The 72,089-nt window shown below is 40.9% G+C and overlaps 2 protein-coding genes across 6 annotated transcripts; both read right to left on the bottom strand.

Moving 5' to 3' along the window:
- Window positions 1-2,349: 2,349 nt before the first annotated feature.
- On the bottom strand, window positions 2,350-16,813 carry CEBPE (CCAAT enhancer binding protein epsilon). 3 transcript variants are annotated; one of them, XR_010090950.1, is made up of 4 exons: window positions 16,699-16,813; window positions 7,884-8,421; window positions 3,604-4,248; window positions 2,350-3,527 (listed from the first exon to the last, which is right to left on the bottom strand). XR_010090950.1 is itself a non-coding variant. In XM_063457153.1 (3 exons), the coding sequence occupies exons 2-3, from the start codon at window positions 8,322-8,324 to the stop codon at window positions 3,934-3,936; spliced, it is 756 nt and encodes a 251-aa protein (XP_063313223.1). In that variant the 5' UTR covers window positions 8,325-8,421; window positions 16,699-16,813; the 3' UTR covers window positions 3,603-3,933. The 3 variants fall into 3 exon arrangements, 2 of the variants coding, with proteins under 2 accessions (XP_063313223.1, XP_063313224.1); XM_063457153.1 differs by lacking the exon at window positions 2,350-3,527 and having other exon boundaries at window positions 3,603-4,248; XM_063457154.1 differs by lacking the exon at window positions 2,350-3,527 and having other exon boundaries at window positions 3,603-4,209.
- A 15,091-nt stretch (window positions 16,814-31,904) lies between these two features.
- Window positions 31,905-68,747, bottom strand: SLC7A8 (solute carrier family 7 member 8). 3 transcript variants are annotated; one of them, XM_063454899.1, is made up of 12 exons: window positions 68,507-68,747; window positions 66,145-66,353; window positions 50,175-50,379; window positions 49,885-50,036; window positions 44,335-44,460; window positions 42,257-42,410; window positions 38,684-38,807; window positions 38,419-38,522; window positions 38,217-38,313; window positions 37,964-38,113; window positions 37,366-37,543; window positions 31,905-34,129 (listed from the first exon to the last, which is right to left on the bottom strand). In XM_063454899.1, exons 2-12 carry the CDS (start codon window positions 66,293-66,295, stop codon window positions 33,981-33,983), a joined length of 1,590 nt encoding a protein of 529 aa, XP_063310969.1. In that variant the 5' UTR covers window positions 66,296-66,353; window positions 68,507-68,747; the 3' UTR covers window positions 31,905-33,980. The 3 variants fall into 3 exon arrangements, with proteins under 3 accessions (XP_063310969.1, XP_063310971.1, XP_063310970.1); XM_063454901.1 differs by having other exon boundaries at window positions 68,553-68,747; XM_063454900.1 differs by having other exon boundaries at window positions 68,564-68,747.
- Between the last annotated feature and the right edge of the window lie 3,342 nt (window positions 68,748-72,089).

The raw sequence follows: 72,089 nt of genomic DNA, 5'->3' as shown, positions 1-72,089 counted from the left end.
ATCTTGCCACTGGGCAAGCTATTAAAGGATCAGTAAAACATTAGCTAAATGGCTTAATAAGTAGAGATATGCATTTTCATAAGTATTAGTAGTATGTAATATGTAAAATCTATAACCATTGTAATTTATGCATTGTACTGCAGCAAAAAGTACCGCATTTTAGGTGTAGTAGAAAAAATGAATTTAAAGCTGCATGCTCAAAGGTTGGTATCTTCAGCCAATTAGAATACAGCTAAAACACCAAACATGATCAGTGACATAATCTGTGAACTATCAAAGCCCTCAGTCTCTGATTATAATGACCACTGTCTTAAAGTAAAACATTACATTATCAAAACGTAACAAAAACATTTTTTCAGTTTTTCTTAAACGTCTCTTTTTTGCAAAGTCATATTTATGTACTTCTCTTCTTTTCAATCTTTACATTCTCGGCAAATGGTTTAAAAAAAAAAAAAAAAAAAAGAACTATCATGAACAAAAATGTGACATTTCCTTCTTAAGCTCTTGAAGGCAGCAAACGTATTACCTTTATATAAATGTTTACATTACTTTGTACAGAACAACAGTTTAGAATTATAATGATGTTATAGGTTTTTTCTTTTCTAAAATCGCTGCCTCTGTAAACTCCTTCAGACATTGTTATTTTTAAAGAATTATTTAATTGATTCCAACAGGCTTATTCACTAAAGTGAGAATGCAAAGTAAAGTCAAAGTGAATTTCATAAATAGAAGGAACACTATAGGCATCCAGACCACTTCATCTCAATGGAGTCGCCTTGGTGCCATGTCCCAGTAGTTTTAACCCTGCAATGTAAAACATTACCGCTTTGCAGGAACAGCAATGTTTTCATTGCAGAATTTACATGGCTCTAATGGCTGTCACACTGACTTAAACTCGGCTATTTCAATCAGATGGTCTCATAGAGAGCATCAGATTGGCGTAGTGCATTGATTGTCATAGTGCACTAGTCTTCCAATGTTTCCATATGAGTAAACATTGGATTGACTGACATCATCTACATTGATAATCTTAGCTAAGGAGGAGGAGCGGCAGGACAGACACTGGTACGGTGAGTGCTGAAAAGTAAGTAATACTCACCCTTCAAACCCTCACACTGCAGTGGGACACATCAGAATAGGTAGCAGGGCACTATAGTGTTAGCAAAATGTGTCTGAATTCCTAATGTTGTATGTTCCTTTAAGGTCAAAATACCAAACTGTGAAAATTCTCTAATTCAGCTATGCTTTCAATTCAGCCACTATGGCCTTAAATTTGAATTTATTTTTAATTCTCACTTTATTAAATCATTTTCTGAATGTGTTCTAAAACAGTTGAAAATGAACAATTTCTATATTTGGATATATCACAATGTTCTGTTAATGCACTCAAATATGCGTTTTAATTGCAAGTACCATAAATATTGAGAAAAACCTTACATGCATAGAGAGGAATATAAAATACGTAGTTTGATATATACTGTATAATTTATTTCATAGTTCTTTACACCCTACCCCCATCAACCCATCATTCCCCTATTCTGTCTCCACCTCCCTCAAACAGGATGATGGTGTAATTCTGTGGTCAAAATTAGCTGCGAATATAATGATGAAATAAGAACATCTCTCTTTCACAGTCAGAAAAAGTTAGAGGATAGGGAGTGACAATGAAATGAGAAAAGAGGGCAGGTAACATATACGAGGTAGAGTGTGGAAAGGTGTGAGGTACTGCGTGAAAGGAAAAGGTATAAGAGTGGGGAGATGGTTTATAGTACAGGAGGTAGGGATGGAGATGTTGAGACAGACACACTGAGAGGTGAGATTGATGAGGACATGAGAGAGGTAAAAATACTATTTTTCTCTTTGCTGTTTCACTTCTTCTTGTGACTGTCTTTCCCATGTGTATATTTAGACACATCATGCTATATATATATATAAATATACACACACACACACAGATAACTATATAACTAAATATATGTAAAAAGAGAGAGGGGATCAATACAGTAGAACAGTCTAAAACCATATCATGTCACAGGATATTGTCACAGAGTCGTCTTCATGGCAGTTAGACAATTAGACGAGAAATCATACTATAACACCTAATAGGACTTGGTGTCATTTTAAACAACATGTAGTTTTATCTATACATTGTGCTAACAGTATTGATGGTGCAAAACAGACTGACAATCTACAAAAAAATATAAAACCCTACTTTTATTAGGTAAGAGGCTGTTATATAGTAAGCATAGCGTTTTTTTTTTATTTTTGTTTTTTATTATTCATATAAAACCATGGTTATTTATGGCATAATAAGGAGATTTCACAATTCAACAAATACACAAACAAATATTGTAACCAAACATTTCACTTTATTTTTGAATCTTAACTGCATACTTCACAGATTCCTACTTGGCCTTTTTACAAGTTTAAACATGTATTAGAATGGTTAAGTGAAGACAGAGATAATTACGGTATATTATTTGGTACTAATGTCTGAATTCTATTTCAAGAGATAAACTTAACTCTGAGAAACTTGCTTCCATTGGAAAAAAATTGCCAGTAGCATACCAACCACAATGCTGTCCGCCCAAAGTGACAGACAGGGATGCACTAAGCACCCCCATCCTGCTTGGTACTCTTTGTATCCAACACCTGGATGTATTATGGGGCTAAGGGTTCATCCTTAACAGATCACTCTATGCACCATAACAACTACAGTTTAAGTGGTTATGGTACAAGGAGTACCATGTCCCCCCAATGCACGTAGTCTGAGTAGAGCTAGCTCAGTGGCTAAGAGCATCAGTTGATCTCCATTGTGCTAAGTCTTGCAACACCAGTGTGCTAAGTCTTGCCCCAGGACCCCAAGTAAGATATCAATTTAATCTAAAATGCTTTGACTGTTTACATAGGGCACAGGGGCACTCTTAGCACCATAACCACTACAGAACACTGTCGTGGTTTTGGTGCCTGAAATGTTTCCTTAAGATATGCAAGAGGTAAGGGGGCTTAAGAGATACACAAGAAGTAATCTTACAATTCAGAGAGGATGCCAACATACATATTTGCCCTGGATGCCAAGTAATTTAGGTACACTTCTCGGAAAACTGCGGTATTATACGTTTACTACTAATAATAGAATCTAATCTTGAGCATGGAATAGGTAAACATTCTACACAACACCTGAGCATTTTTATATAGATTGCTTGGATAGGAGTGGCTAAAAGATTTTGTACAATGCAGGAGTGGGCAAAATATAGAATCCAAGACGTTATAGAATTGCAAATTTCATGATGCATTTAAAGGCTGGCACAACATCATGGCAGTCGTAGTTCTACAACAATTGGGGATCTGCCTTGTAGTACAGCTATTACACACTTATACGAATACTTATTCTTTTAAATATCTTTTCGTTTCTGCCAAGTTCCAACCAGTATCCCTCTATGCCTTTGGCTAAGTTTACAACTTTTTTAACACCAAGTACTCTGTGAATGACAGTAGAAAGGAGAAATGATCCCAGTTTTTAACCCCTTAAGGACACAACTTCTTAAATAAAAGGGAATCATGACAGAATATTTCCGTCATGTGTCCTTAAGGGGTTAATACTGAAATGCACAATATTATCTCTAAAATGTACACATATTGATTCTTTGCACTTAGTCTGATAGTATGAATAGCCCCTATCACCATAGTCTTTTATTTCATTTCTTTTTTCGATTGGTAGTAATTACCTCTATTAAATACTGAAAACCTCTACGTTAACTCGCAGTGAATAGACACTGTGCTTAGTTTAAAGCTATTTAGTGAGATCACATTCCGTTTCCACCCCTGGATCCTGTAATTAATAAGTTTTCCCCAGAACCCTTTGAATTAGGACTACCCAGACTAACACGTGATTAATAGTCTTCCTTGAAAGTACTTTCTAATTTTTGAGTCTCAGCTACATCCACCAGATCCCTTGCCAAGAGATGCTGCTTCAGGTAGCTGCCTAAAAACTCCCTTTAACGCATCTAGCTCCTGAGTCAGCTGCTGGACACGAATGCGCAGTTTCTCATTCTCTGCCATGAATTCCAGCGCACGTTGTTGAGTTTCTATGTTTCTGCGTTTGGCTTTGTCACGGCTCTTTCGCACTGCAATGTTATTTCTCTCACGGCGCAGGCGGTACTCAATGCTGTCCTTGCTCAAGCACTTCTTTCCTTTAGAGGATGGGTCCTTCAGAGAGGGAGCAGATAACATCCCAGGCAGAGTACCCTGGGAAAAGGAAAGTGGCAAGTTAGGGTGAAACAAGACACGGAAAGAAGAGGCAAGATGGAAAAGTTTCAAAAGAGAGATGGTGTGAGATGGCAGATGTATGGTCAGGTATATGTTCAGACTGAGGTAATTAAGGCCAAATCATTGTATGCTCTTGGCCCGTATAAAGTTCTAATTTAATATTTACACAATGTACAGCGTTATCCTGCTCAACCATTTTCCTAGATTCATGGTCAAGTCATGAAGACAATATCTAGCACCTAGGTGGGATTAGTTCTTGCCATATTGCTTGTATACGGTTATATTGAATGTGGGTATATGGATATCTTTTTGGAAAGCCATTGCCAAATCGGTAACATTAGACTTTTTTTCATGGAATTTTTTTCAAAATAAAACTAAATTACAGTTTGCTTAATTTCACCATCACTAAATCATCTTTGTTATAATAATTTTGAAATGACTGGTAAAAAAAAAGGCGTCACTCACATAATATATTTACACAGACCTATGATTATGACATCTGAAGTGAATCATGTTTTTCTGCTAGTTGTTCACCTACCCTAATGGAATTAATCATATAACCCATACATTATAATCAAAAACATGCCTAATATTCTCATCGAATAGTTATACTATGCACTATGTATGTCTACAAGGATTCCTATAGTGCTGTGCATTAGCAACTGTATCTTCATAGTAATGTTGTTTAAGGAGCAAGAAGGACTGGAGATAATGAGACGTGTTTTCTAACACTGGCTGAGTGTAAAAACATAGAATGTGACGGCAGATAAGAACCATTCGGCCCATCTAGTCTGCCCAATTTTCTAAATACTTTAATTAGTCCCTGGCTTTATCTTATAGTTAGGATAGTCTTATACCTATCCCATGCATGCTTAAACTCCTTTCTGTGTTAACCTCTATCACTTCAGCTGGAAGCCATACATCCACTACCCTCTCAGTAAAGTAATACTTCCGGATATTATTTTTAACCCTTTGCCCCTCTAATTTAAGACTATGTCCTCTTGTTGTGGTAGTTTTTCTTCTTTTAAATATAGTCTCCTCCTTTACTGTGTTGATTCCTTTTATGTATTTAAATCTTTCTATCATATCCCCCCTGTCTCGTCTTTCCCCCAAGCTATACATGTTAAGTTCCTTTAACCTTTCCTTGTAAGTTTGATCCTGCAGTCCATTAACCAGTTTTGTAGCCTTTCTCTGAACTCTCTCTAAAGTATCAATATCCTTCTGAAGATACGGTCTCCAGTACTGCGTACAATGCTCCAAGTGAGGTCCCACCAGTGTTTTGTACAATGGCATGAGCACTTCCCTCTTTCTACTGCTAATACCTCTCCCTATACAACCAAGCATTCTGCTAGCATTTCCTGCTGCTCTATTACATTGTCTGCCTACCTTTAAAGGACCACGCTAGGCACCCAGACCACTTCAGCTTAATGAAGTGGTCTGGGTGCCTGGTCCCTCTAGGATTAACCCTTTTTTCTATAAACATAGCAGTTTCAGAGAAACTGCTATGTTTACACTGAGGGTTAATCCAGCCTCCAGAGCCTCTAGTGGCTGTCTCATTGACAGCCGCTAGAGGCGCTTGCGTGCTTTTCACTGTGAAAATCCCAGTGAGAAGACGCCAGCGTCCATAGGAAAGCATTGTAAATGCTTTCCTATGCCACCGGCTGAATGCGCGCGCGGCTCCTGCCGCGCATGCGCATTCAGCCGATGACGTCGCGAGGAAGGAGGAGAGGAGGAAAGCTCCCCACCCGGCGCTGGAGAAAGGTAAGTGTTTAACCCCTTCCTCTCTCCAGAGCCCGGCGGGAGGGGGTCCCTGAGGGTGGGGGCAGGGCCGGTGCTAGGATTTTTAGTTACACAGGCGAAGATGCATTTTGGCGCCCCCAACCCTAATTTAAAAAAAAAAAATGCATCTTCACCTGTGTGTCTTTCCTCCCAAGCCACAGGCACACAGGCATCATTTTCCAGTCACACAGTCAAAGTCATACAGGTACACTGTCATACAAAGACAGAAATAATCATACAGAGACATACAGACACATACAGTCAGAGACATACAAGCAGAGATATACATGCATACAGAGACATGCAGGCATATAAAGACATACATGCATACAGAGGCATACCGTCATACAGACACATACATACAGACAGGCATACAGAAACATACATACAAAGACATTCAGGCACATACATACAGACATACAGGCATAAAGAAACATACATACAGAGACATACAGGCATGCAGACACATACATACATACAGAGGCATACCGTCATACAGACACATACAGAGGCATACCGTCATACAGACACATACATACATACAGAAACATGCATACAAAGACATACAGGCATACAGAGACACACACATACGTACATACAGAGACATAAAGGCATACAGTTACATACATGCATACAGAGACATATATACAGACATTCAGAGACAAACATACATCCAGTTACATACATGCATACAGAAACATACGTACAAGACATACAGACACATACATACATACAGAGGCATACCGTCATACAGATACATACATATAGACAGGCTTACAGAAAAATACATACTCACACACACACACAAACTCACAGACACATACTCGAACACACACACACTGACAGACACACATACTCACATGCACACACACACTGACATACACACACACACACAGACAGACACACACACACTCACTGACAGACACACACACTGACAGACACACACACACACACTCACTCACACACACACACACACTGACAGACACACACAAACTCACAGACACATACTCGAACACACACACACACTGACAGACACACACACACACACACACACTCACACTCACATGCACACACAGTAATTAATTATCTAAATTAAATTTAAATTTCCCACCCAGCCTCCCTACCTGGAGTGCTGGCGTGGGTCTTTCATTGGTGGTCCAGTGAGGCTGCTGCGCGGCGTGCGGCTGAAGTTGATCAGGAGGCGGCGAGGGAGCTCTCTGATCTCTCTGACCGGCTCCCTCGCAGGCTGTTTTCTGATGCCGCGGGAGCCGGAATATGACGTCATATTCCGGCTCCCGCGGCATCAGCAAAAGGCGCGCGAGGGAGCCGGTCAGAGAGATCAGAGAGCTCCCTCGCCGCCTCCTGATCAACTTCAGCCGCACGCCGCGCAGCAGCTCCGGGGATCCAGGAGGTGACCAGGCAGGAGGGAGCACTTCCCTCCTGCCGGTCACTGGAATTTTGCGCCCCCAGAGCCGGTGCGCCCTAAGGCGAAAACGAGTATGTTTTCCTGGCACTATAGTGGTCCTTTAAGTCATCAGAAATAATCACCCTTAAATCCCTTTCCTCAGATGTTGAGGTTAGGACTCTATCAAATATTCTGTACTCTGCCCTTGGGTTTTTACGTCCAAGATGCATTATCTTGCACTTATCCACATTAAATGTCAGTTGCCACAACTCTGACCATTTTTCTAGTTTACCTAAATCATTTGCCATTTGGCTTGTCCCTCCTGCAACATCAACCCTGTTACATATCTTAGTATCAACAGCAAAAAGACATACCTTACCATCAAGACCTTCTGCAATATCACTAATATGTGTATATAACCTTTCCTCACCTTAAGTACTCTTATTGCAGGGTGCACTCCTTCCATGGGTGGAGGAAGATGCATCGCTGTCTGCCCACACTGCGCGGCTTGGTATTGCAGAGTGTTACACACACCCCTATGCGGTCCACGTGATTCTTCCTTTACGATCACCCCTCCAGATTCATACCCTCCTAACCTGCGCTCCTGGGCCATGCTAGGGGGGTATCCATACAGGGCAGCTGAGGGTATTCCCTCAGGAGGTAAGTAAGAGTATGTCCCTTTAAGTCTTTCCTGCTTCATAGGAAACAGATCAGACAACAGTTCCTCTCCTGTGTCAATATACGTGGACAAATCCACAGAGGTCTCATGGTCACAGAGAGGGCCCCCCATTTCTGTTTGGTTTCCCGCCAAGCGAGGATATCCTGAACTCTGACCACGCTTTTCACACTCATAGTAACTGCTGTGGGACATCGTGGGTAACTGTCCACTTGTTTTTCAGACACACTAGGTTCACAGCGACAATCTCTTCTTCCAAGGATGCTCTCTGTACACTGACAGCAGAAGACAGCTGGAAATAAAAATACAAAATAATACACATTTTAATCACTTACCAGCCAGTCATACATTGACAAAGATATTTATATGTTTTGAATGCAGTGGAAAAAAGAGCCAGTACTGATTTTTGAGTAAAATTCAACACTAGGATCTTATGGTAACAAGTGTATATATATATATATATATATATATATATATATATATATATATATATATATATATATAAAAGAGACAAATAATGAACACTGCATAACAATAGCAGCATGCAACTTAAAGTCTGCTGGTATTAAACAGGAGTGCACATTAAAAAGAAGTCAATTTGATCCCTATATTTTTCTAGTTTCAGTTCTAAGAAATTAACAGAACAAAACTTAAGAATTTCTTAAATGTCAATCTTTCATCCCAGTGATATCAGCATAGATGTAAAAATATCTTCCGATTGTATTTATACGCATAGTGCAACAGAGATCAGGCCACAATGCATATGTGTGTGCATGTATACACCTTCCTTCCAGGTAATGTTACACAGCAGTCTTTGTCATCATACAGTGGCATACACACAATCCATGGGGCCCCGGTGCAAAACTGATCCATGGGGCTCCCCCATCACCAATATAGTAGTGGTGAGCTTGTAGTCAAGTCATGGCACCTCTTTTCCCTCTGGGTGGGGAGACATCTATGCCCTCCATGTTCTGTGGTTGAGGGCAAGGGGTTACGGCTGTGGGTTGGTTAGACAGTCCCAATGTAGCCAACAGGGCTGGGCCTTCCTTGGGGTCTGAGGCCTTGTAGTTCTGTCCCTCCTTAGAGACCCAGAAGGTCTTTGGTGTCACCCACCTGTTATTAATCCCTGCTTCATAGGCGTGCGCACGGGGTGTGCCGGGTGTGCCTGGGCACACCCTAATCCCCGCGGCACGCTTATGTATCTCAGGATCCCCCCTGTCGGTCCATGCAGAACCGGCACTATCCGAGCGCCGGCTCTGCTCTCAGCCTCTCTCCCCACCGGCCCACAGGCAGTGAGGGAGGCAGGAGAGGACCCGGGGACAGTGGCGTACATACCAGGGTCGCAGGGGTCGCGGCTGCGACCGGGCCCGGCCCACCAGGGGGCCCGGCCGCCCCTGCGACCCGGTATGTATGCCACTTGGCCAGCCTCTTCTCCTGGGGGGCCCAGGAGCCGGCCACCTCCGGGCCCCCCGAGGCTGGCCCTGCTGTCACCCGGCTGGCCGGTCCTGCGGGCGTGCGAGGGAGCACTCTCCCCTGAGTGCTTCCTCTTCAGCTCCCTCGCGCACCGCAATGATACCGGAGCCGGGAGATGACGTCATCTTCCGGCGCCAGTATCAGTACGCGGCGCGCGAGGGAGCTGAAGAGGAAGCACTCAGGGGAGAGTGCTCCCTCGCGCGCCCGCCTGCTTGCCTGCCTGCCCGCCGGGTGACCGGCCCCCCAGGAGCCCAGCAGCACCACTGGACCCCAGGGAATCCCCTCAGCACTCCAAAAGGTAAGGAGGCTGGGGGGATTAAATTTTTAAAAAAATGTGTTAGTGTGTGTGTGTGTTAGTGGGTATGTTAGTGTGTGTGTTAGTGTTACTGTGAGTGTTAGTGTGTGTGTGTTAGTGTTACTGTGTGTGTTAGTGTGTGTGTAACACTAACACACACTAACACTCACAATAACACTAACACACACAGTAACACTAACACACACACACACTAACACTCAGTGTGTTAGTGTTACTGTGAGTGTTAGTGTGTGTGTTACTGTGAGTGTTAGTGTGTGTTAGTGTTAGTGTGTGTTACTGTGAGTGTTAGCGTGTGTTTTACTGTGTGTTAGTGTGTGTGTTAGTGTTACTGTGAGTGTTACTGTGTGTGTTAGTGTGTGTTAGTGTTACTGTGAGTGTTAGTGTGTGTTAGTGTTACTGTGAGTGTTAGTGTGTGTGTTAGTGTTACTGTGAGTGTTAGTGTGTGTGTTAGTGTTACTGTGAGTGTTAGTGTGTGTGTTAGTGTTACTGTGTGTTTTACTGTGAGTGTTGGTGTGTGTTAGTGTTACACACCAACACTCACAGTAACACTAACACACACACTAACACTCACAGTAACACTAACACACACACTAACACTCACAGTGTGTTAGTGTTATTGTGAGTGTTACTGTGAGTGTTAGTGTGTGTGTTAGTGTGTGTGTTACTGTGAGTGTTAGCGTGTGTGTTAGTGTTACTGTGAGTGTGTGTTTTACTGTGAGTGTTAGTGTGCGTGTTAGTGTTACTGTGAGTGTTAGTGTGTGTGTCACTGTGAGTGTTAGTGTGTGTGTTAGTGTGTTAGTGTTACTGTGAGTGTTAGTGTGTGTGTTACTGTGAGTGTTAGTGTTACTGTGAGTGTTAGTGTGTGTTTTACTGTGAGTGTTACTGTGTGTTAGTGTGAGTGTCAGTGAGTGTGTCTGTTTAGTGTGTCTGCTAGTGAGTGTCAGTGAGTGTGTTACTGTGTGTGTCTGTTACTGAGTGTGTTTGTATTAGTGAGTCTGTTTGATGTCTGTTAGTGAGTGTATGTTTTGTAAGTGAGTGTGTATGTATGTCTGTCACTGAGTGTGTCTCTGTCAGTAAATGTGTGTGTCTGTTAGCTAGTGTGTATGCGTGTGTTAGCTAGTGTGTATGCGTCTGTTCGTGAGAGTGTGTATGTGCGTGTCTTCAGCACTTACCTTTCTCCAGCGGCGGACTCCCTTGGCGCTGGAGATCCCTCCGCCTCTCAACTCCGAATGCGCATGCACAGCAAGAGCCATGCGCGCATTCAAACCACCCATAGGAAAGCATTACTCAATGCTTTTCTATGGACGTTCAGTGTCTGAGAATCGCGGAAGCTCCTCTAGCGGCTGTCAGTGAGACAGCCACTAGAGGCTGGATTAACCCTCAGTGAAACATAGCAGTTTCTCTGAAACTGCTATGCTTTCAGCTGCAGGGTTAAAACTAGAGGGACCTGACACCCAGACCACTTAATTGAGCTGATGTGATCTGGGTGTCTGTAGTGGTCCTTTAAGTGTGTGTGCATCTGCATGCACTGGTGTACATACCGCGGTCGCAGGGGTCGCAGCCCTGCAACCCCTGCGACCAGGTGCCCGCCGCCATGTGTTGTGGCCCCGGCCCGCGCAGAGTAAGCGAGCAGGGGGGGGGGCCCACGGATCAATTTTCGCACCGGGGCCCCATAGGTCATGTGTACGCCACTGCCCGGGGAGCTATTGCCAGCAGCTCCGCCGGGTTCCTCTCGCGAGATCTGAGCGTTGGACACCAGGGATGGATGGCAGCAGCAGGATCCCCCCTCCCAGGGATATTAACTGATCTGCCCCCACCTCCACTGGACCACCAGGGAAGGCAGCAAGGAAGGATCCCCCCTCCCCACATAAAGTAAGAAGGGAGGGGGGATATTAAGTAATGTACCCCCACCTCCACCCCCCACAATCACCCACACACACACATACACAGCACCAACACACATACAGCACCCACACACATACACAGCACCAACACACATACACAGCACCTATACACATACACAGCACCCACAGACATACACAGCACCCACAGACATACACAGCACCCACACACATACAGCACCCACACACATACACAGCACCCACACACATACACAGCACCCACACACATACACAGCACCTACACACATACAGCACCCACAGACACACAGCACCCACAGACACACAGCACCCACACACATACACAGCACCCACACACATACACAGCACCCACAGACATACACAGCACCCACACACAGCACCCACACACACACAGCACCCTCACACACATTACACAAACAGCACCCTCACACTCACACAGCACACTAACAGTACCCTCACAAACAGGACCCTAACAAACACACACACAGCACACTACCAGTACCCTCACACGCAAACAGCACCCTCACACACAGTACATTCACAGCACCCTCACAAGTGCACACACACAAACACCCTCACCCACATAGTACACTACCAGCACCCTCACATACACATCACACTAACAGCACCCTCACACAGCACACACACAGCAGTGTGTGTGTGTGTGTGGATATATGTGTATATATATATACATACATACATACATATATACAGGGAGTGCAGAATTATTAGGCAAGTTGTATTTTTGAGGATTAATTTTATTATTGAACAACAACCATGTTCTCAATGAACCCAAAAAAACTCATTAATATCAAAGCTGAATATTTTTGGAAGTAGTTTTTAGTTTGTTTTTAGTTTTAGCTATTTTAGGGGGATATCTGTGTGTGGAGCTGACTATTACTGTGCATAATTATTAGGCAACTTAACAAAAAACAAATATATACCCATTTCAATTATTTATTTTTACCAGTGAAACCAATATAACATCTCAACATTCACAAATATACATTTCTGACATTCAAAAACAAAACAAAAACAAATCAGTGACCAATATAGCCACCTTTCTTTGCAAGGACACTCAAAAGCCTGCCATCCATGGATTCTGTCAGTGTTTTGATCTGTTCACCATCAACATTGCGTGCAGAAGCAACCACAGCCTCCCAGACACTGTTCAGAGAGGTGTACTGTTTTCCCTCCTTGTAAATCTCACATTTGATGATGGACCACAGGTTCTCAATGGGGTTCAGATCAGGTGAACATGGAGGCCATGTCATTAGATTTTCTTCTTTTATACCCTTTCTTGCCAGCCACGCTGTGGAGTACTTGGACGCGTGTGATGGAGCATTGTCCTGCATGAAAATCATGTTTTTCTTGAAGGATGCAGACTTCTTCCTGTACCACTGCTTGAAGAAGGTGTCTTCCAGAAACTGGCAGTAGGACTGGGAGTTGAGCTTGACTCCATCCTCAACCCGAAAAGACCCCACAAGCTCATCTTTGATGATACCAGCCCAAACCAGTATTCCACCTCCACCTTGCTGACGTCTGAGTCGGACTGGAGCTCTCTGCCCTTTACCAATCCAGCCATGGGCCCATCCATCTGGCCCATCAAGACTCACTCTCATTTCATCAGTCCATAAAACCTTAGAAAAATCAGTTTTGAGATATTTCTTGGCCCAGTCTTGACGTTTCAGCTTGTGTGTCTTGTTCCGTGGTGGTCGTCTTTCAGCCTTTCTTACCTTGGCCATGTCTCTGAGTATTGCACACCTTGTGCTTTTGGGCACTCCAGTGATGTTGCAGCTCTGAAATATGGCCAAACTGGTGGCAAGTGGCATCTTGGCAGCTGCACGCTTGACTTTTCTCAGTTCATGGGCAGTTATTTTGCGCCTTGGTTTTTCCACACGCTTCTTGCGACCCTGTTGACTATTTTGAATGAAACGCTTGATTGTTCGATGATCACGCTTCAGAAGCTTTGCAATTTTAAGAGTGCTGCATCCCTCTGCAAGATATCTCACTATTTTTGACTTTTCTGAGCCTGTCAAGTCCTTCTTTTGACCCATTTTGCCAAAGGAAAGGAAGTTGCCTAATAATTATGCACACCTGATATAGGGTGTTGATGTCATTAGACCACACCCCTTCTCATTACAGAGATGCACATCACCTAATATGCTTAATTGGTAGTAGGCTTTCGAGCCTATACAGCTTGGAGTAAGACAACATGCATAAAGAGGATGATGTGGTCAAAATACTAATTTGCCTAATAATTCTGCACTCCCTGTATACGCGGCGTGTGCTTGTGCTTTAGGGTGCACACCCTAATGCAATAGGCTGCGTACGCCTATGCCCTGCTTCCTGTAGTTGTGCGCTGAGTGGTCGCATTGTTTTACGCCATAGGAATGTGTCTATACTTAAGTCCTGGAAGAGGGATAGTTGGCATGTCTCAAGTCATATGGAATCATATGGAGTCTTCCCTCGGAATGCAGACAGTATCCCAACTTGGGAGCTGCAGCTGACCGGGTCTTTTGTAGCCGGTGATTGAGCAGGATGCTCTCTGGTTTAGGCAGATTGTGTGGCAAAGTGTCGGAGCTCAGAGCAATGGCATCCGCTCTGGTGGGGTGACAAGCTCCGCCCCTTACAATCTGTTTTTAATATCTCATTAAGTAATTTTTTAAAAAATGTCCCTGTGAAAACTCCTGTTAAACTGTAAAACTGATGAATGAGCAACATATGAGTTTAAACTGATGAGAAATCACACTTTGGTAAGTTTCACTTTGTGTTTTCCCACTTATTATCTTTCCTCATGCTTCTTTATTACAGAGAATCTTGTTGGTTTTATAATTTAAAGTTACTAATGTTCCTCCTAAGTGTATTTATGCTTGCCCTAGTGATAGTTCCAAGGATGTTCCATTGCATTTCACCACAGACTCCTCCTCTATTTCCATTGCATCAGACTTTCTTCCCACAAAACCATTGAGACTTTATCATATGTTCCCTCATTACACTTCCTCATAATGTCCCCTTCCTTTTCGCCATGGTTCTGTGCTCTCTCTTCATTCTGCAAAGACCAATTATCCCCCTTATTGAGAATGTACTTAAACAAGAAGTAATGACCTGTCAATGAATTTGAATGGTGTATGTCTGACACGAGTGTAACTACTGGGCTACTGTGCCAATCTTCTTGCGTCATAGTACAGCAACCATCGCAGCCTCCATGTCTATCTGCCAGTCAATGCATCCCCCATACTACGGTGTTTAAATGTAACTGCAGCTTTCACGTCTATCTGCCAGCCAACGCAGTTATTGTGCAACCATTACATATGTAATCTATCATCCAACCTATTTGCAACCTATGTTTCACTGAGGGGGTGAAATAGTAAAAGTTTGTACATGAATATGCAGGAGCAAGCTAGGTAAATCCACTGAGTTACATTCTCCTCTATCTGTGTGCTATACCTGCTGTTAATCAGCTCGTATGTCCCTGTAACCTCTGCATATCTTCTTATCAAACTTCATATTTCATTTTGCAATGCTGCAACTGTAAATCATAGATAGGATGTGTTTGCACCACACTTGTGTAAGTGGATATATATATACATACACACACACACAGACACACACAGACACAAAGGGTTAGGCAGTTAGTAGATCGGTTTTCACCACGATAATTAACCACCAAAATTAACATGCAATGTTTAGATACTGATCATATTGCGCACTTTCCTTTACATACACTTTCCTGTCCATCTATTGTTTGCTCTTGTAAATAGCCCACTCCTATGATACAAACTAAAAGTAATGTGCATCTGCGCTTCTTTCATATGCCATATTTTGTACGTATAATACCTTTATATATTTGCAGTTTTGCATTGCACTGGCAAAGTCATTCTCTAGCAGGGGTATACATTAAAGTGTGAATTATAATGTGTGATTTTATGAATTTTAGGCCAACATAACCAACGTGTAAAAAGTCTCACTCAGAGTCAGCTAATTTTTCAGTTTGTCTATTTTGACCCAAAAGTTGAAATTCACTTGAATTCCGTATAATTCTCACATTTGTGAATGATCTCTGCATGTGTTTTATTTTGTATGTCTGTGGGGTTTTACAATTCTGTTATCATTATGTATTATACAATTGTCTATAAAGTATTTGATGACTGTGGTACAGAGAAATGCAATGCTGTACAATGAGCAGAAACAACCATATATGTGAACATTTGTCAATGTCATCATCCTCTGTATATAGCGTTTACATTGTATCTATTCATTGTCATGTGACTTGTCAAAAATTCAAAGGCATTATGAAATATTGGGTCAAAATAACCTGACTAATAGAATTGTTTCAATTGAACTATTTTGGCCTAAAACACACTTCAAATTTACATTTTTGTAAATATCCCTGTTTATGATTTAATGACAGATTACATTCTCGCTCTTCTATCTGCTTTTTGTTTAGCTAGAAAGCAATATATTATGCAGAGTGTAATGCTGTATGGAATTTAAAAGACTTTCTAAAAACTGTATAATTCAGTTTTTACCATTAAGTATAGTTGTTGTTCTTTTTACCTCTGTAATGACAAATATTAAACCTTTTATCTCTAGGGTCAAGGCATACATTTTACGTAGATTATTAATCAATTTATTTACACATTTGGTAGGGCTTTTGGTTTGATTCATCCTGCCCATCTTTCTCCTTCTTCTCTGGAGAATAGATTGAAAGATTGGTAGGGGGAAAATGTTAATTGATCAAATATATAAACAATCAAAGATTGGAGGGTAGACATGAATCTAGAACAATTACTATAATAAGAATGTTTAGTATGCATGGAAATCTATATATATATATATACCTAACACATGTCATCTTGTGTAAGGCAAATTGGGTAAGTTATTGACTGGGTTTTACCTTTCTCATAGGACGGTTCTCTGTTGCACTTTTTCCTCACTATCCCACTGTAGTTGCGTTGTGTGAGGTTTTCGTTTGACGCCCCTCAGAACATTGCTATGGTTGCTCTAGTACACCTGTGGATCAATTCAAATATGAAGTGTATATGTAAAGGGATGGGGTCAACCCTGTATCAGTGTTTCCCCTCCCCATAGCTGACAGATTCCACCCCCCCTTTTTTCTGCTCATCAGGAAGACAAGAGATTTCCTAATGGGGCTGGTGCAATCAAGACACTGCTATGATAGTTATCAGCTATCAGCACCCGTCTCCCACAGCACCCAGTAACGGCTCCCACGCAGGGGGTCATTGCAAAAACTAGATAGTCATCCCTTCCTTGCCAGATCTTAGTTAAGAAGCAGCCAACGATAGCATAGCAGTTTAATTGCATTGATATTGCGGAACAATATTAGTTATGTCAATTGAAGAGTGGTATTTTTGGCCTGTCAGTGTGTTATTGGGAAACATATCAAGGCATGTATACAGCATCAAACTGTTTCATGGCTCTGCACACATTGTCGGAAAGTTACGCAGGGCAGCATGCATAAAACTTTATGGGTGCCAAGAGGGTACTTGATTTTTCTACTTAATGTAGATGCACTCACAGATCTTGTATTTCTTGGCTGCAGTTGTAACAACCCCCCATGTTTTAGGAAAGCTGTGTTAATTATTTGGTTGTAGAGTTATATACTGAGCAATATGCTAAAGAAGCAGACAAATCAAATGGACAACTGCCATAGTGATGGGTTATTGTAAAAAAAAAAAATTTAAAAAAATCGATGCTGTAAGGTAACAGACAGGCCCCCCTCTGTTTTGTCTTGTCCTCATGCTCCTTCACCACACCTTGGTTTTCTGTCTATTAGAAAAAAATCACAGTACCCATTTTGAACAGTAAAAAAATACCCTAATCTCCCTTATGGAGAATTAAATCGTTCCGCCAATTTCCTTGTAGACCTCCAAGAATGAGGACAGATGCTCAACAGTGGAACTGATAGAGCCCCACTATTGGGAAGTTTATAAACACTACAAACCTCATCTTACTTCAACATAAACTGAAATGCAATATTAACTATATGTCACATCACCTTCTACCCCCAGATTCTTATTTTTGGTTCAGTTACTTACATCAATCCTGTTTTGTGTTTTACTATACAAGAGGTTATTTATGAGATCTTCTGTTACGTGCTCTTCCATTGATTATAACTCAATACATACTTATACTGTATGGCCAAAAGAATGTGGACACTTATCGATATGAGCTTGCTGGACATCCTATTCCAAAACCATGTGTGTTAATACAGAGTCACTGGGATTATGCCGGTAGGACCACAGTGATGGACTAAAGCTGAAAGGCCTACCTGAGTACTTGTACAAAGAATGAGCTCCGCAGGAGCGGGGAGATAAAAGATCTTGTTTACTAGCCAGCCCATTTAAATGCAAAGTATTCAGTTAGCTTGCAGCCTACACCTCCAGCAGGTCTTTGCAAGGTGTAGGAATTGTGAATATCACAACACCCTCCCTGGCCCAAGATAAGCATGAGGGAGGAAGGCATAACCTTTTTAATATATGTATTTTAAACTTACAATAAACCCCCATCCTCCTCCATACACCCTACAAGTCTATCCACATCCCACAGTCTGCAGCCCATTTGCCCAAACATATAAAGTGCCTAGGCCCAATGCACACACAGTACCACCACTACACCTCCCCCACACTACAGCTACTATCCAAACAAACAAATAATAACCCAACTTAACTGGTACTAAAGGGCCTTGGCCAAATCCTGAAAAACAGCCCCAGACCACGATCCCTCCTCCACCTATCTCTACAGGACACACTAAGCATTCACTGTAGGGATAATTCTCCTGGCATCCACTACCCCTAGATTCTTCCGTCATACTGCCAGATACTAGAGAGAATTCACCATTAAATGAAACGTTTCCACTGATTTGGAGTGCAGGAGCTGGGTGCTTTACACCACTCCAGCTGACACTCGGCATTATAAATGTTGATGTGAGGCATTGAAACAGCTGCTCACATGGAATACCAGGTCATGATCCTTCCAACGCACAGTTCCTGTTCTGATATTGCTTCCAGAGGCAATTGAAACCGAATGAAACTCTGTAGTGAGTGATGCAACAGGTGATTTTTATAAACTACACACTTCAGCAAACAGCGCCACCCAATCAGTGAGTATGTGTGGTCTATTACTTTGAGGCTGTGCTGTTGTTGCACCTAGATATTTCCACTTCACAGTTAACCGAGGCAGATCTAGTATGGCAGAAATTTCACACACTGACTTGTGACAAAGGTGACATTCTATAGCAGTGCCACATCTAAAGCCACTGAGCTCTTCTGTACAATACAACTAATTGGACTGTCAGTGTTTGTCTACAAAATGTTACGGTTATGTTCTGAGTTTTATATACCTGTTAAAAATGGGTGAGGCTGGGAATCCTGAACTCAATCATTAACAGGGGCCAAACAAAGTATTTACAAAAAAGAAAATCCTAAACATAAAAAAGGTGATAGCACAACCAACAGTAAAATTACTCTTGCCCTGACAATGTGCTGCTTCCAACACATGTGTGTCTGGACCAATCTATTGCACAGTTCTCCAATTTCTTGTGTCTAGTGTGTGCAGACATATGATGAATTGAGAAATCAGCGCACATGTAAATCAAGTTTTATAAACATACATTTAAAAGGTATTGATTTCACCTCATACATATTGTGGTTTTGCTTGTGCTGGTACTTCCTCCATTTCACGTCCTGGATCTTTTTGGGTCTCTTGGAAGTGTGGAGAGGGTGTTGGTTTTATTGATGATGCCGAGTGAAAACAACTCGAAAGGAAACCAAGAGGTTATTTAGCCGATTTGCACACTGCAACGGTTTACAAGGATTCCAAAAAACGTGTAAATAAGCTTTTCCTTAAATTTCTGTTTAAATTTAAATTACTCACAAATAAATATTGTTTAATTGCTGGAAACACCAAAATGTTTTCCTTGTTTTATAAATATCCCACAATACATTTTCAAGAAAAAGATGGGGCGATTGAAGTGACCACACAATCAAAATATATTTACATTCAGAATCCCAAACATTCTTTCTAAAGTGACTGTGCAATATATATATATATATATATATATATAAAAAAAATCCTTAATTTGATGGAGGGAGCAGTGTATTAATTTGGTGGAGGGAGGGGACCAGTGTATTTTATTGGAAATGGGGGAAGTGTATTAATTTGAGGGAGGGGGCACTATTAATTTGGGGAAGAAGGGGCAATGTATTGTATTGGGTGAGGTCACTACCCAACATTAGGGTGGTGGGAGAGGCAGGCAGTGCATTAGAGTGGTGGTGGTGGGGGGGTATGTGATGGAGCTCCAGTACTCCGACAAAGTACCTCCGCCAACTCTGCTTCCTCGTAGTGATCAGGGTCCCTGTAGCACTTCAGACCCAGTTGCCGAGGCTTGACTGGGTTCACAGAGGGCCTATTCCACCCTGGACCAGGCTACTGTGTTTAGAGCCCTGTATACCCTTTTCATCAGCAGATTAGATCCATTTCCCCAAAGACACTTGGTGAAGGTAAAACAGCAACTAACTTTAATACGCATGTTAAGCCCCTAACAGCCTCATTTACATACAATAGGGTGCGTAGAGTACTATAGTACAAGGAAGGGTGGGGTCAGACAAAAGCAAGGGCTGATGGGAGATTGAGGAGGGACAGGGCAGCTAGTTTAAACTTGTCTGGCATTGTCCCTGGGACAACACCCTGCTGGGAAAAAAAATAGGACAGGAAAAAGGGGGAGGGGGAGAGTCACAGACAAGCAATACATTCAACATATCCTGCACCAATAATGGGCGTAGGGTGACCAATACACAAAAGGAATCTGGGGACCCGCACATAGTGTCTGTCTTCTATCACCAGTGACAGTGACTACCGTTAAATTGGGGGGAAGGCAGTGTATTAATGTGGGGGAGGAAGGCAGTATTACTGGACCAGTGTATTAAATTGGGAATGGAGGGCAGTGTATTATTTGAGGGAGAGAGAAGGCCAGTGTATTAATTTGAGGGAGGGGGCAGTGTATTAATTTGGGAGAGGGCGGGGGCAATGTATTATATTGGGCAAGGTAGTGGACAGTGTATTCGAGTGGTGGGATAGGGGCATTGTGTTAAATTGGGGGAGGGCAATGTATTAATTTGGGGGAGGGCGGCAGTATTAGAGTGGCGGTGGAGGGGGCAGTGTATTAAATTGGGGGGAGGGCAGTGTGTTAAATTGGGGGGAGGGCAATGTATTAAATTGGAAATGGAGGGCAGTGTATTATTTGAGGGAGAGAGAAGGCCAGTGTATTTTTTTTTTAATTTTTTTTTTAAATTCTTTATTTTTGTGGGTTTTCAGCAAAGAACTCAAGATACAACATGTGTATAAAATAATAGGATGTAACAAGTTACATATGCAAGGAACATTACGGCATGTCAAGTTACACAGGTGCTACGTCAACCCAATTTTATTTTTTAGTCTAGTTAGGTTAAGCCCCTTTGTCTGTGCGGAGCAAGTCTGTATTAATGTCAAGGGGTGTTTAGGTGGGAAGCTGGGTATACCCCGCCAAAGGATATGGAGTGCCACGCATTGCCTAGGGTAAGTGCGTCGGGGGTCGGGGAAGTTATAATAATGCGGCTTGTAGATACTCATGACCTTTCGCATGCTTTATGTCCGGTCCCTGGCTGTCTGGTGGTTCGCTTCCCTCGCATTGAGGGCAGTTGTCGGGTAAGCAGGGCCGGTGGGGGGGAGGGGGGGAGATTCGCTTAAGTCTTGTCGTGGGCTGTCCGCTTACGGAGCCAGAATGAGATTATATCTCCTAATCAAAAGCAATATAGGCAATATAACAGTAACGTAGAAGGAACAAAAAAGGAAAATAAACATTGTAACATGTGAGTAACATAGCAGAGAGTCCCATAGGTGTGTTTAGGAGCCGGTATATGTTACGGGCCTGCCCGGCCTTCAACTGGGTATTGTAGTGCATATTTGCAAAGTCCTGTATGATGTGTCTTAGAAGTGGATATCTGCTCGGTTCATGTCGGTAGGTCTGCAGCCCTCTGCAGCGTTCCTCTGGGCACAAAGGGTGTGATGTCCGCGACGTTCCACTGTGGACGGGAGTCCGTGTTGTTCGCCGGCGCTGAAAGGCCCAGTGTTTGGAAGAAGACTGGAGCTTCTGAAACCCTTGTCAGGAGGTGTATCTTACCAGCACGGTCTACCATCAGCTTGTGGGGACCCCATTTATATGGGATGGAGTTCTCTCGGAGGTGCTGCGTGATTTGGTGGAATGATCTGCGCCACATGATAGTATGTCTTGATAAGTCTCTGTATAGCGTTAAGCTTGCGCCTTCGAAGGAGATCGTGGGGGTGTCTCTTGTGGCAGTCATAAGGGCCCCTCGGTCTGAGTCCCGAACTAGTTTAAGCAGCACATCCCGTGGGGCATCCTGTGGTGCTTTTGCGGCCTTAGGGAGACGGAAGCAAGAGTCTATTCCGACCTGTTTCGCCTGCTTTGGGAGCAGCAGCGTGGCTATAAGCCGTCTGCAGTAATGTGATAATTCTCCTGCATTGATTGTTTCAGGTACCCCCCTTATACGCACATTCCGTGCCTTAGCTTTATCTTCCATGCCTGCTAATTGTGCTGTTAATGTGTTGCACTGTTTCTGTAGGGATCCTATGGTTGTTTCTGTAGCAGTTTGTGCTACCTTGGTGCTTCTGACAGCCTCCTCTGTTGAGGTTACCCTGCCTGCAAGCGTGGTAATGTCTCCCCTAATGAGTGCCATATTGGCATCAAACATTGCCCTGATTTCCTGCATCATAGCTTTAATATCAGCCTTTGTGGATGGTGCCAGGTCGCCTAGTTCTGATGTCTGCAGGGGCTGACACTGTACCTTAAGATGTGCAGGCAGGGGGTCTGGCATGCTGTCTTCGTCCGAGGACTGCGAGGTGTAGGCCTCAGCCGGCGCCACCTTGGTCGGGCGCATGTAAGCGCCGATATCTTTGGATCCGGAGCCCGGATCAGGTCTGTGCTTCTTAGTTTTTTTCCCCATGGTCTGGGGTGAGTAGGGAGTAGTTTTCTCCGGACTCCGACGGTTATTTGCCGCAGATGTGGCCGTTTTATTCGGACGGCGCACGGAGCTACAGGGAGTTGCGACCTTCCCGGTCTGAAGCTGGCTCCGCCCCCAAGGCCAGTGTATTAATTTGAGGGAGGGGACAGTGTATTAATTTGGGAGAGGACGGGGGCAATGTATTATATTGGGCAAGGTAGTGGACAGTGTATTCGAGTGGTGGGATAGGGGCATTGTGTTAAATTGGGGGAGGGCAGTGTATTAATTATGGGGAGGGAGGCAGTATTAGAGTGGTGAAAGGGGGTGTCAGTGTGTTAAATTGGGGGAAGGGCAGTGTATTCAATTAGAGTGGAAGAAGGAGGAGCAGTGTATTAGATTGGGCGGAGTGGGCAGTGTATTAGATTGGATTTGGGGGCAATGTATTAGGATGGAGGGCAGTGTATTGGATTTGAGGGCAATGTATTAGAATAGGGGGAGGCCAAAGTGAAGAACACACTCATAGGACTTTAAAATCAACAATAAAATGTAATTTTTTTTTACAGCTGTGCAAAAGCATACATTCACCATTTCAGTCCCATTAACAAACTTTTCTTAAAGGGACACTAGTCACCAGAACAACTACAGCGTATTGAATTTGTTCTGGTGAGTAGAATCATTACCTTCAGGCTTTTTGCTGTAAACACTGTCTTTTCAGAGAAAATGCTGTGTTTACATTACATCCTAGCGATAACTTCACTGGCCACTCCTTAGATGGCTGTTAGAGATCCTTCCTGGGTCATGGCTGCCTAAAATGCATCCAAACATTCCGTGTCTCCTCCCTCTGCATGCAGACACTGAACTTTCCTCATAGAGATTCATTCATTGGCCAGGGCTGTGTTTGAATCATGCTGGCTCTGCCCCTGATCTGCCTCTTTGTCAGTCTCAGCCAATCCTATGGGGAAGCACTGTGTCAGGCCACCACTTCTAATGATGTCAGCAGACTGCCTGTTTTTATGAGTCAGCATGCAGAGTTACAGCTTCAGGCTTGAATACAGTAAGATTTTGATATTTATGGAGGCATGTGGGGCCCAGGGGGGCTAGATGGTGGTGTTAACACTATAGGGTCAGGTATACATGTTTGTGTTCCTGACCCTATAGTGATCCTTTAATATGTCAAGGTAGTTTGACTGAAACATTGGTTATATGCAAATGCACATCTCTTTAACATAAATTTGCTCTTTTGTTTACTTTGAAGCCCTACGAGTGTGAGGGCATCCAGTTTCAATTAGGAATTTTTTTTATACTGTACTTTTCTAAAAAAACAAAAACCCTATGTTTCAATGAAAACTGAAGTTTTTTGTGCGGCCCACATAAACTTACAGCTTGTTTATTTGGCCCATGTTAGCCTTTGAGTTTGACATGCTTGCTTTACAGACCTAATGACTGTGTGACATGGACTGTTGCAGAGACAGAATGATGCACCTTAGAATTTGGAGGACACATATTTAAGAATTTAATCCTGGGATGCAGATTCTCTACTAACTGTCCTGCAGTTGCATAATTTTGTAAGCTAAATAGCACAACTCAATTTTTAATAAAGTAATATTATTTATATATTTGGGGAAAACAATAAAATAAAACAAAATTAAACAAAAGCTACTTGAACTGTACAGTGATCTCACCAAAAAAACTTTAACCCCTTAAGGACACATGACGTGTCTGACACGTCATGATTCCCTTTTATTCCAGAAGTTTGGTCCTTAAGGGGTTAAAGGTCTAGAATAGGTTTATCAAATGGCAGTGTGTAGATTGTGCATATATGCTCCACACATTGCACATTTAGAGATCTATTTTTTAAATGTCTTTTAATTTGCATTTGTTTATATACTAACTTCATGATTGTAAAAAAAAATAATAATTATATATATATATATATATATATATATATATATATATATATATATATAGTGAAGGCAGAGTCATCAACAGCCTTCAGTATCCCTTTAATCAGTAGCTCTGTCATTTTCTTTTAGTATTGCTATAAATCAGATTTTGGCCTGTCACATTTGATGAACAGCACATACTTTACAATTACCCCATATCTATCTTTGTAGTATGCCCCATTTAAAGATACAATACAGAATATGCAGAGTAAAATACCAGACACCACTGACTAGTGAATAAACCTGAATCTTCTTTTTCAAAATACCTGCAATGAAAGCCACTTTAATAACGCGATATAGAGCTAAGATCAGTACTATTACTGTACTAAACGGGATTCTTGTATAAGTCAAAGAACACTACAATCACCTAACACACTCAAGTTTGCTGAAGTGCTTTATATGTGTAGAGTGTGTCCTCTTTTTTTTTTTTTAAATGTATTTTACAAAATGTACCGATTTTAATAGAAATTGGCACTTTTAGAACTTAACCTTGTTAACACCCCTCCCCCCGTGTCAGATACCCAGTCTTGGCACTTACTGGTACTTTAGCTCAGTGGAGGCAGGGAAATACCCAGAGCACTTTCCTTGCAAAGACGTCTCTGTGAGCTGCACAGGGAAGTCTGTGAATGGATAGCCACAGAAAGTCTAGGCTGGGAAAGAAGGGGATGGCCAGCAAAGGCTACAGACAAGAGAGCTGCAGCTTTTGCAAGCTGTTTGTAGATACAAAAAGCACCAATTAAAGAAAGCATAAATAAAAGCACACCGCAATACAAAAAAAAAGTGTCTCAATCCTCCTTTTCCTACAGAGCACCGCAATTATGGAATAACCTCAGGGACACATTCAATCTAACATATTTTAAGAGATCTATGGCAATATATCTCAGCACAGAACGCACCTGTCATGGCTGAATTTATTACCTATTATGTATACACACATATATAAATGTAATACATATGTGTATACATATACACACACATTATATATATATATATATATATATATATATAGTTTGTATATTTGTAATATTGTATCCTATTGTAACAAAGTCATGTTTTGTGGACCCAGGCGAAATCTCAATGTATCCATCCTGGTAAAATATTTCATAAATAATATTTTCGTTGTGATTGTATATACTAAACAGTATTATTTTTCTTTGTATTTAGGCAGTAGAGAGTCCATTTACAATATCTAGATCTAGGTCATTGATCAATGTGATACAGCCCTTTAAAGTTTTTTTTGTTTTTTTGTATGAAAATAAAAACCTTTAAGTTATGCTGTCATAAAATTCAACACAATTCCACTAGCTAATGCTAAATATATTATTTCTCACTTACCAATTTTGTGCTTACTGTATAGTCTGCAACATATAGTCTACAACTTTACAACATACAGTAAAGTGTTTCTTAAATTAAACATTAATATAACTAAATATATACGAGTACCCTTAACCAACTTAGAGGACCTACTTAAAAATACCACACTTTTTTTCTTTTACAATAAGCAGTAACGCTAAAGCCAAAATCAAATTAAACAGCTCCAGGAAAAAACAACAGCATCAGGTAAGAAATAAACCTACAATTTCAAACATAAGCCAATAACGATAACAAATGATCATGTCATCAATATTCAAATGGATGACTTCAGGCATCATCACATTTGTGAACATTTATTAGTTGTATGACCGTGTGTGTGTTTTCATTATAAATATATTAGTTAAAATATCAAACTATGGGGGCGGAGCCTGGCTAGCGAGCGAGCAAGGCGTGCTCAGCTCGAGCTCCCGCTAAACGGGGAATTTCACGCCGAAAACCGGGGCGCACATACCGGGAAAATATACAAACGGGGGCTCAATAGATGGAGGAACCCGGTAGGCGCCCGCAGATACCGGCCCCATCTCCCGGAGAGCCCGGGACCCGAAACGGCGGATCGAGGCAAGTGAGAGAAGGGGAGTTGGGAAGGCAGCCGCTTCCCGCTCAACACCCCGAGCACGCACGGAACATCCCCCCCCCCCCCCACGGAACATCCCGGTCCCCGCCACACAGGCCCAACCCGGTCACTGACCTGCTAATGCAAACGACGGTTCCAGCAGACGGACCAGAGGGGAAGGCCTTGAAAATGGCGGCCAAAAGCGACGACCGCACTTGTAACATGCAGCAGCAGCATGTAACACATTACCCCACTCCTAAAGCGAGAGACTCTCTGGACATCATTTTTGATAAGTTTTGGGCCCAGCTAATGGCCCATATACGACCAGCTACAGTCATACCACTCCCTGACCCACCTAAAAGGCAAACCAGCAGCCCTGGGAGGACCGGGAAACCTCTGAGGGGCGCAAAAAAACGCCAACCCACAGCAACCAAACTGAAACGCCTGCCTGGACAGAGGGCAACGAGGGGACCAACCCGCAGGTACCGGCCACACAAACGGAGGGCTACAGAACCCGCACGAAGACCCGCGTCAGATACCCGCAAGGCTCGCCGCACCCGCCCGTCGGGAAAGACCCTGGACCCAAGTGGACCCCAGGCTCGTGGCCTGAAGATACCAGCCCTCAAACTGATCCAGGGCCGAGGAGGCGCCAGGCCTACGAAGGGCTGCATGGCTGACCAGCTAAGCCACTTCAACTGCTCCTACACCCCATTGGCGGATCCAGGGGGGGGGCAACGGGGCAATTGCCCCCCCCGAGATTCTCCCCTGCCGGCTAGTGCAGGGCTGGCATTGCCCAAGCGCCAGCCCTGCAATGTGCCTGCGGACCGGGAGGGAGATCAGTGATCTCCCTCCCCGGTCCGCAGGCACATTACTGACAGCCGACCGGAAGGGGAGGGAGAGAGGACCCGGGAGCTGTTACCAGCAGCTCCTCCGGGTCCTCCTCTCGCGAGATTTGGAGCGTTGCCAACGCTCCAAATCTCGCGAGAGTGAACTCTAGCCCTGGAGCGCGGGCTAGAGTTCACTGGAACCACTGGACCACCAGGGATTCCCCACTGGGACCACCAGGGATCCAGAAATGTCCCCCCTCCTCCTCAATAAAGGTAAGAAGGGAGGGGGGACATAAATATATTTTATTAAATACATTTTTTTTATTTTATTTTATTTTTTTAATTAAAAAGCCTCCCTTCCCTCCTCCCCTCCCCCCATACACACTGACCCCATACACACACTGACCCCATGCACACACTGACCCCATGCACACACTGACCCCATACACACACTACACACACTGACCCCATACACACACTACACACACTGACCCCATGCACACACTGACCCCATACACACACTACACACACTGACCCCATACACACACTGACCCCATACACACACTACACACACTGACCCCATACACACACTACACACACTGACCCCATACACACACTACACACACTGACCCCATACACACACTGACCCCATACACACACTACACACACTGACCCCACACACACACACACTGCCCCCATACACACACAAACACTGCCCCCATACACACAAACACTGCCCCCATATACACACTGTCCCCATATACACACCGTCCCCATATACACACTGTCCCCATTCACACACTGTCCCCATACACACACTGCCCCACAAACACTGCCTCCATACACACACTGCCCCACAAACACTGTCCCACAAACACTGTCCCCATACAACACTGTCCCACAAACACTGTCCCCATACACACTGCCCCACACACATACTGCCCCGCACACACTGCACACCTATACACACACAGTGCCCTACACACCCTGCTGCCCCCCCATACACACATTGCCCCAAACACACACACACGACCCCCCCATACACACAGTGCCCCCCATACACACACTGCCCCACACATACATACAGTGCCCCCCATACACACACTGCCCCACACAGACATACAGTGCCCCCATACACACACTGCCCCCTAACACACACACTGCCACCCTTACGCACTCACACTCACTTCACCGCTCACACACACACTGCACCTTTCACACACACTTCACCCCTAACACACACCACTTCTCCTATGCCCTATATCCCAGCAGACCCCAGGTAAGTTGTCAAACTGTTCTTAAACGGTATGACTACTTACTCCGGGGTGGGATCCTGGCACTACTGGCACCATAACTACTACACTGAGCTGTAGTGGTTATTGTGCTAGGATTATTTTTTTTAAATAATCTACAAGTGCCCCTCCCGAGATCAGGCTCTGGATCCGCCACTGCTACACCCAGCTGCGTATAGGGATTGGATGACCGATCTGTAGGAGAGATGCAGCTGAATAGGCCTCACACACAGTGGGGCTGCAATGCTTAAACCATACCTGGACTTTCCTAAACACACTAGTAACGTTTACCTTTTTGTTCATAACCGCTGCCAGGGGTTTTAAAATCTGCCGTATTATGCATTATTTATACATGCATACATATTCTCCATGTTGATGCCTTTAGCGCGATAATCAATAGGCCTAGCATAGTTTATTTTCTATCAATGTTATTAGCATATTGTTTGTACGATTATCCAGACGCATGTTTGCTTATTCATTCGACCGACATGTTATTTCTCTTACTTTAAAAATATTTTCAAGGGGGCGGGGCCTGACCGCCGGTCGGATCAGACACGTTTTGTCTGAGCTCCGGCTTCTGAACTTGGAAAACGGTGCTAACTGCGGACCAAAAGTCAACACCGACCTGGAATTGTGACCAAAGCACCACTCAGGCGACGGTGATTTCGGGGACACCGAACAAGAACCCCAGCGGCGCCACAGTAACCCGACAAGGGCCTGAGGCCTGTGAGCTTGAGCCTGGGTGAGACGGCCGCTCGCCCGGTTCTCCGACCGGCGCTCTGCCACCCCCCCCCTCTGGACCGGGGGGGGTCATCCCGGTCCCCACCGCAGCATGCCGCAGAGCCTTCAACCAGGCCCTGCTACACATCGAGATTGGAGCGATGTACTCCAAGATGGCCGACAGCCACCTCTCCTGAGCGGGAAACTCCGCCGACACCAAGCAACGCACCAGTAAGTTTGGACTCTATCTCACGGCGGAGCCCTGCAGCAGCCCCCGCGACAAGCCTTATGCCCATATCACGCCTGCAGGATAAGGGGGTGTGGAGGCGGAGGGGGAGCGAGAAAGAGCGGGCCCCCCCAGAGCGCACATCGGATGACACCGATACCGCAATGGGCCCACCTGGGCCGAGGGCCACAGTGGAAAGCCTCCCGGAGCACTAGCCGCACACGCCGGATAACCGAGGCCGCTGGCGGCGACTGCCACCAGGATCTACAGCAGTGTCCCCACAGGGAAGCCTCCCAACACTCCTGAGACCTCATACCCAAGAGACTGACCTGCCGCACACGCTGACGGCTAAAGTGGCTCCCAGTCAGTCACCCTCTCCAGTTACAACACCCCTGATAAGCGGGGCATCGGCTGAAATGACCACACCATCGAGGCACCAACCCCACACAGCGAGCAGCAGACAGGTCGGCAGATCAGCTTATAGACCCCACTCACTCGCACGCTGGGACTCCCTCATAGAGACACCATGGATCGGGTATCGCCTGATATGCACCCCTCACATGACTTTGCACAGCGTTCTATGATGTATAAAGTGTAATGCTCATGCTTTTTGTTTATTTGTTTCATCTATTTTAAATTAGCCTGCTTCTCCCATTGTCCTAATCTGTCAGGATTATATTTTAGATGTCACTTTTTTACTTGATGCCCTTAGCCTGCTAAATATACACTAGCATGATATAGCATGTAACTTAGTTAAGTCTTAGCAGGCATAGTGGCTATAAAGCATAGCATAGAGCAAACATGATCTCTATTTGTTAAAAGTGAAATAATCTGCTGTGAAGTTAAGGAGAAGCACTAGAAGATTACTTAAACCAAACGCGCAACAAGACGGTTATACTACAGGTATTACATGAAAAATGTTTACTGCTTGTACCAAACGACAAAAAATAGCAAGAAAAATGTGCAGTTCTTTATAATCCAACCTCTCATACGTATTCCACATACACTTATCTAAGTCTGCTTAACGAAGCAACAAGATTAAAGCGAGAGATAGCAGTGCTAAAGCGAGAGATAGCAGTGCTAAAGCGAGAGATAGCAGTGCTGAAGCGAGAGATAACTGTACTGAAGCGAGAGATAACTGTACTGAAGCGAGAGATAACTGTACTGAAGCGAGAGATAACTGTACTGAAGCGAGAGATTACAGTATTTGGCTATAGCATGTTACTATATATATATATATATATATATATAAAATGAGGTTGATAATCACAGGAGACTTAGACAATATGTTGTGACGACCCTATCCTGTACAACCCTTGAAAGTCTCCCTCTCTTTTTTCTGTACCCCTATAATCACATGCCTCAACAAAAATAAAGAATAAAAAAAAATATATATATGTGCAAAAGTTCTAGCATGTTACTTTTAAGCGATAACCTACTTATACGTTTATTAAGCCTGCTAACTGAAAATTGTGCCAGTAAGCAATTGGAACTTGTAACTTTGCACACAGCTAAACGCACACTGATTTAGCGTGTTCCTACTCTTTAAGTTAAATCCATATGACAGGGCAATATTGAACTTGCACATTAATCTTATGCGTAGCTTAAGCACTTAATCCCATACAACTAGTCTATGCTAAGCGACTGGAACTACATATTGACCAAACCTGATTGCAAGAGCAACGTTAATTCATAATATTTAAAAAAAAAAAAAAAAAAAAAAGAGGTACGAGTACTATGGAAATGTTAGACACCATTGTTATTGAACCCTCTACTGTATACTAAATGCACATTTCCCTCTTTATATTCTGTATCCCATCTAATATGCCTCAATAAAAATACAGATTGACAAAAAAAAAATATCAAACTATTTCCTTTTAAGAAATTATAAATGTAATTGCTCTGGACTCATCCACCCCTTTTAGGACCAAGAAGTTTCTATACATACATTGTATATTTTATAAGAACAAATTTATTGTATTTCGTTTTTCAGGATTTCTCATTATCTTACTGGTGTATATGTGTAATATTATTCCATAGAAGCATCAATTAATCTGAAAGAACATCATTTTTTTTTCATTGATTGTACCTCATATATCACACATATGGACTAATTTAATTTATCAGGTGACAGCAAGGATGGTCCTCAGTTAATAAGTCATACATATATTTATTTTTTTATATATAACTGCACTGCGTCGGGCACTGTAAGGTGAGAAGTCTTTTGGTAACTTTCATGGAAGAAAATGATACAACCGTATGCATTTTAAAGCTGTTGACTATTTCACTGGTTGTGTTTTGTTGTCAAAACAGTACTGGTACAAGCATCTTGCATTTAAAAAAAAAAAAAGAAAAAAGTTATTTAATATAGTGTCACATATTTCCATCTTTGTGTGAATCCATCATCAAATGCCACTTGTGAGGTTCAGGTTTTAGTATGAGCTACTGGACTCCCTATCAGCCAGATGAGGACATCTGAGAAGAAATGCCATGGGGTCAGATCCATAAAAAGAAGAGAACGTGTAGATACTGTCCCAGCGCAGTTGCACGATACTTCTTCTAACAAGCAAAAATGTATCTCAACCAACAATTGTTTTCTGCTTGCTGTACATTAAATCCAAAAAACGTGCATGAAGAATATTGGAACAATCCCAAAGAAAGAGATTAATAAAGTTCATGATCGTTATTAATCCTTGGTTTGTCTATGAATACCCACAATGCAATCTACAACAAGACCAGTGCATTAGGGTTGTTATATTTCTAATCCAATCATTTTTATATATTACTGTAAAATGTATTTAGTATGTTACATGGAAATTAATGCCAGTTTCTAGCACACATTGCACAAAACTGGACATCATTCACTCCCTGCCTTCATATAAATAAGATGCACTGTATTTACCCTGATTTAGCTTTTTAATGATTGTGTAGCAGCTCTATAAGAAATAGTGAGAACGTATTTAAAAGTAAATGCTCTAAATCTGAACAAAGCTCTTACTAAATGAAAGGTCAAACCAAAAAATAAAGTTTTTGTTTTTTTTGCTGCTATGATAAATGTGCAATGACAATGAATTAACGCTAATATAAAATTAAGGGCTATCATAAACCAATATATTGTTCCTTTAAGATGCAGTAGTGGAGAACACAGTATCCTAATCAATGACTACATATTACTCACATCTCTTCTAAGGCAGCATACCCCTACCTTGTGTTACAAACTCTTAAGACATGATTATATACACACACTAACCTCAACAAAAAGGCACAAGATCCAGTTTATTACATTCAGAAATGAGATTCTAAATAAAAAATATATATAAAAACGTGGAGAATTCTGAAATGAAGAATAAAAAAAAAAACCACAAATAGGTGGGTAATTACCCACAATTCTCGGAGTGTGAACATATGACACAGGTCTTCTAGATGGACAATAGGTAACCGCAGTTTTGGAGTAAGGATTGAGAACCCAAAAGTCCTGTGAGAGTCCGTTGGATAAAGACCTGAGACCACAGTGGAGTGCGCCATTATTACAATTGAGCAGCAAGATATACACATGGAAGTTCTATTATCTTCCATGTGCAGGCAGTAGCAGAGGAGAAAGGTCAGTCCTGTGCAGGTCTCATGATTGTCAGGCAGACGTCTTCCTCTAGCAGTGCAAATCTGGATAGCTAAGGGTAATATGTATAAAGATCAGATTGTTGGTCAAATCATGAATCCACAGGTAGAGATGGCACAACAAGCAGCTCAGACTGCGACAGAGTGGATAGGTGTAAACCCACATACAACACAGGCTGCTCATCAAAAAGTCTATTTAACCTGCAGCTTTTCTTTGTTTGCCACCAGGGGGAGCCATTACATCAAATAATGACACCACATATTGGGAGATAAAACAACCCCAGTATACAGCAGAGTTCCAAAGACACACAGATTCTGTGACACAATTACACAGCACTGACTTCAAAGCAAGTGACTACCCTGGTACCCCAAAATTACCTGAGGGCTATGGAAACTGGAAAATACAATGTTGATAACCAGCACTGCATTGGTGCACAAAGGAATACTGACACGCATACAAAGACTCACATACACACAAGTGCACATACACACTAAATTCCATCTATCGTGGTAGAGCTGTACTGTAGTCCTGTCAACAGGTATATACTCTCAAGGTATACAGGGGCAGCAGACATGGAGTGAAGTGATCAGTGTAGAGGGGAATTTAGAAATCAGGCATGAGCTCCATCTCCTGCTCCAGAACCTGGCTTATAGATTGGAGTACTCTGTTCCTTGGTTTCCTCGCTTACATCTTCATCTTTACTGTCCATTTGGGGGTAGACCACCACACAGAGTTTCTGGCCAGCACGTGTCATTGCATCTGAGATTGAAACATATCATCAAGGCACATATGTTAAGTAGACATCAACAATAAATACCAACAGAAAAAGAGAGAGCTTCAGGTACAGGCACTACCATTAGGTGAATAAGGTATTTGCTTGGGGTTCAAATCTGCCATGGGCACACAAGAAGAGGTTTCCTGGTGGGCTGACCTGCTGCTGTCTGGTGCTGGGAGAGGAGCTCCTTAGCCAGCCCTTAGTGCTGCCATTCATCTGCTGGGCACCTCTCCACCGCTTACCTGCCCTAGCACCAGAGGAGAGGGGAAGCCTAGTACCTGGTATCCTGGCTGCCCCGTGGCTGTGAACACCGAAAGCACGGTGACGGGAGCAGGAAGCCTTGTCTCCCAAGGCTGTTTCCATTCTCTACATTTCTCACCGTGCGTCTGCTTTCACTTAAAAGGACACTAAAGGCATCCAGATCACTTCAGTTCATTGAAGTGGTCTGGGTGCACTGCCCCAGGTCCCTTAAGCCTGCAAAAGTAATTATTGACGTTTTTAAGAAACTGCAATAATTACCTTTCAAGGTTAACTCCACCTCTAAAGGTTGTCTACAATATAAATAATGTAAAAAAATAAAAGGAATATAAGAACACATGGGATTACTTCTGTTTCTCATTTAACTCACCCACAGGAACACTGGATTAAATACATTATCAAAAACCCTTTACTGCAGTTGATATTGTTAACTTTAACAGTGTGTCATGAATGAGATTCTTAAAAAATGTATTCGTGGATATCATCAATATATATTCTGAACTGTTGGTTTCAATCAGAAATAGGGATATGCCATTTAGTTGAGATATCCCATTTTTTATTATATTAATATAAGGGATAATTACCCATTTGTGTGATTTAAGATATCCTCTAGTCTGATTCATTCTATTTAGAATGATGATGCTATCTACATACTAGCTGCACATATATATCCTGTTTGACATAATATATGTCTAATATATGGTTGAGTGCAATGGGGAATCTACCTTCCTGTGAAGAGAGAATTTTGCTTGTTGATAGTTTATCCAATTAAATGGTTTTTGGAAAATTAATCTGTAGCAGTAGTATCTTAGCATTCAGGGGAGACAAATATGATACCTTATCATGAAACTCTTTCCTGGTCTTTATTTCACTCTGGGATCGGTACACAGCCGCTACATGTAATGGGAATATTGCATTAAGTATGCCACCCTCTCTGTCCTATGTGCTGCATAATCAACTGCATTCTGTTCAAAACAGTGAGATCGGCACTCTAGCATTGTATGAAGGGTAGGTGTACGTCTACATTAATGCTGCCTATTTTTCTTAAACATGGGTAGGTGGGACACTGTCAGGTTAATCTACCGGGGGGGTGACTTACAATGACGTCGGGGATGACTTGATGTACACGCCCCAGTTGTAAGTTCTGAACTAGAGTAGGTGCTTTCAGATATGGGCGGGCACTACTCTATGACGGGCCCCAGAAGACATCATCCGAGGGCGGGCTCTACTCCTTTTAAAATCCGGCATGGTGTTGATGATTTCCCTGCCTGGTTTTATTCTGAGGAAACCCATGTATTCGTGGCCATTCATTTGGGGGAGGAAGGGGTTAAATTCTTACCTTTCTCCAGCACCGGGCTCCCTTGGCGCTGGGGACTCTCCTCCCTCTTCTGACGTCACCCGCCGAATGCCCATGCGCGGCAAGCGCGCGCGCACATTCAATCAGTCCATAGGAAAGCATTTCTCAATGCTTTCCTATGGACGTCAGCGTCTTCTCACTGTGAAAATCAGAGAGAAGCGCCTGTCAATGAGACAGCCACTAGAGGCTGGATTAACCCTAATGTAAACATAGCAGTTTCTCTGAAGCTGCTATGTTTACAGCTGCAGGGTTAACCCTAGATGGACCTGGAACCCAGACCACTTCATTGAGCTGAAGTGGTCTGGGTGCCTATGGTGGTCCTTTAAGGCTGGGAGGGAGAATGTCGAGTGAGGTATAGTGAGATTCAGTTCATAATTATCCTCTCTGATATTAATCCCGGAATTTCTTTACTTCTAACTATTTACCTAGTGATCTACCCTGTTTACAAATGTAACTGCCCTTTCACTTCCCTATTGTTTTTTGATATCTCTAGATAATGGCTGTGACTAAAATAATGAAAGGGCGCAGAACACAGTTTGGCCCCTTAATTGTAGCAACAAAAAAAAAATCACTGATTATAAATTCAATCTGGCTGCTAGTACTCCGGTTATTGTGAGCGTATTTAATTTCTTCAATTGTTTGGAATTCACTGCAACCAGTTGCTACAGGTACCTCTTATAATCTAAGTGTTGAATAAACTTCTAATACTTATTACATTTATATCAAATTTGTATTAAGTGGATACAATTATAGCCATTCCTCATCAGGGGATAGAGAGAGAGAGAGAGAGATCTCAAAACAGTCGATATAGATCGATATATATATATATATATATATATATATAATCTATATAATCTATATATATATATATATATATATATATATATATATATATATCTATATCTATATCTATATCGACTGTTTTGAGATCTCTCTCTCTATCCCCTGATGAGGAATGGCTATAATTGTATCCACTTAATACAAATTTGATATAAAATTCCAGATATAAATGTAATAAGTATTAGAAATATATAAATATATATATATATATATATATATATATATATATATATATACACACACACACACACACACTCTAAATTCAGCCTGATACTTCCAGCATTTACTTCATTTAAAATTCAAGTAAGAGTTAGCTCAGTTATAATGTAACTTTGACAACAGGTACACTTAGTATATTTTTGATCTTCCAATTCAGACTGTAAATTTGCATGATTAAATATGAGCTCTAAGTGATTACCTTAGACAGGTTGTAATCATATTACTCTTATTTGCTGGCCAATTGGTTCCTTCTGTTTTAATTTTACTTTATTTCATATTTTTCACTTCACATTATATGTATGTGTTTTGTGTGTCGTGTGGCTTTATATATTTAGCAATAAAGGAAATTTGTTTATTACCAAGAGGAATTATAATATATTGGTGATTATTCACTGAGGTTTAGTTCCAATTTGGGACTTTATCCTCATTAGTTAGTAAACAATAAATACATACAACCATCTTTAAACCAACTACTGTGTTGGCTTATACAGGACAGGTCTATGTATCTATGATATGTATGTATCAGTATGAGGATATAACACTTACCAACAAAGTTATTGAAGCACTGTGGCTTGTTCTGCCAGTGGACTCCCAAGAAATAGACAGGAACCCCAGTGAGCATGATGGCCAAGCCGATTCCGCATACCACAGGCTCAGACCAAAGACTAAAGACAAGCAGGAAGGCCCAGAATAGGAGGTAGATTACTGGAAAGATTAGGTTAACCTATGGACAAAGAAAGAGCTTATTAGTGAGTGTGCAGAGTCAACATTAAAAGCTTTACTTTCTCTCCTGTTTCAAATGTTTTCGCAAATGCTTCCATTCTCTCAGGAAATTTGCAAATCAGATTTTGCTTTTGCAGACAGTATACAGTAAAATGTAATAATTTAAGTTGTTTAACTTTGCCGGATAAGACAAGGGCTGTAATATCATCAACATGTATCACAATCAGTGAATCGTTTTACAATTAAATCACTTCCAGGAAACCAGTGCAGGGAACTTAGACCCTACTTAAAGGAAAATGGCTTCTAAAATATATTTGTTTCAATAGATTTGTTTCTTTACTTCTTTAGATCACTGTGCCCTTCTTGTGATCACCTTTCATATGACACTGATACTATATCAATGCATAATTATCGCCCCCACCTTGATAGGCCGAGAGATGTCTGGCTTCTTCCATCGTAGGACAATCTGTCCAGCAACTGTCACACCATAAAACAAATAATTTATGAAGCCGACGTAATTAATTAGAGTGTACATATCACTGGTCACCAACATCAACAATGTGGAGAGGCACTGCGGAGACAAGAAAAGATGGTGAGTACAAAGTATAGGAAACCAAAAAACTAGAAGTTGGGAGTGAGGAAAATGAAGTAAACGAAATTCGATAATACTTTACCGTAAAGAGCAGAGCTGGAATTGGAGTACAGCGCTTAATGTGAATCATCGCCAGCACACTGGGAAGATGACCCTCTCGAGCTCCAGCAAAGAATAACCTGAAGAATAATCAGAGGAGCAAGTTACAGCACTCATCAAGCCTGCAACACCCATAGTGTTATAATGCTTGCACAAACACATGCTAGCGATCACCTGACACTAACCTGGAAGAGGTAAAGAGAGAACCATTGACTCCCCCAAACGTTGAGAGAGCCACAGATATTGGCATGATCCAGGCCATCACACCTAGCAACTTCTCACCAAATGTCTAACAAAAGAGAGAGGAGGTGGTGAAAATTGAAAATAGATTTGTTAAAAAATAAATATGAGACAAAACAATGGTCTGAGTGAATAAAAATGTAGAAATATGTTGGATCATAGGTCAGAGAGTAACCCAACACACTATGAGATATACCAGTGTGTACTCACCACAGCTACGGCATTGGAAGCCAGTAACTCCTGAGGGGACATGGCTGTCACATAGGCAATATTTGCAAAAACGTACACAAAAGTGACAAGTGGGATAGATATAAATATGGCACGTGGGAGATTTCTGTAGGAAGAAAGAGAACAGTTAACAAACATAACTTTAGAATAATATGGTTAATACGGGCAATAACTAGCTTTTGATTGCCTAAAATTCAGATTCCATGTGCTCTCTAGTTGTGCATAACAATATTAAACCAAAACCTCCATGTAGCGTTTAACCCCTTCAGGACCGGCCTGTTTTTGTGATGTTTGTACGTTAAGGACCAGAGCAGTTTTAACACTTTTGTGGTGTTTGTGTTTAGCTGTAATTTTCCGCTCTCTCATTTACGGTTCCCATACAAGTTATATATTGTTTTTTTCAGGACAAAAGGGGCTTTCTTTACATACCATTATTTGTATTATGTCCAATATTGTATTTAAAAAAAATAATAAAATATGGTGAAAAATTAAAAAAAAAAAAACATGTTTTTGGACTTTTACTTGAAAAATCTTTTACTTATCTACAAAAGCTAATGAAAAAAACTGCTAAATAGATTCAAAATTTTGTCCCGAGTTTAAAAACACCCAGTGTTTACATGCTTTATTGCTTTTTTTTGCAAGTTATAGGCCTATAAATACAAGTAGGAAATTGCTGTTTCAATATATATATATTTTAAATGTATCAATAGTGACCTTGTAACACCGTTATCTGTCATAAATCCCTGAAACACACCCCACATGTACATATTTTTTTAAAGTAGACAACCCAGGGTATTCAAAATTGGGTATGTCCAGTTTTTTTTAGTAGCCACTTAGTCACAAACACTGGCCAAAGTTAGCATTTATATTTGTTTGTGTGTTAAAAATGCAAAAAACGCTAACTTTGGCCGGTGTTTGTGACTAAGTGGCTACTAAAAAAGGCTGAACATACCCCATTTGCAATACCTTGGGTTGTCTTCTTTTGCAAATGGTATGCCATCATGGGGCTAATTCTCATTCCTTGGCTACCATACGCTCTCAAAGGCAACCTAACCAATCCGACAAATTTCAATTAAAAAAAAAGTAAAATCAAGCCTTATATTTGACCCTGTAACTTTCACAAACACTATAAAACCTCTACATGTGGGGTACTGTTATACTCAGGAGACTTCGCTGAACACAAATATTAGTGTATCAGAACAGTAAAATGTATCACAGCAATAATATCCTCAGTGAAAGTGCTGTTTGTGTGTGAAAAATGCAAAAAACTTCACTTTCACTGACAATATCATCGCTGTGATATGTTTTACTGTTTTGAAACACTTATATTTGTGTTCAGCGAAGTCTCCCGAGTAAAACAGTACCCCCATGTACAGGTTTTAGGGTGTCATAGAAAGTTACAGGGTTAAACACAGTGCTAGCAAATTAAATTATCTGGACTTTCGGCCTGGGTTGGCAGGCAGGTCCCTCAAATTGCAATCATTAAAATTACTTAATTAGGTAAAAATATTACATAAATACACATGTAGAATTTTAATATATATACATATTTATATATTTGACGTCTACGTGTATATTTATGAAATTATTTATGTAATTATGTATATGGACATATGTATATTTCGTATTGTTTTTATTTATTTATTTATACATATATATATATCATTACATTCTAAGTATATTTTGATATAAATATATATATATATATATATATATATCAAAATACTGTTAGAATAAAATTGCATATATAAATATTTTTTTATAATTATTAAAAATTATTTTTATTTTTTGTTATTTATTTTTATTAACATATTATTTGTATTTTATAATAATATATATATACACCATATATATAGCAATTATATATATTGTATATATTCGTGTGTAATTTAAATATAAGTGTATTTTTATATTAATATACGTATATATAAATATAAAAATACACTTAATATGACATATATATGATACATATACATATATTATATATAGATATAATACATGTATATATCATATATATATATATATACACATATTATTATTATTTTTTTTTTACACTGATTTTACACTTTTTTTTTTAACTTTATTTTTTGGATTTTTCACTTGCAGGGAGACTGCCTGTCAGCACAGACAGTCCCCCTGCAGGCAGATACACAGACACCTATTGCGGTCATGTGATCGAGTGATCACATGGCCGCAGGGTCCTGATCTGCCGAGGGGGGACTGCCCGGGCAGACAGGCAACCCCCCTGGACCGGGTGGAGCACTGATCGCCGCCGTGGGACCGACGGCGATCAGGTAAGTAGCCCCAGACCGTTATGACGGTTCAGGACCGTCAGCGGTCCAAACGCATGTTTTACCGCTGACGGTCCTGAACCATCAGCGGTCCTGAAAGGGTTAAAAACCTGGCTTAATAATGCAAAATAAAAGTCAAGTCAGCAAATATAAGTTGGTATATACAAAAAAGATGGATGAATTAGGCGCTCACTGTGTGGAATAATAGGCTGCAGTAACCAATACAAGGAACCCCAACCTTGTAAAAAAGTGATGTGAGAAAGAGAGGGAGGAGACCGCGCCTTAAATATATAGAATAAAATGATATAAAATCAGTACTCACATTTACTAGAGCAGAACTTGCTCTAGTTTCTTTAGCGTAGGTGGTATAGTCCTCACCAAGGAACAGGATGGAAGAAATAAAATTCAAATGTATATATACAAAGAATTTATTTAAACAAAAATAGGATAAAATAGATAAAAGTGCTATAAAAAGTATTTCAAAGTGGACTTTGAAAGACTTTTTATAGCACTTTTATCTATTTTATCCTATTTTTGTTTAAATAAATTCTTTGTATATATACACACACATTTGAATTTTATTTCTTCCATCCTGGTTACCATCCTGTTCCTTGGTGGGGACTATACCACCTACGCTAAAGAAACTAGAGCACGTTCTGCTCTAGTAAAATGTGAGTACTGATTTCATATCATTTTATTCACACTTTATTTTATAAATATATATTGCACTATCCGGATTCTCCGGTCTCTCCACATATTACTCCATCCGAGATGATTGGGACCACCACTACCTCATATATATCCTTAGACGGGGATTATTCCGTCCAGGCGCACTAACGGCAGAGCTCTAGGTTAGCTCTGGGATATGTGAGTGGAAAACTATTATTCATCTATATACTTATTGTACTAAACATATTGCACTATTATTCTTTGTATGTTCCTTTTCATCTCTGAGGTCATATTGTGTAAGAGGATCACTACTTCCAATATTGTGTATGTATACTTTTCTTGTATATTCATCTACTTCTATATATTTAAGGCGCGGTCTCCTCCCTCTCTTTCTCACATAAGTTGGTATATACAGTGATTTTATGCTTTGCACAGAAGATCAAGATACTGACTCTGATCAGGAGCTAAGTGAATGATTTCATTATCAATGTATGTAAGTAAGGGTAATCGAGGGTAATAGAGTTTACACATTGTGTGAAATGTGAACCTAGCTATCCAGAATCAAGATCTGCTCTTCCATTGTTGCCTCACTTACTGGTAGGGATTGACTAGTTCCTCTGTGACATAGTTCAGGAAGTTCCAGCCACCGTATGCAAAGGATCCCTGTAGAAACGCCAGGGCAATTAAACCAATATCTGGTTCTTGAAAATTCTCAAATGCATTTTTGGGCTCAAGCCAGAAATACTCCCCTTAGAAGAGAAAACAACAAAATAAAAAAGTCATTAAAACCACATACAACTTAAGTACAACAAAAAGTCATGAATCAGCAAAGTTCTCCCCTGCTCCACATCTCACTTGTTTTCCTACCACTTTCCCAATCTATACAGTCTGTATGATATATCAATGGGCTATTGTAGTACATAAGTTGGTCAGGTTAGGACCGTTTATTCATGGTTTACACCTCAGTTTTCATGTAATTTCTTATTTATATTCCCACAGGTACCTTTGACTTATATCAGGGTAATGTTAACTAGGACCACTCTGTCTATACTGTTTATTAGGTACACGCAAGCAATAATACCATACGGTGGTTCAAGATACAATAGCATACTCCAACACTTCTATGTTTAACATCCCGCCTTAGTGCAAATCTCCAGAATACAGATCCCATGCAAGTTTTTTTTCCTTTAACTTGTGAACAGTTTACGTAATTTACTTTAATCTTCAAAGTTAATTCAAATTTAAAGGACCACTATAGTGCCAGGAAAACATACTGGTTTTCCTGGAACTCTAATGCCCTGAGGGTGCCCCCACCCTTAGGGTCCCACTCCCGTGGCGCTGAAGGGGGAGGAAGGGGTTAATCCCTTACCTTTTTTCCAGCGCCGGGCTCCCTCGGCGCTGGGACTCTCCTCCCTCTTCTGATGTCCCTGGCTGAATGCGCATGCGCAGCAAGAGCCGCGCGCGCACTCTGCCAGTCCATAGGAAAGCATTCTCAATGCTTTCCTATGGACGCTGGCGTCTTCTCACTGAAGATCACAGTGAGACACACGGAAGTGCCTCTAATGGCTGTCAGTGAGTCAGCAACTAGAGGCTGGATTAACCCTAATGTAAACATAGCAGTTTCTCTTAAACTGCTATGTTTACAGCAAAAAGGGTTAAACCTAGCTGGACTTGGCACCCAGACCACTTCATTAAGCTGAAGTGGTCTGGGTGCCTATAGTGGTCCTTTAAGCTCAAAATAGCCAAACTGGAACAATTCTTTGTTGGCTATGCTTCCAGGTTTGCTACTGTGGCCTTACATTTGAAATCATTCAGTCTATTTTACAATAACTCTATTGACATTTGCTTTGCATGTTTCTCATAGTTCACAGTGAAGTAAACACAGATGGGGAAATAGTAAGTCACTAAAAATAAAAGAACACTCCACATTGAAGTGTTCATTTTTAAATTTAGATTTAGAGCCCCCAAATGTATCTTTAAAAAAAAAAAAAAAAAAAAGAGAGAGACTATGTTCTGGTCACAGCTCTGCCAGTGTTGATCTCCCAGTCAATTTAATCCTTCACATAGACAAACAATAGGAACACAGGGTGCAAGCATGGCAAATGCTGTGATAACTCAACTAGAGAAGCACTCAAACCATTTCCTCTCAACAAGAAGTCCTCAATTCTGCTTTAAGTGAGTTAAAACTAGTGAGAAAGAAAACTCTCCCAATGGTCTGGTTGACAGCAGGAGGTCTTACAAAAGGGGCTTTATAAATGTGCCGATTTCCCATTAAATTAATTTTATAAATTGAGATAAAATGGATATACTGTAAAACCCTTAAGAATTTTAACATGCTAAAGTGCTTTAGGGATTTGGAGGGTTCCTTTACGGCTGAGGAAGAATATGTTCCCGTTCTGCAACAGACAAGTAAACATGACTAAACTTTTCACATAACAAGACTGTGTGGTCAAATGGCAGTAAATTGATAGGGTGAGGTTCTTGAGGGCTGACTAATGCCAGACTTAAAGCGTAAGTCTGGCATTATTGCATGATATTGCAGCAATATCAGCAGGGTAACTAGCGATTTTATTAGTAATAAACATTTTGCATTTATAAAACAGCACACTTCAATGAAATGTCCATGTGATTAACAGTAAACTCTGGAGGACCTACAGACACATTGGCATTTACCTTTGCAGATCTGGACTATTCCCATGATGATGATCAATCCCAGAGCTAGCAGTTTTCCTGCAGTAAAAATGTCTTGCACACGTGTGGCCCATCGCACACTGGCACAGTTCACCCAAGTCAGCAGCACTATTAAAGAAAAAAAAAAAAAAACCACAACATGCCATTACATGCTTTATAACATGTTGGTATCAACCAGATCAATCAGCTCTTATTTTTGTATACCCTGCAAGAACCAAACTAAGGCTCATCCTATTTTATAGACAGCACCACGTGCAATAAACCGTGCAAGCTACTGTTATTACCTAAAGACACCACAGATTGTATTGACCTCGGTGCAAATTATAGAGCTCACAACAGTGTTAACAGTTTTGGTTGCTGGTTGTTCCACCGTATGTAATAAACTCGGGCATAAGTGCGCACAGCACATTGCATTATTTTGTGCACCCAGAGAAAATTACTAATCTAAATCTAAAATTTGCTTCAAAAATACAAATTTAGAAAAGAGGTACAAAATGCACATGTTTGCTCTAAGGTTAACTAGGTGCTTACAGATGTTTGCTACAAAAACATAATAAGCTAATCCCAACTCACACAATAGTGCTCATACAGACATAGCCAGGGGGCATAAATGGTCATTTGGCCCTGCATTAGGGTGTGCCCAGGCAACCACATCACGCTCCCTGCACACGCCTATAACCTGGGCATGAAAGCATACTAGTGTTATGCAAGCAGAGTATCCAATGCAAAACAAGAACATCAAGCATGTTGAAGTAGATTTGTAGACCCTGGTGCAAACAAATCCCCAAACAAACAAAAAAGTGGGACAATGTGCTTAAAGTGAAGCTATCACCAAATGAAAAAGCAGAAACAAGCCATGTGTTTCCTTGGTACGCGTAGTTCCACATCACAATATTGGAACATGTTTACAAGTTGCCGTTGGATTACATTTCTCAAGGACTGGCATATAAATCTTGGAAAAGTTGTCTAGCAGTAACAGTAGGTTTCCCACGTATCCCATTGTTTAAGGCATATCTGGTACTATTTCCTGATCCCCAAGTCTAGGCACGAAAAGCACGCCATAAAGTAATTTGCCTACCAATACAGCACGAATACTCCTAAACAGCAAGTTTATGCATGCGACAGGAAGACTGGGGGGAGTGAGGTGAAACCATCAGCCCTTCTCTGCCAACACCCAGTATCCGTTCCTGTAAAAATATGATAATGGAACCTGCCCATCATCCTGTTCATTGATAAGGAATATATGCATAAGGAATAGAAGAAGATCAGTCAGGCAGCGATAACGCACACATAGAGGCAGGGTGTGTGTAGGGGTGCTCAGGGTTGATAAACAGTGGTCAGAAACCGCCACCAACCCACCCTACAAACTCACTGCTAGCTGTTATACTATAATGACACTATTGCCTTCCATTTAATAAGCTTTCCAAATGATTCAATACTTTTAGAAAAACTTTCCCAGTGATTTATCTACAAAAGTCACTATTTAAAGTCTTTGGGATTTTCGTGGATATTCCAACAATATTGCAATTATTTGTAAAGCCTATTAAATCGAGGCCTACATTGCAATTACTAAACAGATTTTCACCCACTGCAGAGAGAGCATCACAGTCTATTACAGACTTATATGTCTTGTACAGTGGCCGTGGAACAAATTAGAGGTCCTTTACTGCATAGTACAATATTTAATGCAAAGGTGGTGAGTTTGTGGTACAAACAAAGGAAAATGAAAGGTGAATTTCTTTACAACATACAGATTACATAAATGGTATGCTATTAGCATACTCCGAATGACTCGCAATTGACACATACAAATAATGGAAAATTAATATACCAATTTACTAAAGCTGCCATCACAGCTGTCTCTCTTTAATATAAAATATAACGCAAGCGTGGTGATGTTGCTAACAAATCATATGTCTATAATTACATTTAGATGGCAGGTTTTTATTTGAGTAGAGAAACAATAACTTTTTTAATTAAATATATTTATAAATTATCTTTAAATAGGCATTTAAAGTCACGTGTTGGTGTTTACAGCTGACACAAAACTTGGTAAGGTAATACAATGCAAGCAGGATATTTCTTTGTTGACGAAGGATTTAGCTAGTTTAGTGGACAGGATATTTGAAAGGCAGATGCAATTTAATATAGATAAATGCAAAGTTATGCACTTTGGGGTGAAGAATACACAAGCAACTTACACCGTAAATTGTAGTGAATTAGGGATAACACAAATGAGAAGAATTTGGGAATTGATATAGACAAACTAGGCAACAAGGTGCTGTCAATTTTTCAGCCTATATAACTATGTAACCTCAAAGTGGGAGAAGTAGCAAATTACTTCTGTATGTGGGATGGAATTATTAAATTAACTTTCTTTATTGCAGTTAATCCTTACATGCAAGGACACAACTTTCCACTACAGGTTCATGTTTTTTTTTTACAATAAAACAGATCCAGTTATGAAGAGAAAGAGAAAACAAGTCTTTGTCAGTGTTTCTGTACATCACTAAACCGCTGCCATCGCTCCTCTTAACACACAGACTCTCCCTCTCTATTTCTCTCTTATATTCCTCTCGGCAATGATAATTCCCAGATGAGGTACACGGTCGTCATTTCCCCTAGATCAATATTTGGAGGTTATATTCGTGTACATGAAAAATATCCTAGTGCTGATAAAGGCATCCTGCCAGCGTAAGGAGCTTGTTTTCAAGCTCAAGAATACTAGAAGACAGATGGGAGGGGAGGGTAGAATCGATCACGTGGGAAAGAAAACCAGAAATAACCAGTGATGGGGGAGAGGAGAAAACAGCCAAGCTAAAAAGACAACATATAACATGACATAATGCAATTTAAAGATCTGATCGAATGTCAGAAAAAGACTGTAGGGAAACAATGCATTTAATAATTTAAAAATAAATCTGCTAAGCTGGGTCTTCAGGGGAATAAGATGGGAAAAATGTCAAATGCACAGTTTATCATTCTACTTCTTTAACACCAGGGCTGAAGAACTTTATTCTCTGCTAACCTAAAACAAGCAGTACAGTTTCCACACCTGTAAACACTGAGCTGTTCTCCTGTCAGAGTCAAATGTTAAGTATTATTGCTGCTATTCTTAACACTATCAAACCATGTGGATACAGCACTCCAGACTATATGCCTGCAGGCTCCACTGCCACACTATCATTTAGTGGAATACATAATTTGAATCAATGGCTACAGTGACTTGTCCTGCAGTAACCTTTTGTTACATACTAATACCGGCATTCCAATTATCAGTAACCCTGCCGTACAAGGAGGTCTGAAGGAGAAAGAGAAATCAGGAACAAGTAAAGTCTGTGAGCATTGTTGAACACCGATTAATACAGAGAGAAACTGTATTTAGCCCCCTGCCAGACAATAAGCTACTTTACTTTCATACTGCTGAGTGTCTTGAATAATTATTTTAATGAGCAATAAAATATCTGTATTTAAAAAAAAAAAATGCATTTGTTAAATATTAAACCGCAGTTTAGTGAAATGGCTCCAGGTATTGTATGTACTTGAAAAACAAACGCTAGTCTCTCCTGGCAACTCAAACCTCAAACGCCTCTGGGTCCCACATAAACACTGGATAAGTCTATTATTTTCTCCTCTTGCTCCATTCTTGCTGACTCAGCCTTAGTAATCAGGCTGTCTGAATAATGACATTTCAGACCCAGCTGTGCTTGCATAATCCAGATCCTCCACACCACCCCCCTATTCTATGAGCTTCCAGGGAACCAGTTTGAGCAGGATCTTCTTTTGCCGTCAGCTTGGCACCATGTCCCTCGAGTGCAGTCCAAAACACCTCCTCCCCCCATCTGCAGTGATGAATTCCAGGGCCAGAACCAAGGTCCAATAAACACTTAGCTGATTACGAACAATAGCAAAGGGATATCAGACAAGGGTTTCAGATAGCTGTATTTGAATATTCCTTGGTAACCTGGAGGTAATAGTGCTTTGTAAAGACTAACCAAACTAATCTGTGCCTGTGTAGCGCATATATTTTAGAAAGGAAACAGCATCAGAGTAAATGTACTATTACTTAAGTGAAAAGTGTTGTAGAATTTTAATCTAGAGGGATTAAGAATTCCTATGAACCAAAATCAGGAACACTTTACCCACACAACTGAGTAATATAAATTATTAGGGATTAGGCATTAGGGATCGACCGATTATCGGTCTGGCCAATAATATTGGCCGATATGCTGTATTTTCAGCAATATCGGCCAATAAAGATACCGATATTGCCGATAATGCACACCAGGGCCACCATCAGGGTCCTGGGGGGCCAGCGCACTCTTAGTCTTACTTCCCTTCCCTTCAGCTCCTGTCCAACGGCCATCAGAGCGTTGCCACAGGTTACCATGGCAATGCTCCACGCGGCACACAAGCCGTGACAGTTAAACAGGAGAGCTGCTGGGAAGGTAAGCAAGAGTGTTGCTGGGCCCCCTCTGCACAGTCCATGCCAATGTACCACCAGTTAATGCTATATCCTCCCTCCCTGGCCAGGTAAGAAGCAGGGAGGGGTACAAAAACATAAATTAAAATTTTTTAAAAAATTAAACCCCCCCCATTTTACAAACTTAACATACCTAACAAACACTCACTGCACAAACACACACACTCTGCATTCATTATATATACACACACACACACTACACAGACACTCACTGCATTCACTAATCAAATACACTCACTGCATCCACTACACACACACATATATTCTTGAAATCATAAAAAAAATCTGACTGGCATGTATATTTTGTGCATTTACCTTAATAAAAAAAGATTTGCAAAAAAATAAAAACAGGGTCTTTGGATCCCCCAAACCTCAGGGTCCCACTCCCGCCGGACTGAAGGGAGAGGAAGGGGTTAAATTATTACCCTTCTCCAGCGCTGGGCTCCCTCGGCGCTGGGGACTCTCCTCCCTCTTCCGACATCATCCACCAAATGCGCATGCGCGGCAAGAGCCGCACGCACATTCAATCAGTCCATACGAAAGCATTTCTTAATGATTCCCTATGGATGGCAGCGTCTTCTCACTGTGAAAATCACAGTGAGAAGCGCGGAAGCGCCTCTAGCGGCTGTCAATGAGACAGCCACTAGAGGCTGGATTAACCCTAATGCAAACATAGCTATGTTTACAGCTGCAGGGTTAAACCTAGATGGACCTGGCACCCAGACCACTTAATTGAGCTAAAGTGGTCTGGGTGCCTATAGTGGTCCTTTAACAGTAGATTTGTGTAGAAATAGTTTATTTTTTTTAAATGGTAAATGTACAGAATATTGGTATCAGTAAGTTATCGGTTATCGGCCTGAAAGTTCACAGATTATCGGTTCTAAAAAAAAAAAAAAAAAAAAACCAGTATCGGTCGATCCCTAACTGGTATACTGTTTTATAGGGAAAAAAAAGATATAAAACATTAAGAAAAAATAAAAATCAGCTATTAAGATTATAGTTAATTCAGCTCTGGCAAGGTTCAAGACAGAAATCTCAGGTTTACTTACACAAACAGACAGCTGCCAAGAGACGAAGACCAGATTCCGGTGCAAAGCAGGTTGGGAAGAGTGGCTGCAGGACATAGTTTGAGAAGGTCAGGGCAATGACTGCCTGGTTTGTAGGGTAGATAACCAGCACTGCAATCCATAGCCTTAGGAACCTATGAGGAAATAAAGGTAATCTTAAAAATAAACCAACAGTTTAGCAGGTACAATCCCATACAGTTCCAGCTTCAGTGAGCCAACCAGTTTATTTGCCATGACTTCAGCAAATAAATATTAACGAATATCCTACATACCCTGCAAGTCCTCCAAATATGTCCTTCACATAGGAGTAATCTCCTCCAGATTTGGGAATAGTGACCCCAAGCTCGGCATAACAGAGAGCACCAATTGCTGTGATTACACCTGTGACAATCCACACAATTAGTGCCATCCCCACAGAACCTGCATTTTCCAGCACTCCCTTAGGGGATACGAATATACCAGAGCCGATGATGTTACCTACGTGAAGAGAAAAAAAAAATAGGTTATGTAGGGTGGTAGAGGTGGTAATTCTCTTAAAACATTGTCGATGAATCTTCAGATTTTTTTAACTATTCTTGAAAATGTGAAAATTGCTCATTTTAGCCCAAAATGGTACACTGATAAAGGTTGGCCTAACATCAATGTTCCACAATTCCCAGTTTAGTAAGTAAGCCCCGTTAAGTGTGAGAGTATGCAAGGCAAGAATTTTCTTTAAGTAGCTCTGTATTTTTGCATAATACAAGTCTAACAATTGTGTGTGTTTTTTCTATTTTATTTTCATATTTTTTATTGTTTCTCCAGTGAAAGTTACCATTTACTTTCCATGCATAAACCCTCCTCCATTTGTATCAGTCTTCACTAAGTGTAACTAGTGACTAGTAACCTCAACTACCAACTATATTACACATGAGAGGAGAACAGTTTAAGACACGAACATACATTGATTCCCCTCCCTCCCCCCCCCCCCCCCCCCCCCCTAACATCAATGTTCCACAATTCCCAGTTTAGTAAGTAAGCCCTGTTAAGTGTGAGAGTATGCAAGGCAAGAATTTTCTTTAAGTAGCTCTGTATTTTTGCATAATACAAGTCTAACAATTGTGTGTGTTTTTTCTATTTTATTTTCATATTTTTTATTGTTTCTCCAGTGAAAGTTACCATTTACTTTCCATGCATAAACCCTCCTCCATTTGTATCAGTCTTCACTAAGTGTAACTAGTGACTAGTAACCTCAACTACCAACTATATTACACATGAGAGGAGAACAGTTTAAGACACGAACATACATTGATTCCCCTCCCTCCCCCCCCCCCCCCCCCCCCCCCCCGATAGAAAACCCATCATATAAAATAGGGCTCACACTTTGCAGATCTTCTCTCACACAGAGATGAGTGTAAAAGTGTTATCACATGTCTGGAAATTAGTACATGGAAACCTAAATTATTACTTTCAGAAGCTGATACATAACCTTTGGCTCTCCAGGTCTACATTCTATGGGAGTCTATTGTTTGTATTACTGATTGGTTTTACAGACACACAAGGACAGATAGTGATGTGCAGGAGAGGGGGAGGTAAAACACTGATAAGATTATTTCCCTTCTTAAAATGTTTTGATTCAGCAATAAATCTCCTCAAAAGAATACTGAAGGATGATTAATATATATTTCTCCCACCACAATTTGAAATTCACTAAATTCTTCCTTAAGTGAATAACCATGTAAGAGTCATGGTGAGATGCGTTAAGGTGGCAGCAACAAAATGCAGATACAAATGCACAAAATGCCCATATTAAGCCTGTGCTAAAAAAAAACAAAAACAAAAACCAGTATATACATATACACACACACAAACAAATCTCAACACTTGCACTCCAAGCTTCAGTTCAGAACACAGTGCCCAGCAGCATAATAGATATCCTTGAAAAAAATACCGGCACTCTAGACTTTTCAAATCTTTCTTTAATTAAGCAAATCCAAGTCAGGTTTCAGTTCCATCAGGACATCTAGAGTGCCGGTATTTTTTGAAGGAGATATATATAGATCTCTATCTATCTATCTATCTATATCTATACACACACACACACACACCACTATAATAAAAATATAGGAAGCAGGGGTACATGCAGTCCCTCTCCAAAAAAAACTAAGTCTGTCCAACCATTTTGGTTACTATAAAAACTGTTAGTGGCTCCTATAAAATTGGTTAGCTCGCAGACCATATTTTTGTATTTTACTTTCACTTAGAGTCTACGAATTTAGTTTTTGGAGCCAAGGAAAATTGTTAGTAAAATAGGCAAAAGTGAGGTACCAGCAAAAAAAAAATAAAAAAAAAAATGTTAGGGTCAATGGCTTCCAGGCTTGTGGGATCTGTCAAGCTCTGTGTTACAGTTCACTGGCTGTGTAATTCTCTGAAATGCATATATTAAGTATGTTGGCATGGTTTGCCTTCCAAACTCCCTTAGCTTACTTGCTCAGGCATGCAGACACAATCATCAAGAAAATAATAATGATCCTTCACATTGCATTGTGGAGATCAGAGTGAAGTCTACTATGGATTGTTGTTATAATACCTAAACTCAGACAGTGTCTTGTGATAAGAATTTCCTGCCTCACAGCTCTGGCTATCATGAGACTGAACCTTTCAACCTGAGGATAGGGCTGTAAGCCCCAGCTTAAACCTTAGCTATGCAACTGCACTTATTGCAGGGGCCCACAGGGAGTGCTGTGGCCATGGCCCCTCTTATAAGATGGTGGATGCCAATGGGTTTTGGGCCCGTTACACGTCTCTCAATTTAAATTTCAGAGTACTGAACATGTTCCAGAAACCCCAAGAAGGGGGATAATGGAAAACAATTTCTGCTACGAGAGGCATTTTGGATCAGAAGACTGGTTACGCTATACCCTAAAGGACATTCTATTGACATTAATCTGAGTAGGAGTGTTTTAACTTTTTATCATTAGCAGTACTCTTTAGGACTTATCTTTAAACTGACAGAATACCTTTAACCCCTTAAGGACACATGACGTGTGTGACATGTCATGATTCCCTTTTATTCCAGAAGTTTGGTCCTTAAGGGGTTAATATTTTATTCTTGTGAACTTTTGGTACTGGTTCTCTTTTACACCCTTACCTTATCCACAAGCTAGTTGCCGTCACGTTTCTTGTGGAGTTTACACTTTTTTTTCCCCCAAGTACAGCGCGGGTCTCCTCTCGGCTGACTCCGCCCAGTCCCCTTGGCTGAGATCATCATACTTGGTTTCAGCCAATCCAGTGCTTTCCAATGAGCTCTTGCTCGGCAAAACGCTGCGCTGCACCAATCCGTATCTACTCATTGAGATACATTGAATCAATGAGGAACTTTCAGCACCTCCACGCAGTATGCCACTTGAGGCGTTACTAGGCAGTAATGTAAGCACTGTCTTTTGTCTGAAAAGGCAGTGTTTACATTAAAAAGCCTGCAGGGACAGGCAGTAGGCACCAGAAAAACTTTAATCTGTAGTTGTTCTGGTAACTATAGGTCTTCCTTTAACCCCTTAAGGACACATGACATGTGTGACATGTCATGATTCCCTTTTTTCCAGAAGTTTGGTCCTTAAGGGGTTAAGGATCAGTCTATTATTAAAATAATATATGAACTGCTTTGTGATTGCACTTTATATTTAAAATATATTCAGTCTTTTTTTCAGATTTTGTATTCACTTACCACTAGATGCAAGTTATGAATTATATCGCACATACACACCTTTTGATGTTTCGCAAATCATTTTGCACATTAGTATGATTTTTATCTGTGAATGTTTGGCATTTTTAAGTACCTTTTCCACCTTATATTATTTTCTAAGAATATATTTTATTACAGTTGGCTTCTTATTACAAATTTTATTTACTGGTATGCTGTTTATCCGATATGTGGTACTTGGCATTCTGTATTTTTATTAGCACTATATGTGGTATTTTTTATGATTGATACACTGTTATATTTTATTCTAGCTTTGCATTCTCTATATTATTTTGGTGAAGATAAGATCATGTTTTATGAGATACTTATTGCCCTCTTGTATGACATGATATTTTGATGTTTGTTATCATGACAGTTCTAATATGTGCATATTTATCCACTGTGGCTATGCTTTAAGATTCATTCTTTATTTCTACTTTATACTTAATCTTATGCATCGGTCTGCATTGGCATTTAATCTCTCTTTATTCTTCCATCATTTAGATAGGGAGGAGCTAATGCTGTGAAGCATGGTTACCATGGATACACCGTTCTTTTTTTCTAGCATGGTAGAAACCATATTTTCATTTTATTTAGATTATAATTTTTTGTTTTGCCTGTGGGCATGTGCTCTTGCGCTTTCCTGTCTACCATGGCGAAGTGTCTCTTGTTCAGTTTGGTGGTTTCATTCAAAACGGTTTTATTTATTTTGCCTGTGTGTTTGCGCTTTGTGTAGTGAATGCGCTTTTCTATCTTTTACAAGGCTGCATTTGGACTTTAGGCCTTGCACTATTATGACGTCAACACGCCTTTACGTGGTTCGCGCTTTAGCACTTTTACTGGCATGGTGTATCTCTTGTGTTTCACCATCAGTGGACGTGTTTGTTTTTTTTCATCATTCCACGGATGATTTTGTCGCTTGGTTTTGGCGCCATGCTTTATTGTCTGTCTCCTTGTCCCTTATCACAACTGGAAGGATGGGGTAAGTTATTATGAACACTAATTGGTTTACTATAGAGAGAGCGGGAGTGTGACGTTCTATGTGGTGTTAGCTTGATAAAGACCTTTGCTAAAGTTGAAAAATTGCTCTGTACGTCATGATTTCTGATGTACTATATGCTTTGAAATTGTTGGCCCTGATTCAGCTAAACAACCTGTGGTCCTGAAACGACTGCAGTCCTTTTCTTCTGTGGAAATCTGTTCCCACTAGGTCTCATTCCATCCTCACCTGCTCCCACAACCAGGTGAATCATTATTACTCTAAAAATCAAACTATTGAATAAAATATTGAAAAGAACCTATAATGTGAGCTAACCTCAAATATAGATCACTAAGATGTTGTATGGACATACCATTGAGAAAGCCTCTGGTGAGGGGAAAAAACGGATCTGGTCACTTGGCAACAGAACACAAGCATAGGTAGTTGAAACAAGGAGCAGATCGAGGCTACTCACTAGACAGCCCAAACATTGGAATTGTGGCAAACCGCTTTGGCGGAGTCTTGCGATTCTATGAAAGTTAAAGGACCACTCTAGTGCCAGGAAAACACTCGTTTTCCTGGCACTAGCGTGCCCTGAGGGTGCCCCCACCCTCAGGGACCCCCTCCCGCCCGGCTCTGGAAAGGGGAAAGGGGTTAAATCTTACCTTTTTCCAGCGCTGGGCGGAGAGATCTCCTCCTGCTCTCCTCCTCCGATCCGCCTCTTCTCCTCCCCGTCGGCTGAATGCGCACGCGCGGCAAGAGCTGCGCGCGCATTCAGCCGGTCACATAGGAAAACATTCATAATGCTTTCCTATGGACGCTGGCGTGCTCTCACTGTGAAAATCACAGTGAGAAGCACGCAAGCGCCTCTAGCGGCTGTCAATGAGACAGCCACTAGAGGACATAGGGGGAAGGCTTAACCCATTCATAAACATAGCAGTTTCTCTGAAACTGCTATGTTTATGAAAAAATGGGTTAACCCTAGAAGGACCTGGCACCCAGACCACCTCATTAAGCTGAAGTGGTCTGGGTGCCTAGAGTGGTCCTTTAATTTCAGAAATTTCTGCATGGAGTTCAATTATGGGAATTTATCAGTGCTACCATACTCACTTATCCATGTAAGCATAACTTTACTGGTGCGGTATTATGTACCTAATATTTTTTCCTCTGTCTTTGATGCCCACTACGAGTTCATACAAAATCTCAAGGCAAATTGCAGAGAGTATTCCTGGACAGCACTTTATAACATTTGTACTTGTTAAACATTTTGGACTTTTGACCTTTTTAATGTGGACTGGTTTGTCCCTTTTTTTTTTTTTTAAATTCTTTATTTTTCTTGTGCGATTAGTGGTAACAAACAAACTTAGCCAGGATACCATTTGCAGGCAATATACATATCATTTCAAGTCTTGGCAGTTAGTACAGCACATTTTTTTTTTTAAGTAGCAGGAAGTCAACAGGTTAATTTAAACATAAGTATAGAAAATATGCATTATGTTTTTTCAGGCTTAAGTACTCGAGTCAGATTGTAGATTAGGCAAAATCAGTGCATAAACTGTGCTATGAACATTCCAATCAATGCATTTACTCAACTTTAGCTATGTAAGCAGGCTAGTGCATTAAGGGGTTATGCATAACGTTAGGTACATACACAGAGTATTGGCAGGAGTTTTTCCCTCTGAGTGCAGCCCAGACCATGAGAAAGTCCCTTTGGGAATTTATGCAGTGGCAGTTCATGGTTATCCAACCCCCGATCTGCAGAGTTTGTGGCATGTTAGGAGTAAGTCCATCGTGCATGGGAGGAAGAGGTATGAGTGCTCTCTCCTTGTGGGGTACCATTGTGAGATCTTCAGCTGGACATAGTCGGATTTCTGGGTCGTGGTGTAGGTCGGCAGGATTAGCAGCAGTGCCTGTTGATGGACCGGGTGGCAGGTCCCGACTGCTCGTTGCCGCGGGAGCTGGGAATCCCCGTCTGTGGCTTGGTAAGTTGGTAACTTCTCTGTAGTGAGGGGCCCCATTGCTTTTCCGCCGGCTGGACAGCCTCGGGGTATCGATTTTGCTGCGTACTGGTGGTCCCTGATTGCGCCGCCATTTTAGGGCTACATTCTTCTTCCCGCCATATTGGTCGTGGGGAGCCCCCAGGCCTGGGCGCTGCAGGTCGCGGAGACAGATAAACCCCCCCGGTCCAGAGGGGGGGGATACGGGGCCCTTACCGCGTGGCGTCGGAGTTCCAAAGGGAAACTGCAGGGCAGGATAGCGAGGTGGCGGCCGTCCACCTCACTCATCGCTCGGGTAGGCCTCGGATGTGGCTGTGCTGATGTGCCTTCTTAGGGGTCTAAACGCTCGGGATCCGAGTGGCCTCAGCTCCAGCACCTCTTTGCCCGCAGGACCGATGTTGCTTAACTGCAGTTGAGTAGTTTTTTTAGCTTTTTACGGGTATAATTGCTGTGAGTCTGCAGGAGCTCGACATGAGTGCGACCTCTCAGCATGGCGGTCGGCCCCGCCCCCCGGTTTGTCCCTTTTTAAAAATAAATTATCTCTTTGTTAAATGTCCAAATTAATTGCTTTAATATGTTTCATTTGTATTACCATTTTAAGATTAGCACGGTTCAGTTTCACACCACATGTCTGTGTGTGTTATATGTCCTTTACATGTAGTGGGTACCCTGGTTTTTTAATTGCAGCTTTATATGAATTTTAAGTATTTTTATATAGCGCTTTCAGATCATATTTGTATACAGTGCTATTATATTGGGAGAAGGAAAGCTACATCTATATGATGAAGGAAGAGTTTAGAATTTGTTGGCGCTTTATAAATAATGATAATAGTAATCCTGCAATAAAGAGTTCAAGACAATGTACAAACAGGGTAGAGTATGGATCACTTGTGCATATGCAGGATACATTTGGTCACTGTGATAGCACTGCAAATTTCCACCGATGAACACAATCTTAGTACTATGGTTTAGCAATTCTGCTTTTCTACAGCTTAGGGGCAGCAATTTTACAAAAATTAAAAAAAGTCATATATCCACTTGCAGGTTGGATTCAAAAAGGATCTCAGAAACATGGGTTGTAAACAAATGAAAAAAATCTTCTATTATAAAGAGCTGGCAATTTTGGTGCTGTGGGGGTTGGGGAATTTAATCATGTGCAGGCAGAGGGATTATGACGCACAGTGAGGTCCACTTCTTACTCAGAGGCATTTTCTGCGATTACTGGGAAAAAAAATGCAATAACACTGGTACATTATTATCTGAGCTTCCAAGGGGTTTATGATGTGCTCCCCATTTAACTGTTTCCAGTGAAGAGTTCAATAGGCAGGTTTCTTGCTTGAGGTTCAAATAATATAAGGAAACAGGATAGCATTCAAAGTGTTAACTGCTTCAGCACTGCACTGCACGACTTTGCCCTCAGTATAATGCTGTTGTCCTATTGATATGCCTGACTTTGCGGTTTCTCAACCTTTGTTCCATCTCTATCTTTGGTCTTGACTCTATTACCTAAAAAAAAATGCTAATTACTGGTCTTCGCTCTAGACCTTTAATTACTGTCTATGAAGAGATTTAGAGAGAAAACAAGGTATAAACAGGTGACAGGTTTCACATAATCCAGTCAAGAGGAAATATATGCCAGAAGTCATTCTGCAGAATGTAAAGTTATAATTATGGCCGCCTTTACCGAATGATTCTTCAGTATTACAGCAGTAGAAATATCTCAGTCATGTTTAGGACTAATGACCCACAAACACCAGGACAGTGCCTACAGTTGATGTACTGGGTCAGCATATACAAGTATTCATCACAAGTCATGATCACTAAATTTCTTTACATTCACTACTAAGTGCAGGATGTGCATAGACAGTGGTGCCAGGCAGCCATCCACTCCAATGCAGGTATCCATACACATCCACAAAGAATGTGTATAGCAAACACTGAGCAGGCGTTGTTCTATGTACTGGATAAAGAAACAGCAGAAAATTGCATGCTTATTTTTTTCTCCAGGAACAGATATTGCTACCTTAACCTACATTCATACAGACACACAACCCCCATCTGTCTGAGTGGAGAGCAGGAAGTAAAGTGACACACCAACATACTGGAGATGCGATGTGTGAAAAATACACAACTAAATCCTCTTACAACATACTGCCCTTGATCCATCGCCTAAAGATCTACATTCAGCAGTGCCACATTCGCCAGCGTCACAACTATAAATAGCACTCACACGTCAGCTTCTTATCTATTATTCACAGCAAATGGGGGAGGGAGAGATGATGATATAGCTGCAAGAGTGAGGGAAGCACTAACGTAGAAAAAAGGAAATTAAAAGGGAAAAAAAAAAAAGACAGAATATAATAAAATCTATGTTTGCGTAGCAGGGATGTGACATTACATTTAGTTTGTTCTGTTACTATAAAGCTTCTTCTCATCAGATGAATGTGATGTACTGTTATGCTATAACAGATCCCAAATTTCTGTTCCTGCACCAAAATGTAATTACTCCAATTGCTTTTAATCATAGACCTCTGGTGTTAGCAATTGGGGACAGACGTGATTGCCACAAACTGATATATACAGGGAATGCTCCACCATTAATGAGGATAGGATGTGTTTACCTCCAGAAATAAAAAAAAATATAAAAAAAATAAATAAATAAATAAATAAATAAAAATAAAAAAAAATCACACAATATACAACTGTGCAGACAATGTGTTAATTTAATATGGAACCTTATTAAAAGTGTGTACTGAGGACTGCATAGGTGATGTTACAAATGCAGCCTGATATTAGGAGTTGAAGAAGAAACCACTGAACATGTATATTACTAAAACCTCTTCAATTTTACTCACAAGATATAAACTAAAATGTATATATAAAATGTTTAACCATGTCTTGCTTTCCTTGTGTCTTCACTCTCTAGTCCTTATTTGCCACCCTATGTCCTTGTTTGCTCCTGTACAAGTAATATTTCAGGGTTGACAAAGTCCCTTAACCCCTCAAGGACCAAACTTCTGGAATAAAAGTGAATCATGACATGTCACACATGTCATGTGTCCTTAAGGGGTTACATTTCTATGAGCACTAAACAAAATAGGTCAGGTTATGACAAGCTGTACGAATTTAGCAAGCAAAGGTAGGTTTCATCATCTGATTCCTTTCATACCAATGCTTTGTAAATCATGGGGTGTCACCATAAAAACTCTCAACATTTTAAACTTTGCAGGCTTAAAATACTGTGTTTTGTTACCAGGTGCACCAATTCAATTTCCAAGCTAGCCCTACAATCCTATAAAGCCAAGTGTGTAGATGAGTAAATCCAGTACATGTCAGTATTGGTTACGGTCTGCAGAGCATACCTTATGGTTTTATGCATCTATAACGTGTGGGTAGCTGTTCCAAGTTAGAATCTACACCAGGGGCCTTGAAATATGACAGTTCCATACGCAGGTAATGTACACACGCAAAAAACATTGCTATTAACTATTTCATACTAAACTCTGCCACGATTACTAGTGTTAAAATATATAGAAGGCGCTTAGAATGTTTTCTTTGTATCAATATGTCTCAAATCTTTGAGCTGCTAACCACTATCATGTGTCAACCGCAAAAAACACGGTTCAAAAATGTAGGATTAATGTATACCGCTTAGAAAAAAAAAAAATATATGCAAAATATTCTCTTTTGGGGTGTCACAACACCTGTAGACAACAAATTCACAACCAGTATGCAGAGGAAGCCTTGATTAGGTGAAACATTTTTAGCACAAAATTAGTAACTGTGGATTTTGATTTATTAATATGCTATTTTTAGAGTATCCTTTTTCAAACCATTGGATTCAATAAAATAAATTTTTATTCACATCTGGATCTGTAAAGACTACTTACATTGGAACCAAAGGGTTGTGTCCACCTCAGAATTAGGAGCACTGCAATTCAAATAGAGCCTATCAAAAGGCTCTGGAACACGTGAGTGGTTAATTTTCATGCATTTATACTACTATACTTTCTGAACATATTGCACTAGATTCCGTTGTATATCTTTTTGTTCTTGGAGGTAAAGACCACCAGAGACAAGAGGGAAGGAGTCCCCCCCAAAAAGAATCCAAGGCGTAGAAGCTAGAGGCAAGCATAAGGCTCTGAGCAATGTGAGTGGAGGTCCAAAGGGATCTAGTGGGGAAATACTTTTCTTTTTCTGTATAAACAGTCTTCTCTATTGTTTGTTTTTCTGATATTTTCTTTCTGAGGTATACTTTATCCAGATAAGTTATATTGCTGCTAAGTATTTTAATATTGATTTAAATATTTATTAAAATATATGCACTGTTTTTCACAGTTGACATATTGTATTGACACTTTTTTGCACACCAAGCACTTCACAAGGATTTTTAAAACACGTTTGTAAAGGTACATACTGTTAAGGTATTACACAAAAATGTATGTTTTTTATTGCTTGAGCACTTCAAATCACACTGCATGTTGGTTGTGAATTTGTTGTCTGCAGGTGTTGTGACACCACATAAGAGAATATTTTTTGTATTTCTAAGCACTACACTATAATCCTATATTTTATGCCAGGATTACATTGTAGCAAGTTTTTAGCTTTTGTCAAGAGTGCCCTTGATCTAGCACTAGCTAAAGAAATTATTTAATTATATTTCAATCTTAGTGAAAGTCTGGTTTTAGTTCTGCAATCAGTGCTCATATATTACTAACTGTAGATCTTTAAGTAGCTGAATGTGCAAAGTCGAAAAATTAAATAAGGGAACAAATACTATAAATGCACGCGTCTAACTGCACTCTCAGCAGTTTTATTAAGAATTCACCCTTGCCTGCAAAATACGGGTTCATCAGCATCAATGAATGACCCTTGTACACCACATCACTCCTCTACTCAGCTATATATTGCTCACGTGACACCAACAGCTCGATGAGAAAGCTAAGGGAGCACGGTCAGCATTGTGGAACTGCCTTACGTGTCTCTTCCTTCCTCTCTAGTTCCTGTGGTACCTGTGCTATCATTCTTCCCTTTCTGCAGTAACAGATATGTAGAGAATGAGGTTCGTACTGTAAGAGTCATGCTTATGTAGTAACATGTTCATTACAGTTTAGACAAAAGGGTATTCTGCTCCACATAGACAGTAAGTCTAAGTTTTTTTCTCTTTTTCTTGGTGTTACTAAAGTGAAATATTGAAAGAAAAAAATCACACATTCAATAAGTCAGATATCCAATACAGTATACTTATTGGTAAACTATATAATTATAAAAATAAGTCATGGGTCTTGAACTACAGTTAAAGTTAGTTAAGAGAAGGGTCGGAAGTGGTGCTAGGTTCGACCTTTTAAACAGGTCTGAAATGTGCATGTAAAAAGAGTTCCCTCTCGTCAAGAAAGGAGAGCTATAACTGTTGGGGATAAATAATGGATTGTGGGACAAATGATTAAGTGGTGATGGATGGATATATGGTTAGATTAAAGATCTGGCTATGGTTTCTCCATAGCAAGATACTGGAGATTGTTGCAGGTTGAGATTCATCTCTTTTGTCTTGGCGCTGTGTTCAAAGGGAGAAATCAGTCAAGAATCGAGTAAGTCAATAAATAGCTAAGGAGAGATACGGCATGTCGTCACTTTTTCTTGTTTTGGGTCAAGTGAGGAGAAAACCTCAGCTTGTTTAAAAAATAGTAAACAAGTATTTAAGTTTAGCAAAGAAGGACTAGGGTGGTTAATGGAAAAACCCTGAAATAAGTACATTCATTTTTAGTGTATTAACATGACATATCCAGCTGAAGTGTTAGAGGCACAGTTTTTAAGATCCTTAGAAACTTCAGCTAGGAGCTGGGGGGAAATTGACCTTGAAGTGGTCCCTATGATAATTAAAGTTATTGTTTGGAAATTGAGGCCTACTTACACTGAAATTTGGAATATAGTAGCAATCAAGTCGAGATCTAGAGAGGCAAAATCTTGCTTTTCTCAACATTGACATTGAATAGTATAATATACTTTTCCATTTCTTTCCACAAGTAGGAGAGGCAATAGATAGCATTAGAAAGAGTGACCAGTAAATCGTCCGTAAAGACCAAGTGTTGAAACCCATCTCCTAGCTGAAGTTTCTATGGATCTTAAAAATTGTGCCTCTCACAGTTCAGCTGGATATCTTCATCATCTGTATTCCATGAATCATAGGGTTGTCCTTTGTACAGGTTCTGTCACCAATAAAAGGGGCACTGGGGTGATGGAGCACCATTGTCTCGTTAAGTTGTTGATTGAAAAAGGTTTAGTGTGCTGGCCATTAACCTTTTTACTCGCCATTGGTGAAGAGTAGAGAGCATGAATACACAATTTCCAGCTCGGATCAAAGCCCATGCAAGGTTAAAGAGACACTAGTCACCAGAAAAGCTACAGCTTAGTAGTGGTTCTGGTGTATAGCACACCCCTGCATGATTTTTAATGTAAACACTGCCTTTTTAGACAAAAGGCAGTATTTACATTACTACCTAGTGACACCTATTTTAACAGTCACTCAGATGGCCACTAGAGGTGCTTCCTGTGCATCACTTGCGTTCAGCGTCTCCATGACACTGAACGCTCACCATAGAGATGCATTGATTCAATTAATCTCTATGAGGAAATGCTGACTGGCACAGCGTGGAGCTATGCACTACAGTCTCCTGATGCTTTACTATGGGAAAGCATTAGATGGCTGAGCTCAAGAGCCAGAGTGAGATGGGCAGGCAAGGGGGGGCCATGTACCTAACAGTGAAGTTACCACTAAAGTGTCAGGAGTACGTTTGTATTTTTGACCCTTCCTTTAGTATCTTCCATAGTGTTCTCTCACTTATTCAGGGAACAACAAGATTGGCTTGTAGATTTCATAAATTACATATTTCATGCTGCATTAACCATCATAACAGATGTGACTTGCATGCTATTTCCTCTTTATTGTGGGGTTTGGATGAACTATGCAATTTATGACAGACATATTGCTATAAAAAAAAATAAAAAAAATTTAACACCTGCAAAGAGGGGTCTCATCATAAAAGGTTACTATCTTTACCAAGAGTAATGATAAATTAGCCAATAAAGTTTACCTTTGTTGTGCACATAAAAAACGGTTTTCCATTTGTATGATGTTAAAGATGAAGTAGACTATGTGTTACAGCATGCCTGCAGTTACCAAGTAAAAGTACAAACCTCAATCTTTTGCTGTGGCAATATTGCTTGATTAGTGCTTGTGCAAACTCAATTAAAAGGATACATTGGACAGCCATAAACTATCTATAAATTGTAGGGTAGAGTTCACACATGAATAGAGACACATATAAATCCTTCAGTATCACACTAACAGGGCCTGAAATAAAAATGTGAAGACTAAGGTCATCACTCCGATATAATGCTTGCTCAATTGGATCTTAAATGAGTAGGGCAAACACATGCACACTTATAAAGCATGCATTGATTATTATGAGTCAGATCAGTTTTAGGGGCCAGGAAGAGATCCAGCCACAAAGAACGATAAAATGGCACCCTAATGATTAGATGCTAGCAGTAAAGTTAAAGCAGCACTGTCTACCATCCCATGAAAAATTAATTTTTCATAAAGATAGAATCTTTATTAGATACCTATTTTGACCATGTTGGAATTTCACTGAAACAAGATAGCTGCGCTCACGAAGGACAGGTTCAGGTAAGTTAATCCTACCTTTATCTGTCCCTCTGGCCACTGAACCCCCTGCTGTGATGTCACAGTCGGGGGACATTGTGAGTTCTGTAAAGCCCCCAAAAAGTGACAGTGCCGCTTTAAGAACATGGAACCTGTCCAACCATGTTCGATGACTAACACCAACATGTCATGGTTAAACAGACAACTTTGGCAATACTCTGTGTATATTAATACAGAACAATTATTACTATTAGTTTTTATGGCACATATGCACGCCTTTCTCAGAGATATTTATAATATGCATTAATGGATTTTGCGCTGAATGAAAATAATAAGGTATCCCTGATAAAACATCCATAAGTTTAGGTGGTGTAAAAACTGATTGAAGGATGACATACACACATTATCTGACTGTGATTAAAATCTTATTCCATATGGAAAATCAAATCTGAGATGCCATTATTAACAGTATGATTAATCAAATTCCTGCCCTTTAGCAATTGTTTATTCAGCAGTGGACTTTTTGGTAAATTGGTTTGGTCATGAACACCGATAGTTATTTGACTATATTGCACTAAAGGCAGCTAAGTAAGCATATGTAAAGAATGAATATATTAATGTAACAGGAATCCTTCTTCCTGGCAGTAAAGATAGCCACAAAACAATAAAAACATTGCCACCAAGAACATCACACTAAGGATTATTTCCTCGAAAAGGCTACCCATCATAGGCACCCGAGTCTTTTTAATTTTGGGACATACCCTCTTCCTTTATCTCAGGGTTTGAGAATAATGAACTCATAGGAGTAACAGTGGAAGATCCTAGCAAACTGCAATGCTAGTTGAAGCAAATACGAAAAACAAATAGAAAGGATAAATATTTCACCAATATGTAAATGTTATATATGCTACATGCATTAGGGTAGAAATCTCAGTCCTGCCTGGAGCATATTTAAAGGTTACCTGCAGCAAATGTGTCCATCTCATTGCCTCTTTAGTTTTTATGGTGATGGACAAATAAGTGCTTACAGTGCTGTGTTCCAAAAACTTAGTGCTGGTCAACCCTCTGACCTACACTCAAATCACTGGGCCATTTTTTTATTTTTATTTTTTTTTATCAACCAAGAGTATCAGATGCAATGTTTAATACAACTTAATATTAATGCAATGTTTTGCATCTAAACAGCAGTCACACTGTGCACTTCTTAAACGTAAAAGTAGAACCCCCTTTTCAGCTTGATTGGAACCATGGTGTCAGAGAGCCAGTGGTTTGCATGCATCTGAAATCGGAATGCTACAAGGTTTCATACATGGGTCTTCTTAAACTGAATAAACTGAAACTGCAACTGGGTTTAAACATCCTGCTCATTAAACTCACATCTAAAAAGCTCTGATAATACTAACTGAGCAGAGAATTACATTTCAAAAAGCTGATAATTGAGCACTAGATTCTTATGACAAACATAATTTGTCCTTTTAAAAAAAATAAAAAATTTAATTTTTTCCCCTACATTTTTCAAGTTGTATATTAACAAAAAGGACACCAAACCAAAATGTATGATGTATGGGTTATATCTTGCTGAAGTCTACACCAATGACAGGCTAATGTCTGTGCCAAAATATTCATAATGAATGTGGGTTTGCCATGTACAGGCACATCCATGGTATACTGAAGGCAGAAGTGGGGTAAGTAATATTATGATGAGCAGTAACTAAGTAAAACAGATCATTTTCTAAAACGTAGTGGCATAAAGGAATAATATATACACTACTACATTTAATTTGAGAGCACAGAAGTTGTTGACTTGATGATCATGTATTGCATTTGGCAAAAGGCACAGATAATTAACCAATTACAACAAACATAAGTATATGCATGCCTGACTTACCCACTATAATGCCGCAGGCACTCACCAGCCCAATCTCCTTCTTCAGAGCAACTCCACCTGCTCCCCCAGAGCTCGATCCGGAGCCAGAATCCTGCCCCTTCTCTTCTGGGATCTTCTCAGCACTGCTTCTCAGCCGTGCACCCTCTGCCATCTTTGGGAGCAACACGACACCCAGAAGTTAGAAATAAAGAGAGTCTGCTGTCCACCACCTGCATCAGGAGAAACAATTGCAAGATTATATAAAATCAGGTTAAACACATTATGTAAATTACCGTTTGTAAATCTAATGTAAAGGAAAATGTAAAGCACAAGTAACGTTTTTTGTTTTTACTATGTATTTTAAGCTGTTGGATACTAAGCTACTGCTGCTGTAAGCGCGGTGCTTTATCTTTGTGTTCGTAAAGGAAAATGTGTTACAAACCAAGTCAGATTCAGCAAACAACCCTGTTATCTGTAAGCGAGTAATTGCTAACCACGATTATGGTAGTCCACGGCACAGGGAGTGTCAAAAGCAATTTTTAACCTAGGCCAACCAATGAGAAGCTAGATACCATTCTACTCATCGTAATAATGCGGGAGGTGAACTTTGATACATTAGTGATCTTCAAATATATTAGGGGAAAATTTCCAAGAAATTTAGTACACATTGTCAGAAGAGATATAGCAAATGCAATTTAGCATTGTACGGTTTCAAATTTTCTTAGCATTTTGGATAATTGAGTATATTTTTCTCATGAGAGAACTTACATGAGAGCAACATGAAAATGTATGAAGGACAGCCGTTACCTTTATAGACAAAGTCAGTTATGTTTGTAATGCTTTTTCCAAGGTATAACCTCTAATTAAACATAAGAAAAGAAAATAATCTATTAACTATTACTTGTGTGTAAAATGTCTGGATGAAAACAATAGTTTAAATATGAATTTAGAGTGTATGAGGGTTGTCCAAGCACCATGCCTACAGACAGATTAGCAAGCCTGATTTTAATTCTTCAAAGAGTAATTACATGACAGGACGGTCACCGTAACAAGGAATTCGTCTAACACTAGTGTTGAAGAACATAATTTTGTTTTACACTAGACAGGGAGTGGTTAACATTTTAACTCATTTTAAAAGCTGTACATTTGGAATAGTGGAGAGGGTTTTTGCTTTTCAACTCTGTCACGGTTATTATTGTCATGTATATAGCATCAACTTATTCCGCAACACTTTACAATATTATTAATAGGGGGAAATGTAACAATAAATGAGACAATTATAAAATGTTACAGGAACAATAGGTTGATAAGGATCCTGTTCAAACAAGCTTACATTCTAGAGCAGGCATAGGCAACCTTCGGCACTCCAGATGTTTTGGACTTTGCCAGCATTATGGGGGATGTAGTACACAACATCTGAAGTGCCAAAGGTTGCCTATCCCTGGTCTAGAGGTTTCAAGTTGAATAAAAAGTGAATTTCAAAGTGAACGCCAAAATAGCTGAATTTGAAAAATTCTATAAGTCAGCTATGCTTCCAGTCAGGCTACTTTTGCTTAAATTTTTAAATTCACTTTAAATTCTCACTTTAGTGAATAACCCAGCAAGTATTTAAATTGACATTATACCACAAAGCTTCTTCAAACCATGTCCCTTGTACTCCTAGACATTTCCACTGGTTCGAATAGATTGTTTCATTGTGCTGCTGTTTACTTAGCAACATTTGCCAGTTTTACATAGAGCTTATTGTGGAAAGCTCAATTCTACCATTGTGTGTCTAACACAGACAGTGCCCTATAGATAGATAGATATACCACCAGGTGCTCAATTAGAAAACAGAAAAACAACATTAGTATGATTTCAATTCACTGAATGTCTAAATCGATACATAATCAGCGTTAGACGACATTGACTTCTAAAACAGCTTTATTGAAAGAAAATAAAAGATTTAAAAAAAAAAAAAAAACACGATGTAGTACCAAACTATTTCAAACAAACAATACACTTGCACATTAACGTAACCTAAGAGGTAAAAGCAAAGTTCTCTAATATGGTGCGTCACGTGTGTACAGAAAGGACCACAGAACCGGCAGAAACAAGCATTCAACACCGATAGAGGAAATCCTAAACAGAACCAAGAATCATTTATGATAAATATTGGAATAAGCATAGCATAAATAATGCCAATGACTAGTCTATAACAATACACACTGCCAGTACATACACATTCACATTGACACCCTGCAGAGCATCTATGATTCACCCACACATAGACCGAAGACCCTTACCCCGAGCACCCACACATCCATCACCGCTATTTATCATGCTGCCTAGTCAACCGGCCACTTCAGCACTGTATAGCACACCCGAATATCGGAGAACCCACCCGATGCAGGGTTCACTGACTTAAATCAGGATCCCTTGCACAACACCTTGCACTCACTCTTCCGATGGCTTTATGCTCGGACCGGGTGTATCCGCCCGAAGATGAAGTGTCTTGGGTGAGGGGCTGTCATCTCGTGTCTGTGTATGACCCTCTCACTGGTCGCACACCTGTGCTGGAGCGCAGTGCACAGCCCTCCCTCCCCCTCTATTGCCTGAGCAGTATTGTTTGTGCCGTTCCCTGGCAGCCCTTTTATTTCCTCTCGCACAGGAGCCTCCTCCCACAAAAAGGTTGGTCCACACTCCATATTGTGGCAAAGACAGAAATAAACATACAGATGTTGAAAAACATCAATGTCCTGCTTCCTTCTCCCTCGCGTTTAGAGAATCCCTCCCCCCCCCTCTTCTTCCTTAATATTGATGTCTCTGTACTGAACCCCACCCTTCACTGCTTTGTACGATGGATTGCTTTGCAAGTCTCTATGTACAATATTCTTTTAAACACTCCAGGTTAATAATATGGCTCAGTGCTTTTTCCCAGACCCGCATTAATCATTTTATATGAAGAAATTACAGAGCAGTGTAAGGAGATGCTTACTGAACAACCAACCATCAAGGACAGATGGAATGGTAAGAAACTAGATGACCTCGAAGGCACACAATGTGGCCTCAATATCACTGAATAGCAATGCTGACTGTTCACCAATAAACCAAAAGCTACCCTCCTCATAGAGGTTTGTAAATCACACTGACCTTACAAAAATAACTCAAAGCACTGAACTGAACAATACAAAGCAGACAATGGGAGGAACCTCTCTACAGGAGCACCAAAATCTGTGGGATTCTTGGAGCATTTGGAACCAAACCTTTCCTGGAAATAAATGGTTTGCTACTGTTCCGCCTTTTGTTCAACTCACATGGTTTGGGCCTGTTGTTTGCTTTTTTAATATTGATTATGAATCCTTTTTGGCATCTCTGTGATACCATGTATATTTTCCTTGGCCCGTCTACAGTTATCACACAACAGTGAGAATAAAGCTTTTTACAGTACCCACAGAGCATCCAGGATCTGATATTTCTGGTACAATTAAGTGAACATGACGTGTTTCTTTATCCTTGTATTTCCGAAACACATTATAACCATAAGCACCGACATTGTCAAAGGATTTGTGCACAATACACAGGGCTATTTTTATCACACCAAAATTGTTTATTTGTAAAATGTGTGTCACGTTCAGTTACACAATCCTTCAATGTAAACTGTTCTTGTACAGCAACACAACCATTTATATTAGTAAATCATTTCTAGGGTGCAAAAAGCTTTATGAACACAAACACATTTTTTTGAAACCCATTTTCCGGAATTTGAATACAAAATACTGCCAGTATTATCGGAAACACACGTCTATCAGACATTTTAGGCCAAAAATAGGTCAATTGGAAATTAGCAGAGGTGAATACTTGATCCAATTCGACTATTTCAGCACTTTGAAGTGATTGCAGCTTTTTTGTATGTCTTAGAAGTAAGACATACAAAATTTTCGTTTCGCAAACGGCGGACGCGAACTTCCGCAAACGTTCGCGAACCGGGCGAACCGCCATAGACTTCAATGGGCAGGCGAATTTTAAAACCCACAGGGACTCTTTCTGGCCACAATAGTGATGGAAAAGTTGTTTCAAGGGGACTAACACCTGGACTGTGGCATGCCGGAGGGGGATCCATGGCAAAACTCCCATGGAAAATTACACAGTTTATGCAGAGTCTGGTTTTAATCCATAAAGGGCATAAATCACCTAACATTCCTAAATCACAATGGATATGGATTGACACCTGACATATGACATATTGACACCTTGACATATGGATTGACACCTGTCCTCAGAGACCCTGATACACACTGACACAGAGCAGAATAGGGACTGTTCCCCCTACATAGGGTCACTTGGCAGATATGGATTGACACCTATCCTAAGGATCCCTGATACACACTGACACAGAGCAGAATAGGGACTGTTCCCCCTACATAGGGTCACTTGGCAGATATGGATTGACACCTATCCTAAGGATCCCTGATACACACTGACACAGAGCAGAATAGGGACTGTTCCCCCTACATAGAATCACTTGGCAGATATGGATTGGCACCTATCCTAAGGATCCCTGATAAACACTGACACAGAGCAGAATAGGGACTGTTCCCCCTACATAGGGTCACTTGGCAGATATGGATTGACACCTATCCTAAGGATCCCTGATACACACTGACACAGAGCAGAATAGGGACTGTTCCCCCTACATAGGGTCACTTGGCAGATATGGATTGACACCTGTCCTCAGGGACCCTTATACACACTGACACAGAGCAGAATAGGGACTGTTCCCCCTACATAGGGTAACTTGGCAGATATGGATTGAAACCTGTCCTCAGAGACCCTGATACACACTGACACAGAGCAGAATAGGGACTGTTCCCCCTACATAGGGTCACTTGGCAGATATGGATTGACACCTGTCCTCAGGGACCCTTATACACACTGACACAGAGCAGAATAGGGACTGTTCCCCCTACATAGGGTCACTTGGCAGGTATGGATTGAAACCTGTCCTCAGAGACCCTGATACACACTGACACAGAGCAGAATAGAGAATATTCACTAAATGCCAAACATTGTTATACAGGGGAATATTCAGTAAATAAGGATAGGGGGGGGGGACCTACTGTCCTCCCCCCGGCCCCCACCCCTGTGCAGTGGGTGGGGGCCATAAATCACAATGGGGGGGACCTACTGTCCTCCCGCCCGCCCCCACCCATGAGCGGTGGGTGGGGGCCATAAAAATAATGAGGGGGGACCAACTGTATGATGTTGTATCGATCAGGTAGTGTAAGGGTTACGCCCGCTTCACAGTGACAGACCAAACTCCCCGTTTAACGCACCGCAAACAACCGCAAACAGTCCATTTGCACAACCGCAAACTCCCCATTTGCACAAGGTTGGATACCAAGCTAGCCATGTCCGTTCCTTGTCCTCACTGATGTCATTGAAGGCCTCTTCCTCCACCCAGCCACGTACAACACCAAGGGTCCCTGAAAGTATGCTAATAAACTGAAAAAAGAAAAATCTCCCAAGAAGGAGATCTAAAACTGGCATAGGAAAAGGATAGACAACTATAATAAAGTGATACCTACAAATCCTAGTGAGCATAGGTGTATAATAGAGGGAGAAAGGGAAAGCAGAGTAATGCTTCCTAATACCGTAGTCAGCCACTTTTCCACCTGTGCGTTCAGGGCAGACAGGAGTGCTTGTCCGGTGTGACTCTCTGCTTTCAAGCAAGTCAAACCCAAGACGGTGTGACACTGCCGTATCCGGGATGTTGAATAGTACCTGGGGAGCCGGGGGGGGTGCCGTTAATGTGGAGCAAGACGCAGCAGCAGAAGAGGACTATGAGGAGGAGGTTATGGAAGAGGATGGAGTAGGAGGAGTAGAGGAGGTGGCAGCAGGCCTGACTGCAAGTCGTGGCGGTGTCACCAACTCCTCTGCAGAGCCATGCATTCCATGCTTGGCAGCCGTCAGCAGATTTACCCAAT

This window comes from Pelobates fuscus, chromosome 5 (assembly GCF_036172605.1).
Source record: "Pelobates fuscus isolate aPelFus1 chromosome 5, aPelFus1.pri, whole genome shotgun sequence".
Classification (NCBI taxonomy): Eukaryota; Metazoa; Chordata; class Amphibia; order Anura; family Pelobatidae; genus Pelobates; species Pelobates fuscus.
The sequence above is the reverse complement of the archived record's forward strand: the minus strand, read 5'-3'. Positions and strand labels throughout refer to the sequence as shown.

What these genes read in the sequence shown, in the direction of transcription:
- CEBPE (XM_063457153.1), bottom strand. Translation starts at nt 8,324, where the DNA reads ATGTCCCACAGCAGTTACTATGAGTGTGAAAAGCGTGGTCAGAGTTCA. An exon ending in CTGCAATAAGAGTACTTAAG is followed by an intron (nt 4,249 to 7,883) that starts GTGAGGAAAGGT and finishes TCCTTTTCCCAG; the next exon opens with GGTACTCTGCCTGGGATGTT.
- SLC7A8 (XM_063454899.1), bottom strand. Translation starts at nt 66,295, where the DNA reads ATGGCAGAGGGTGCACGGCTGAGAAGCAGTGCTGAGAAGATCCCAGAA. An exon ending in TTCCAGCTCTGCTCTTTACG is followed by an intron (nt 38,114 to 38,216) that starts GTAAAGTATTAT and finishes TTGTCTCCGCAG; the next exon opens with TGCCTCTCCACATTGTTGAT. An exon ending in ACATCTCTCGGCCTATCAAG is followed by an intron (nt 37,544 to 37,963) that starts GTGGGGGCGATA and finishes CTTTGTCCATAG; the next exon opens with GTTAACCTAATCTTTCCAGT.